This window comes from Neoarius graeffei, chromosome 17 (assembly GCF_027579695.1).
Source record: "Neoarius graeffei isolate fNeoGra1 chromosome 17, fNeoGra1.pri, whole genome shotgun sequence".
In the NCBI taxonomy this organism is placed as follows: Eukaryota; Metazoa; Chordata; class Actinopteri; order Siluriformes; family Ariidae; genus Neoarius; species Neoarius graeffei.
The window spans coordinates 8,537,073-8,609,161 of NC_083585.1; the positions used below are offsets into that span (position 1 = coordinate 8,537,073).

The window sequence follows — 72,089 nt, forward strand, 5'->3', positions numbered from 1 at the left end:
AGGACCTCATGTACTGTATATATGATCATCTTGTATTCTCCACTGATTATCATTATCATTGTAAAGGCATTTCGTGTGACAAACACAGACTTGTCATTAAGTAGTAAAACCCTTAGAAGTCCATATGGTAAACACTAAATAGATAGAGAGATAGCTTTATTAAAAACACAACATCCACTCAGCTGATGTTGGTTTCCATTGGAGATGTGTATGAACTTATGCTAATAATTCGATACCTACATTATTAAATTTGTAAAATATAGCTAATCTAAAATAAGTAATATACAATATAGAGAGACAAACATATTCTGTTTAATAATGAATAAAATTTGTATCTAAATACCAGAAAAGTTTTTCCAATAGTTAATTCTAAATTTCTTAGTAGTCTCAGAGTTTTTAACATAGTCAGGCAGATAATTATATAACATGGCAGCTGAAAAAGCAAAAGTCATGTGTCCTGAAATTGAGTTTATTTTCACAATACCAATATTGTTTTTTTACTCTTGTGTTTATAATTATGGGCATCAGAGTTTTTAATAAAAACTCAAGTATGTCTGTTTTCTTTTGAAAAATAGTCGGAAATGTTTTAGCCAATCAGAAGTCCGTGTTTCAAACAAAGAAAGTCCTTTTACAATGATTTTAATAGGAGCCACCACTTTGGTTTGTGGTAGTCCTAGGGCATGCCTCCTGAAAAGGGATCCAACTTAAAAACTAATGGAAAAAATTTAGGGCCCGTTTACACGAGGACGCTGTCGGGTAAAAACGACTAAATGTTTTATCGGAAGTGCCTTTCGTCTACACGGGGACGGCGTTTCCGAGGCTGAAAAACGGAAAAAATTGAAAACGCCTTCCAGAGTGGATAAGTTAAAAACAGCCCCCGTTACATATCCGTCTAAACTACCCAATACGCGAAACTCTGCTCGGATCTGCTCACGTCGGGTACGCGTTTACATCATACACATGTCATATACTGTACATGCCAGCCCAGGAAGTAAGAAAGTAAGTAAAAAAGTAAGAGCATGTCTGATTACATCGATCCAATGGACGTTCAAGCTGCTCTGGCAGCTTTAATAAACGTCCAGGAGTCCTTCGAACATCTATACCGAATCTGCACATATACCATTAATGAACAGAGGTAGGTTTAGTATGCTCTTACTTTTTTACTTACTTTCTTACTTACCATAGCCAGAGTAGTCAAAGTTTTCGCGGCGCAGATGTGCAGATCAGACAAGACGGAAGACGTTGCGCATGCGTGCAGACATAGCGGAGGTCTTTCACAGCACCACCTAGCCGCCTGGCATGCACATCCAATTGAATTCCACACATTTATGCATCACCGTATAGACGCAGATTTCCTCCTTGAAAACGGTCGTGTAGACGCGGAAAAAAGTGAGAACGACGAAAACGGACTTTTGCGTTTTTGTTTCAGACCGTCCCCGTGTAAAGTGGGCCTTAGACCTCAGTGTTTTCTGGAATTCATTCATGCTTATATTGGTTCTGTACAATAGAACAGTGTTTAAGGCAACTTCTTTCATCTAAGTATATATTTTTGGCTACATTTGAGATACAGACTTCCATGGCAGTGTACAGAGGATGTAGATCAGACTTTTTCTTTCTGTAGTCAATGATCAGCTCTTTGGTTTTGGAGGTGTTCAGGACCAAGTTGTTCTGTATGCACCACACCGGCAGCCTCTGGACCTCATGTCTGTTTGCCGCCTCATCTTCTCCAGAGATGAGACCCACCACAGTTGTATTATCTGCAAATTTAATAATGGCATTACTTGGATGTGTGGGGGTGCAGTCTTGTGTGTAAGGAATGTAGAGCAGGGGGCTCAGCACACAACCCTGCAGAGAGCCGGTACTGAGACTGAGGGCTGTGGAGAGATGGGGGCCTAATTTGACTCTGTAAGAGTGATCCATCAGGAAGTCTCTGATCCAGTAGCAGATGGTGTGTGACAGTCTACTGGATCAGAGACTTCCTGATGGATCACTCTGTCCTTCCTGAAGGCCCACCAGTCTGTCCAGTAATTTGTTGACCAGTCTGCTTGTGATGATTGTGTTGAAGGCAGAGCTAAAGTCTATGAAGAGCAGTATGTACAGTGGTGCTTGAAAGTTTGTGAACCCTTTAGAATTTTCTATATTTCTGCATAAATATTACCTAAAACATCATCAGATTTTCACACAAGTCCTAAAAGTACATAAAGAGAACCCAGTGAAACAAATGAGACAAAAATATTATACTTGGTCATTTATTTATTGAGGAAAATGATCCAATATTACATATCTGTGAGTGACAAAAGTATGTGAACCTTTGCTTTCAGTATCTGGTGTGACCCCCTTGTGCAGCAATAATTGCAACTAAACGTTTCCGGTAACCGTTGATCAGTCCTGCACACCGGCTTGGAAGAATTTTAGCCCATTCCTCCGTACAGAGCAGCTTCAACTCTGGGATGTTGGTGGGTTTCCTCACATGAACTGCTCGCTTCAGGTCCTTCCACAACATTTCAATTGGATTAAGGTCAGGACTTTGACTTGGCCATTCCAAAACATTAACTTTATTCTTCTTTAACCATTCTTTGGTAGAACAACTTGTATGCTTAGGGTCGTTGTCTTGCTGCATGACCCACTTTCTCTTGAGATTCAGTTCATGGACAGATGTCCTGACATTTTCCTTTAGAATTCACTGGTATAATTCAGAATTCATTGTTCCATCAATGATGGTAAGCTGTCCTGGCCCAGATGCATCAAAACAGGCCCAAACCATGATATTACCACCACCATGTTTCACAGATGGGATAAGGTTCTTATGCTGGAATGCAGTGTTTTCCTTTCTCCAAACATAACACTTCTCATTTAAACCAAAAAGTTCTATTTTGGTTTCATCCATCCACAAAACATTTTTCCAATAGCTTTCTGGCTTGTCCACGTGATCTTTAGCAAACTACAGATGAGCAGCAATGTTCTCTTTGGAGAGCAGTGGCTTTCTCCTTGCAACCCTACCATGCACACCATTGTTGTTCAGTGTTCTCCTGATGGTGGACTCATGAACAGTAACATTAGCCAATGTGAGAGAGGCCTTCAGTTGCTTAGAAGTTACTCTGGGGTCCTTTGTGACCTCGCCGACTATTACACGCCTTACTCTTGGAGTGATCTTTGTTGGTCGACCACTCCTGGGGAGGGTAACAACAGTCTTGAATTTCCTCTACTTGTTCACAATCTGTCTGAGTGTGGATTGGTGGAGTCCAAACTCTTTAGAGATGATTTTGTAACCTTTTCCAGCCTGATGAGCATCAACAACGCTTTTTCTGAGGTCCTCAGAAATCTCCTTTGTTCATGCCATGATACACTTCCACAAACATGTTCTTTGAAGATCAGACTTTAAAAGATCCCTGTTTTTTAAATAAAACAGGGTGCCCACTCACACCTGATTGTCATCCCATTGATTGAAAACACCTGACTCTAATTTCACCTTCAAATTAACTGCTAATCCTAGAGGTTCACATACTTTTGCCACTGACAGATATGTAATATTGAATCACTTTCCTCAATAAATAAATGACCAAGTATAATATTTTTGTCTCATTTGTTTAACTGGGTTCTCTTTATCTACTTTTAGGACTTGTGTGAAAATCTGATGATGTTTTATGCCATATTTATGCAGAAATATAGAAAATCCTAAAGGGTTCACAAACTTTCAAGCACCACTGTAAATGTAAAACAGATCAACTCCATCTCTTATAGATTACCAGTTACTTAATTACCATCATAATACAAAATTACACCAATGTTTCTGAAACTGCAAGTAGAGCTGAACCTTCTCTCCCATTGGAATTTAAGGGAACATCTGCATACAGTATCAAGGAGCTCCTCAACTCCAAGCAGTGGGGTAACACCGTGTAATACCTGGTGGACTGTGAGGGCAAACATCCTAAAGAGCAATCTTAAATCCCAGCTAAAGACATTTTGGACCTCTCACTGATCTTGCCATTCAGCTTTGCGAGCTGCCTGTCTAGGTCTTTTGTAACATCCTGCTCAGACAATCCCGTGCCAGACTGCACCCTCCCTCAAATTTTAAACATCTTCGGTCCAGTATACAGTTATAAAGCACTTTATTAGGAACATGTATACACCTACTCATTCTACTATTCAGGTAATGTTCACATCAAATATCAGAATGGGGAAAAAAAATGTGATCTTAGTGACTTTGATTGTGGTATGATATTTGGTGCCAGATAGACTGAGTATTTCTATAACTACTGATCTCCTGGGATTTTCACATGTAACAGTCTATGAAGTTTATTCACAATGGTGCAATAAAGAAAAAAACATCCAGTGAGTGGCAGATCTGTGGATGGAGACACCTTGTTGATGAGAGAGGTCAATGGAGAATGGCCAGACTGGTTTGAGCTGACAGAGAAGCTACAGTAATTCAAATAAACACTCTGCACAATTGTGGTGAGCAGAAAAACATCTCAGAATGCACAACACTTTGAATCTTGAGGTTGATGAGCTACAAATACAGAAGACTACATCACGTTCCAATTTCAGCCAAGAACAGAGAACTGAGGCTGCAGAACTGGACAGTTGAAGAATGGAAAAATGTAGCCTGGTCTGAAGAACCTGGATTTCTGCCGAGGCACACGATGGTAGGATCAGAATTTGGCCCAACAGCATGAATCCATGAACCCAACCTGCTTTGTGTCAACAGTCTAGGCTGATGGGGGTGGTGTAATGTTGTGGGGAATGTTTTCTTGGCACAATTTGGGCCTGTTAATACCAAGCAAACATTTCTTGAATGCTACAGCCTACTTGAGTATTGTTGCTGACCATGCATCTCTTCATGGCCATAATTTACTCATCATCTTATGGCTACTTCCAGCATGATGATGTACTATATAACACAAAACAAAAATTGTCTCAAACTGGTTGCATGGACATGACAATGAGTTCAGTGTTCTTCAATGGTCTTCCCAGGGGTGATAGCGTTCCGGCGCCGCGCCGGATTTCCGGCGTACCGTGGCTGGGGAAAAAAAAAAATCTAGTTCGCCCATTGTCCTGTGTCATTCTGAGATGCGCAGATAGACAGTAAAGGGAATTCGCATGATATGGAACTGGCACTTTTTTCCCACTAGTTCCATATCATGCGAATTCCCTTTACTGTCTATCTGCGCATCTCAGAATGACACAGGACAATGGGCGAACTAGATTTTTTTTTTTTCCCCAGCCACGGTACGCCGGAAATCTGGCGCGGCGCCAGAACGCTATCACCCCTGTCTTCCCAGTCACTGGATCTGAATCTCATAGAACATTTTTGGGATGTTGTGGAACGGGAGATTCTCAGAATGAATGCGCACTTGAAAAATCTGCAGAAATTGTGTGACGCAATCATGTCAACATGGACCAGAATCTCAGAGGATTTTGTTTTCTACATCTTGTGGAATCCATACCACAAAGAATTGAGGATGTTTTGAGAGCAAAAGAAGGCCCTACCCAGTATTAGTATAATATTCCTAATAAAGTACTCTGAGTGTATCATGAAATGGATGCTTAGTCACTTGAAGAAACCATGCAGTTTGCACATTACTTTAGCTCAGTCATTGATATGTGAATTGTTTACCTGTGTATGACCTTAAATTGTCTTGTCTGGATTGTGCCATTATCTCACAGGTATTCTGGTATCTTCACCTGTGTGACTGATTTTATAGCTGTTCTTTTACCCATGTTATAGCATAGTAGATTATGAGCAATAGATTGTGCAACTGATGCGATTGTATTGTTGCAGAAACTTTAAACTGAGAGAATTATTCATTATTAGATAAACAGCATAACTGAACAATTGATGGTGTTAGAGGCCATTTTATACATGAGGGTAACACACACTTTTGATGTCAAATTTTAAGCAGATACATAATATACCTATTACATGTAGTGTATTCCAGAAACAAGTGTCCCAAAGGTCAGTGGATATGTAACAGTCAAAGTTCATTCCCCATCATAAACTGACTCCACACACATGTATTGCATTCACTGACGCTGGTTAATCCAGAGCTACTGTGGCTGGAAATCAGTTTTAGGAATGAATCTAAATTAACAGTTCATCCAAAATAATCATACAAATTACCCTGGTTGTTCTTCGCCTTCATCTCTGTGTCATTTGAAAAAGGCTTGGATGTCTTCCAAATTAAGAGAAGTCCTGCAAGAATGGGAGAGCCTGGAAAAAGATTTCCAACAACTTCAGGTAAGATTTCATAATAATGATGTGCACTATGGCTCAACTTCATTATCTGAATCTTCTGATCAGCTTAATGTCTTAAGTTGATAGCCAAAGTGGATTGTCATTTACACCCTGGGCTTTTCCATGTATACCACTTTCACTGTTTGGGGGAAATGAGGAAATGGGAAACAGGTTTATGACAACTCAAAGTGCTTTTCATTTTGCTTAATTTTCACTTTTCAGCTATCTTTAATGCTTCACACAGGCATGTGCACACATACACACACACACAGTGCCACAGTACCCCTACAGTTCTGAGCCTGCAGCGGTGGAAGATTGGGCCAGGAGCGCGAACTTCCTGAAGAGGATGTCTCTGTTGCTGTGCTGGACATCTGCATGATGTTTTACAGAGAAATCATAATGAGAATGTCTTGTAGAGAATGGATCCATCTGTTGGAATCTTTGGCTTGGGACATCCATTGGAGCAGCGCTTGGTCTGTGACCAGCATTTAGTGGCATCCAGCCAGGTAGTAGTGCAGTTATTACACTGTCCACTTAAATGGCCAAAGCTTCTCACTCCATGGCAGTGTAGCAACACTCTGCTGGGGTCAGCTTACGGCTGGTGAACATAATGGGGTATTCCTCTCCATCAAAGACCTGAGAAAGAACAGCTCCCAAGCCTGTCTCTGAGGCATCTGTGTGTACCAGGAAAGGGAGGCTGAAGTTCTGCTTTCTTATTAGTGGGCAGCTGGTCAGTACTGTTGTTCAGTTCAGTCTGTTCTGGAAGCCCCAATCAGTCTCCTCATTCCACTGACCCTTCTCTGGCTCACCTTTCCTGGTTAGATCTGAAAGAGGGGAGGCAAAAGAGGAGAAGTTGGGTGCGAATTGTCTGTAGTACCCAGCCAACCCCAAGAAGGTGCATACCTGATGTTTGGTGATGGAACAGAGATAACTTCTGACAGCTACTGCCTTAGATTCCTGTGGTTTCATAAGGCCTCAGCTAATGTGATAGCCAAGGTACTGTGCCTCCATGAGCCCCAGATGAAACTTGCAGGGGTTGGTGGTCAGCCCAGCTCTGCAGAGGTTGGACAACACATACCTGAGTTGGTGTAAGTGGTCTTGCCAGGTGGAGAGTGAATGACCACATCATACAGTGTCTTGCAAAAGTATTCATCCCCTTGGTGTTTGTCCTGTTTTGTTGCATTACAAGCTGGAATTAAAATGGATTTTTTTTTTTTGGGGGGGGGGGGGTTAGCACCATTTGATTTACACAACATGCCTACAACTTTTAAAGGCAAAAATTGTTTTTTATTGTGACACAAACAATAATTAAGATGAAAAAAACTGAAGTCTGGAGTGTGCATAGGTATTCGCCCCCTTTCGTATGAAACCCCTAAATAAGAGCTGGTCCAACCAATTCACTTAAGTCACATAATTAGTTAAGAGCCACCTTGTGCAAAGTGCAACATGATGTCTGAATAAATCAACCTGTTCTGGAAGGACCCTGACTCTGCAACACTACTAAGCAAGCAACATGAAAATCAAGGAGCCTCCAAACAGGTCAGAGACAAAGTTGTGGAGAATTATAGATCAGGGTTGGGTCATAAATATCCCAAACTTTGAATATCCCATGGAGCACCATTAAATCCATTATAGCAAAATGGAAAGAATACGGCACCACTACAAACCTGACAAGAGAAGGCCCCACCAGCCAAAACTCACAGACTGGGCAAGGAGGGCATTAATCAGAGATGCAACAAAGGCACCAAAGATGACACTGAAGGAGCTGCAAAGATCCACAGCTGAGATGGGAGTATCTGTCCATAGGACCACTTTAAGCAGTACACTCCACAGAGCGGGGCTTTATGGAAGAATGGCCAGAAAAAAGTCATTGCTTAAGAAAACACATTTGGAGTTTGCCCAACAGCATGTGGCAGACTCCCCATGGAAGAAGATTCTCTTGTCACATGAGACTAAAATTGATCTTTTTGGCCATCATGGGAAATGCCATGTGTGGCGCAAACCCAACACCCTGGGAACACTATTTCTACAGTGAAGCATGGGGGTGGCGGCATCATGCTGTGGGGATTTTTTTTTTAATTGGCAGGAACAGGAAAGGTGGTCAGGACAGAAGGAAAGATGGATGGCACTAAATACAGGGCAACTCTGGAGGAAAACCTGTTTGAGTCAGCCAGAGTTTTGAGACTGGGATGAAAGTTTATGTTCCAGCAGGACAGTGACCCTAAGCATACTAGTAAAGCTACACTGGAGTGGTTTAAAGGGAAACACTTAAATGTCTTGGAATGGCCTAGTCAAAGCCCAGACCTCAATCCAATTGAGAATCTGTGGCATAACTTGATGATTGCTGTACACCAACACAATCCATCTAACTTGAAGGAGTTGGAGCAGTTTTGCATTGAGGAATGGGCAAAAATCCTAGTGGCTGGATGTGCTAAGCTAATAGAGACATGCCTCAGGAGGCTTGCAGCTGTAATTGCAGCAACCTATAAAGTATTGACTTTTGGGGGGTGAATAACTATGCATACTCCAGATTTCCATTTTTTCATCTTAATTATTGTTTGTGTCACAATAAAACAATAATTTTCATCTTTAAATTTGCAGGCATGTTGTGTAAATCAAATGGTGCTAACCCCCCTAAAATCCATTTTAATTCCAGCTTGTAATGCAACAAAACAGGACAAACACCAAGGGGAATGAATACTTTTGCAAAACACTGTATATTCAGGCAGCTGCATACTGGCAGTGGAACTGCAAGATGACTTCCATGAGCCTTTTGAAAGTTGCTGGGACCCTGTGGAGGCCAAAGTGGAGAACCCTCTACTGCCATTGGCCACTGGTGGTGCTAAAGGTGGTCTTTGGTATAGCATTGGGTGTGAGAGACACCTGCCAGCAGCCCTTCATCAGGTCCAATGTGGAAATGAAACAGGGTCTCCCCAGCCTTTCAATGAGGTCATCCACTTGTGGCAGGGAGTATGAGGCATTCAGTTTCCTCAAGTTGTTGCAGAGCCAAAGACTTCCTTTGGGCTTGGGTACTACAATGAAGGGGCTGGACCAGAGCTGATGGATTCTTCTATAACTCATTCCTGGAGTATCCATGTCACTTCCTCCTCAATAGTCTGGCAGGGGGCCCTGGGACCTGGTAGGACCATAGTTGGGTGACAGTGTGAAGAGGGGTCATTATGTTGTGTTGAATGAGGTGAGTACACTCAGGTGTTGCCAAGAACATGTCCCTAAATTGTCCTCCAGCTCCCGGCAATCTTGTCACTAGGTGGGATTTAGGTCCTCCTTGATGTGGACCCACTCCACTGACCTGGATAGAGGGAGAGAGGCTGCTGTGTCAGCAGGATGGTGTTCAACCCAATGTTTCAAGTTTATCTGGTAACGTTGTGTAGGTGCATGCTTACCGGGCTGCTGCAGGTAGTAGATGAATGGCCCTACACTTTCCTCCATGATGTAGGGACCTTGTCAAAGTACCAGGAATTTGCAGTTAACACTGGGGAGGAACAGGAACACACAGTCACCAGGATTGAATTCCCTAGGCTAGGCGGTTGTAGATGTGGTGTTGCTCAGCCAGGGCCACTTGTAAGTGCAAAATGGTCATGACCTTATTAATCCAGGCCTGTATATCTTGGACATACTCAAATACTGACCTGTATGGTGATGGCTGCTCTTCCCAGGCCTCTCTGGCAACATCAAACTAGCCCCGAGGCATCCTGCTGGACAGGAGCTCAAAGTGGTTGAACCCAGAGGATCCTTTGGGAGATTCTCAAATGGTGATGAGGACATAGGGCAAGAGTAGGTCCCAGTCTTGCCCCTCTTCATCTACCACCCAGTGAAGCATCCTTTTCTGGATCTGGTTGAATTGTTCCACCAGACATGTCACTAGACATGTCACCCTTAACAATTTAATTGTACACATCAGGAAAACCATTGTGATTGTTATTTTTAATTTTATTTTGAATGTATATTTCCTCATCCCACCAAAATGATTTTCTGATTACACCACTGCCAGCACAACACACAGCTCATTTTTATATGTGACTGTGACTTATATCAGGCACAGCCCACAACTCACAGCCCACATTCAGACTGCGGTCAAGCTAGCTGCAGTAGGAACTGTATACATATATGGTGGTTTTCTTCAGATGAGAAAAAAGGCTGCTGTTCATTGCTTTTAGTTAAACACTGAGATGTGTTTGTGCACACTGTACAATGATGGTGCATATGTTATAGATCTTCTGGAGAGTCAGAAAATATTGAGCAGTAGTGTCATATGGGCCATTCATCCATTATCTGTAGTCACTTATCCTGTGGGGCGGCACGGTGGTGTAGTGGTTAGCGCTGTCGCCTCACAGCAAGAAGGTCCGGGTTCGAGTCCCGTGGCCGGCGAGGGCCTTTCTGTGCAGAGTTTGCATGTTCTCCCCATGTCTGCGTGGGTTTCCTCTGGGTGCTCCGGTTTCCCCCACAGTCCAATGACATGCAGGTTAGGTTAACTGGTGATTCTAAATTGACCGTAGGTGTGAGTGTGAATGGTTGTCTGTGTCTATGTGTCAGCCCTGTGATGACCTGGCGACTTGTCCAGGGTGTACTCCGCCTTTCGCCCGTAGTCAGCTGGGATAGGATCCAGCTTGCCTGCGACCCTGTAGAACAGGATAAAGTGGCTAGAGATAATGAGATGAGATGAGACTTATCCTGTGCAGGGTCACAGGCAAGCTGGAGCCTATCCCAGCTGACTATGGGCAAGAGGCAGTGTACACCCTGGACAAGTCCGGAGCAAACCCATGCAGACATGGATAGAACATTTAAACTCCACACAGAAAAGCCCTCGTTGGCCGCTAGGCTCGAGCCCTGGACTTTCTTGCTGTGAGGCAACAGTGCCAACCACTACACCACCAGGCCACCCCCCATATGGGCCATTTCACTACAATTTTTTCTAAGTTGACATGGGCTGAATGACATAAAGCTGCAGCCCGGATTTGGCCAGCAGAAGTAAAGAAAAAAAAACAGTAACACTGTCTAAATCCACTTAATTTGCATTAATTTCCTACAATTGCTTTTTCCTTTTTGTGTTTTTCTTCACCAGATAGATATAAACATTTTCATTAGTTATGTTATTGTAGTGAATTCCTGATGTGGGCAGAGCACAGAAGCACGGCAGGCGGGAACTGAAGTTCGTTCAAATTTTATTTTTTAAGAGATATATGTAGCTTTTCAGCCTTACTCACTCCCACACACACACACATTCTGGTCAGGAGTCAGCTCTTCTCTGCTGCATCTCTGTAACACACACACATTAATTGAGACAAGGTGTAATGACTCAGCCACTTACCTTCCTTGACTCAGCCCTCCATTCACAAACTGCTGCTTGGCCACGCCCCTGTTGCCACATACCCCCACCGTCCGACTCAGGCCGGGGAGCTGTCTGGCCTGAACCAGAATCCCCCCCCCCCCCCGACGGGACAGGAAGTCTGCCACCACCATCTGCGCCCCTGGCCCATGGACCATCTTGAACTTAAATGGCTGGAGGGCGAGATGCCAACGGGTGATCAGCGCATTGGCATCCTTCATGCGGTGAAGCCACTGGAGTGGGGCGTGGTCCAAACAGAGAGTGAAAGGGCGCCCCAGCAGGTAGTATCGGAGGGCGAGGACCGCCCACTTGATGGCAAGACACTCTCGATGGTGCTGTACTTGCTTTCACGCATCGAGAGTTTACGGCTGATGTCCAGGAAGGGGTGCTCCTCACCCTCCACCTTCTGGGACAGAACGGCCCCCAGCCTTCTGTCCGATGCGTCAGTCTGCAAAATAAAGTGGAGAGAGAAGTCAGGGGAGTTCAAAAGTGGCCCCCCACACAGTGCAGCTTTTACCTCAGAGAAAGCCTGTTGGCACTGCTCCACTGGACCGGATCTGGAGCCCCCTTTTTAGTGAGGTCGGTTAATGGGCTGCTGACATCTGAAAAATTAGGTATAAACCTATGGTAATAACCAGCCAGCCCCAGGAACAGTCTCACCTCCTTTTTGGTCTTGGGCCTCAGGCAGGCCGCAATCAATGCAGTCTTGTTAATTTGGGGATGCACCTGCCCATGACCCAAGTGGAACCCCAGATACCGTACTTTCACCCACCCAATTGCACATTTTTTCGGGTTAGCTGTGAGGCCCACACACCTCAGTGACTTTAGAACAGCCCTCACATGTTCCAAGTGCCGCAGCCAATCATGGCTGTAGATTATTATATCATCTAGATATGCAGCTGCGTAGGCAGCGCGAGGTTGGAGGACCCTGTCCATAAGCCGCTGGAATGTAGTGGGTGCCCCAAATAACCCAAAAGGGAGCATGACAAATTGGTGTAATCCAAACGGTGTGGAAAAGGCCATTTTCTCTCGGGATAGAAGAGTCAAGGGGATCTGCCAATATCCCTTTGTTAGATCTAGTGTCGAATAAAAGCGAGCAGCGCCTAACCGATCAAGCAACTCATCAATGCGAGGCATTGGGTATGCGTCAAATTTAGACACCGCATTGGCCTTTCTATAGTCCACACAGAACCAGACCGACCTGTCGGTCTTGGGAACCAGGACCACTGGGCTGCTCCAGTCACTGTGGGACTCCTCGATCTCCTCGATTATGCCCATTTCGAGCATGGCCTTGAGTTCGTCCCTCTCTCTCTCTCTCTCTCTCTCATTATCTCTAGCTGCTTTATCCAGGGTCGCAGGCAAGCTGGAGCCTATCCCAGCTGACTACAGGCGAAAGGCGGGGTACACCCTGGACAAGTCGACAGGTCATCACAGGGCTGATACATAGACACAGACAACCATTCACACTCACACCTACGGTCAATTTAGAGTCACCAGTTAACCTAACCTGCATGTCCTTGGACTGTGGGGGAAACCGGAGCACCAGAGGAAACCCACGCGGACACGGGGAGAACATGCAAACTCCACACAGAAAGGCCCTCGCTGGTCACGGGGCTCGAACCCGGACCTTCTTGCTATGAGGCGACAGCGCTAACCACTACACCACTGTGCCACCCTGAATTTGTCCCAAACCACCTTTTTCTTGTGTTCGGGCAAGTGGTAAGGGCGGCTACGCACTACCAACCCTGGGGGCATTTCGATGTGGTCTTCTGTGAGGTGGGTACAACCAGGAAGGGGCGAGAACACATCTGAAAATTCCTTTTGCAACTTGGCCACCTCCGTGAGTTGGGCCGGTGAGAGGTGGTCTCCACAAGGGACCGGAGTGGTTCAAGATGTTATCTTTTTCACATCCGGCCCCAGCTCCGACTTCTCCGGGACTACCGATGCCAACACTATGGGGACCACCCTCATTCCAGTGTTTTAAAAGGTTGAGGTGGTAGATTTGCAATGCCCCACCCCTATCTGTTCGCCTCACCTCATAGTCGATGTCCCCGACTCACTGTGTGACCTCGAAGGGCCCTTGCCACTTGGCGATTAATTTAGAGTTTGATGTGGGCAATAATATGAGCACTTTTTCTCCCGGCGTGAACTCTCTAAGGCGCGTGCCCCTGTCATACAGCCAGATTTGACGTTTTTGTGCCTGCTGCAAACTCTCCTGGGTTAGGTGCATGAGGGTGTGGAGTTTTGCATGCAGGTCAAGAATGTACTGAATTTTGTTTTTGCGAGGTGACGGTCCCTCCTCCCAATTTTCTCATAGCATGTCCAGAATGCCATGCAGCTTACGCCCGTATAATAATTCAAATGGAGAAAACCCAGTGGAGGCTTGCGGAACCTCTCGTACTACAAATAGCAGGGGCTCGAGCCACTTATCCCAATTATGTACATCTTCACTTAAGAATTTCCAGATTAGGGTTTTGAGTGTTTGGTTAAAGCGCTCCACTAAGCCATCCGTTTGTGGGTGATAGACACTGGTGCAGATAGGCTTAATCCCCAGTAACCCATACAGCTCGCACAGTGTGCATGACATAAACGAAGTGCCTTGGTCTGTCAGGATTTCTTTTGGAATCCCGACCCGAGAGATAAAGCGGAAGAGCGCTTCCGCAATACTGCTTGTTGAGATATTGCAGAGAGGCACTGCTTCCGGATATCGCATTGCATAGTCCACCAGAACTAAAATAAAGTGATATCCTCGTGCCAACCGATCTAATGGCCCGACGAGATCCATCCCAATTTGCTCCAACGGGGTCTCGATTAAAGGGAGAGGGGGCAAAATCCCTGGCCAATAGAACCAGGCCATTATTCGGGCTAGTGTTTTATCTTGCCTTAAGTGTCCAGCCATGGGATTAAAGTGAGCTGCATGGAATACGAGTTCCCTGTGGCTCTTTGGGATTAATAATTGGGTTTTTCATTCCCCAGTTTGAGAGTCCTGCGTCACTTGGTACAATCTATCTTTAATAATGGCAAAATAAGGGAAGGCCAGTGCCACGCTTGGCTGGAGAGTTTGACCGTCGATTACTCTCACTTGGTCAAACGCATGCTGCAGAGTCTCGTCTCGTGACTGCTCTAACAGGAAATCCTCAAGGGAATCCCTGAGAGAAGGAGGAGGAGTGGGCTGCTCCTCACTCTGATGCGGTGCTGACGTAGACAGCTCTGTGACAGCTTCTCCAGTCAGCACCACACTGGGATCTTCCTGTGACCTACTAGTGTAGAACCCACTATGGGTTAAATATTCCATCAACTTTTTAAACCCTGGCCAATCAGTACCCAAAATCAACGAGTGGGTGAGACGAGGATTAACTGCCGCCTTTACTCCTATGCATTTGGCCCTGGAATAGAATATGTACGGACACTTTGTGAAACAAATTGTGAACATCCCCAATGCCTCACCTTGCACCAGGCGTTGGTGAATTGAGGTCTGATTACAACCAGAATCCACCAAAGTGTGATATGTATCCCCTGAAACACTTACCGGTATGCGATACGTTCCAGCCCGATCGGGGCGGTCTATGGCGCATCAGGGATCTGGATCATAGCCTCCACCTCCCTTGCGGAACCCTGATTCTGGAGATGCTCCGGCTCCCCACCATGCCAGCATACCAGCCCAGGCTTTCCCTCTGCACTGGTGTTACAGGCGTCACTCACCTGAGGGGGGAAGGACACAGACATGTAAGAGGGAGACGGGAGGACACCACGGGTGCGATGGGCCGGCTGGGGAGGAGTTGGCCCCTGCCTCCACGGTGAGGGAATGGGGCGAGAGAGAGAGGGAGAGGAGACAGAGAGGGGAGAGAAGAGAAACAAGGAGAGGCGCCTTCTCCTCGACCACCTGTCATCAGAACCACTGCCAGATGGAGTGACATTGGACAGTGACACTGGACCCATTCCGCTGTTCCTTCTGGAAGCCAAGAGATGAACTGTTCCAGTGCCACCAGGTCGATGATCCTGTCAGTGTCTCCGTCTTCTGCCTTCAGCCACTGCCGGCAGGAGTCCCGGAGTTGTTGGCCAAATGCGAATGGTCGGCCGACCTCCTCCAGTGTCAGCTTCTGAAACCGCTGGCGATATTGTTCCAGGGAGTGGCTGACCAGCTGCAAAATGGCCCTCTTGAGGTCGGCATAGTTGAGCCAGCTGTCGGCAGGGAGCTGCTGCGCTGCAAGCTGTGCCTCACCTGTCAGGAGCAGGAGGAGGCAAGCCATGCGCTGCTCGATTGGCCACCCCCACGCTTGGGCCGCTTGCTTGAAGAGAGCAATGAAGGCTTCGGGCTCGTCATGCGGGCTCATTTTCGTGAGGGTGACATGAGGGGAGTCCATGGTGGTAATGTTGGACGCCCCTGCCAACGCCAGCAGATGCCGGAACACCTGGCGATCTTCCCGTTGCACCAGCATCAAGGCTTCAAAGGATTGTTCTTGGTCCTTCCGGAGGGCAGTCAGCGCTTGATGCTGGTTCTGCTGGGCAGCAGCGAGGGCATGGACGAGCTCCATAATTGGGAAGGACTCCATGAAGTGGTTCCCTTCTGTACTCACGTCACGGGTTTTGGCACCACTGTAGTGAATCCCTGACGTGGGTGGAGCACAGAAGCACAGCAGGTAGGAACTGAAGTTCGTTCAAATTTTATTTTTTAAGATTTTATATATATTTTTTTCAGCCTCATATACTTCTACACGCACACACACATGCATTCTGGTCGGGAATCAGCTCCTCTCTGCTTTTCCCCCTCCCTGTATCAAACACACACACACCCACGTTAATTGACACCAGGTGTAATGACTTAGCCACTTGCCTTCCCTGACCTCGCCCTCCATTCACAAACTGCTGCTTGGCCACGCCGCCATTGCCACAGTTATTTACTTATTATTTTCACATCATAAGGGTGCCCCTGCTACAGCATGATACATAAACCTCTTTGGCAAACGATAGAGGTGTGGTTTTGTGCATAATCTATTTTAAGAACCGTGAGGCACCCTGGTGGTCTGAGTAGGGTTGCCACCTGTGTCTGACAAAAATCCTGGACATTTCGACCATCCAATCGACCTTTTTGCTTGTAAGCAACAGCGCCCTTCGCACATCTAACCCAAGACAAAAATCACCCTTCTACGCTGAAATTGTATTGCTCTAATTAGTAAAAATGATGCTTTTGCTAGTTATTTGTTTAGTTAATTGCTTTACATAATATAGCAGGTCTTCATTATTTTGGTTTATTTCCAACAGTTTTTGGTTGTGGACACCTGGGGGCAGTAGTGGGCACAGGTAAAAGGGGAATACATAATTAAGTTCTGTTTGTTTGCTTATGTGGAATAAAAATAAATAATCTAATTTTTCATTGTATCTAAGAATACCTGAATGTAACAATGTAAGGTGTAGTGTCAAACAGCTTACCTGATTGCTTAGAGTGTGGTGTGTGCTTTGCTTGTGCCTCTGCTGCTCTTGGCTAAACAAATACATAGGAGGACATGTAACTGATATAACTGGGCACATACAGTACATACAGGAGTATGTACTACACTACACTATTTCATTTAATTCACCAAAACCTTACCTAATCTTCCATTTATATTTCGTGTTTTTCTTTGCTGCTGCTATGAGTCCTGGCTGATTTTCAATGAATGTCTTGAACTCAGTACAGGACAACTGAAAGTTTAGCCTGACTTGAAGCTCAGCCTTCACCATTGCAACAGAGAGTCTGTTTCTTTTATCAGTCCAAGCATCCTCCATTGCCCCTTATCCACCAAAGCAGTTCCAGGGCTGGTTCGGGGCCAGTGCTTAGTTTGGAATCAGGTTTTCTGTTTCCACTGACAAAGAGCTGGCTCTGGGGCCAGAAAAACCGGTTCCAAGCTAGCACCAACTCTCTGCTGGGCCAGAGGAAAGAACCTCTTACATCAGTGGGGGTGGAATTGTTAAGACCAACAACAATAACAAGACCGCAAAAGATCGCCATTTTTAAGCGACGAGAAGCAGCAGCTGTACAAACGCGAAGTCATCCATTATTATTATTATTGTTGTTGTTGTTGTTGCTGCTGCTTCTTCCATGTTGTTTTTGCTTTGATATTCGCGCCAAGGTTTATGCAAACGTAGTGACGTAACTGACGTATACAGCGACATAATGACGCATTCAGTAACGAAATGACGTGGCTCCGCTTAGCACGGCGAGCCATGGAAAAGCAAACTGGTTCTCAGCTGGCTCGCAAGTTGAAATACACATTTTGCCCATCATGTACAAAAAAACGGGACATTCAGTGTCCCGGATTTTTATTATTTTTTTCCGGGACAGACCATGGAAATCCGGGACAATCAGGAAAAACCGGGACAGGTGGCAACACTAGGTCTGAGGGTGCTACACAACAACTTATACCAACAGTAATAAACAACCCTGAACATTAAAACAGTATATTAAACACACTTATCCCCCCTGAGTCCATGCCCACTCCATGCTCTGGATTTTGGCTCAACTCATCCTTGTTATAGAATAAAAGAATCACGTGTAAACATGAATCATTAGATCTGTAATGAGTTTAATTCAAGTTAATTTCACACTTCCAAGTGATAAGAAATTAAAAGGACCAAGAATCATCCCTTTATTTTGTAGATTAATGCATTTGATTCATGACTCAAATGAAAATATGAATACACAAATATGCATTTGGCCTCTAATTAACCCCTAAACTTTCAGAACCCACTGGTTGGCACAAACATGCTTTGCTTACACTCATTATGACATACTTTACCTGTTAATTTTCACTGTAGATACTGAATAATTAATAGTAATTTGCAGAAAATGTCTGAATAATAAGCTGGAACTTTTACTGGTTCTAGGGCACTCTGAGGACATCACACACTGTAGGAGTAGCATCAGAGTAATATGGGGCCTGATGTATAATGCTCTATATACATTTTTATCATGTAAAAAATGCATTTAAAAATGGAAAGGGATTCTAGATAAACATTAGAGTTAAGTTTAATTAGGAGTATTTTGGTTTTTCAGATGAACCATGTTTTGTATGTAGATAAAATGGAAATATAGCATGTTTGTGCTTGTAAAACAATTCGCCCAGTTCACTTAAAGGAGAGAATTTTTCATGAATCACCCAGTACTATTTTAAGTTTCTTCACACAGGGCACACTTTGTCTGGTTCATACAGCCCTGGTCACACTACTGGTCCCACTCAAAAAAATATCATGGCTAAGCTCCTATTAGATCATGTTAGATATTTATCACCAAAAGCACAACATGTCCTAATCGTGTTCATATAGGACTAGCTTGGGTAGCATCATGTTTTTTTTTCTGATCTGACCACAGTCACCCAAATCCTCCCATTTGACCATATGCCATGTTGTATGCAGATATTGGACCAGATAGGAACTGTTCATAGTTTTTGCCTGTTTGGCATAGTCTCTAAATTTCTTGTTGGTTGGACTACTAACAGTTGATAGTTTAAATGTGTAGTAAGATTCAAGCTGCATGTTGAATGTCAGTCTCACCAGATGCAATGCAAACCCATGGTTCCATATGTGACATTTTCCATAAACAACTAAGTTATTTCTAGTAGGCTGCTGTGTCTCAACAGGTAAGAACTGGAGTCATTCAAAATACTCTCTGAGAAGGCGGAGTCTAACATATGTAGGTGTAATACACAGGTTTGTGAAACACTGAGAATTTAAAGATGTGCCATTTGGCCAAAGTTCATTCGACTATTTTCCGTAAACATTTATGTCACATACAGAATTTCAATTCCCTCTGTAACCAGTGTTCTGATTCTGCTGAAATTTTCAAGTTTTGCCACAAAAAAATTGTGTTTACCTTGCTTGGATCATTGACAAGCCTCAGTAAAGTGAATTTTAGAAACACTGAGTTTGCACCACCTTCTTAGTTGAAGCAGAAGAGCCTTCTTGTTGCTTCATTCACATGCCTGGATAATGTGCACTAGGCCCTGTGAAGCTCTCCCTCCCTACGATTTGTTAACTTTAGGGTATTAGGAAATCAAAAAGTGTGGTACTGGGTACATACAAGGATGTTTCAATTTTACCCCTTGCGCAACATAAATGAGACCAATAGCATGACCAGGGCCATACAGTAATTGCCTTAACTTTTTAATGAAAATAAGGATTCAAAACTAACATATCTGTTTTATTAATTAAAATGTTTAATTCTCTTGCTCTCAGGAGACACATCAACTTTATATGCAGAAACTGGATGAAGTCTCCAAGCTCCAGAACAGCTTTACTACCTCTATAACTCACCAGAGAAAGTGCTTAAAGGATGTGTCTAAGTCTCTAAAGACGTGAGGAGTGAATTTGCTTATTTTCTATGTTTCTATTTCTGTTATAATTTCTATTATCCATGAAGTCACCTGTCATTGCGAAAGCATCTCACTGGGTCTTCATGTTTTCTGTCTTCTACTCTCGTACCCTGTATCTTGTAATTGCATGAATTTACACACTGCAAAAAATTGAAAACTGAATTTGAGGAGAAAATTACTGAATAGTAGTGAAATTATCTTGCTGCATGGACAGATATTTTTACTTGATAAGACATCTTAAAATAAGTTGGTTGCAATCTAGAACTATCAAAACCCATGAGGTGGAAGCCTTCTCTAAGCACATCAATGTAATGAATATCAACATCAGTTTCACTCAGGAGGACATCAGTGGGAATAATCTAGCCTTCTTGGATTGTGATGTACACATTAGACAAGACAAAAGCCTTAGCATCCAGGTCTACCGGAAACCCCCACACACAGACCAGTACCTACTCTTCGACTCACACCACCCACTGGAACACAAATTGGGGGTCATTAGGACCTTGCAACACAGGGCTCAGAACATTCCTACAATGGTAGAGGGAAAAGAGAAGGAGCAGAATCACATCAAGAAAGCACTTCAGGACTGCGGGTATCCTAACTGGGCTTTCTTCAAGAGCAGAAAAAGGAACATAACAGACAAGGAGGATAACAGGAACAAACACAAGAACATTGTCATTCCCTACATTTCTGGTCTATCTGAGAAACTCAGGAGGATCTTCTACAAACACAACATTCCAGGACATTTCAGACCCAGTACCACCGTGAAGCAGAAACTGGTCCACCCTAAGGACAGAATAGCCAGACACAAACAGGACAACGTAGTGTATACAATTCAGTGCAGTGAGGAATGCATGGACTTTTATATTGGGCAACCAAAACAACCACTTCACAGGCACATGGCTCAACACAGGAGAGCCAGTTCCTCAGGCCAGGACTCTGCTGTCTATCTTCATCTTAACAACAAAGGGCACTCATTTCAGGATTGCAACGTATGCATTTTAGCCAGAGAGGATCGGTGGTATGAGCGAGGAGTTAAGGAAGCCATTTTTGTCAACCTGGAACAGCCATCACTGAACAGAGGTGGTGGTCTAAGGCTACATCCACACGACAACGGCAACGAGATTTTATGAAAAAAAATATATCGCGTCCACATGGGCAATGGATCAGTAAAATATCAGGTACATATGGCAATGCAACGCTTGCTGAAAACGATGCAATACACATGCCACACCTCTATGTGCACTGTAAGACGGTCCCATCGGAGACACCAGAACAATAGAAGAAGTAGGACACATGCGCATAAACCCCTTCTTCTACCCGGTGTGAAGCACTCACAGGAACAAACACACAACAACAACAAGAAGATGGCTGCGACTACGCGAGGAAATCGTGCCTTCTGTGTGTACAAATTAGTTTTATTAGTGTGCATAGTTTTATATAACTTAATTTTCTTATTGTGTGTGAACATTTTGAAAAGCAGTCTTATCCAATAAAAAAAGAAATTCAAGAAATGGTTCAGTTACTTGTTTATTTAAAAGAAAAGCTGTATACAAAAGTGAATGCAATGCAGTGGTTCATACAAAACAGCGAGAGTGCTGCTTGTTCTAGTCATGTGGTTGTGACGTCATCGTAAACAAATCTGTTCTACTCATCCAGATGACTTCGCAACGGTGCCGTTGCCAGATCTTTCCACTCTGGAACCCGTTCTCATTTTGGGGCACCCAAAACGCCGGTGCCGTGTGGACGCCAGGCCGAAACGATAAACAATTTTATCAGATTCACCTGAATCTGTTGCCGTGTGGACAGCCTCTAAGACATCATTTATCAGCCACCTACAATGCAGTCCTTGGCACACTTCCCAGACAATTGAATGCACACCAAAACCCAGCTGTTTTCAGTGATTCACAGGAGGACAGAGAGAACCAACAATTCACTGATCACCCCAACGACTCTCCAGGCTGTTCACACCCAGCCCCCAGTGACCCACACCAACAGGATGACTCAACGACACCTTAGGATTGCTTTTCATCCATGAGAGGATAAATACCTGATACTCCCTATTAGTCAGACAGAACTGAATAAGCCTTTTGGATGAGAGGTGAAACATCTTCAAGAATCTTAAAGCAAGTCCAGTTGCTCTCTTTTACCACCCACAGTTTACTATGACCTGGATGACTGAGAATCTTCACAGACAAATCTAGAACTAGGTTTAATAATCTCAGAATTGGTTTCTTCTAATAGGAAATGCTAGATCATTTCAACTGTTTTCAAGATATTTTCACTTGCTATCATTTTTTGCAGTGGACAAGTAAACTTTTTACTTATTGCCTTAGGAATTTCCTTAAAGGTCCCATGGCATGGTGGTTTGTTGATGCTTTAAACGGGCTCGTGGAGGTTTCCGGATGTTATATCCGCAGCCTTTCTCGAAATGAACCCTCGGCACGTAGATATAGCCTCCTGGGAGAAAGCCCCATTTCAGCGCTTTTCCCAATGCGTCGTTTTGCTAATGAGAAGCAGGAGGCGGGGAAGGGTAGAGGGTGGGGGCGGGTCTTATCATTAATATTCATGACATGTAAACGTGTTACCTCTGATTGGCTAACAGCACTGTGACGCTACCTCCAGTGGGTCAGAACAAGCGGATGTGGGTGTCTTACTATGGCGAGAGAGAAGGAACAAACCGCAAAGGGAAAAATACCGCGCGCTGACGTCATTAAGGTGTGACGCGAGGAAATAAAATAAATTCAACAAATGTTTGGGTTTTTACTGAACAAACAAACAAATAAAATGAACGAGTGACTTAAAAAAAGAATGTGGGTGTCTTTGTAAAAACTGTTTTGACTGGCTATTATAACAGAGCATGCTGCATGCTTTTTGGTTTTGTAGCGCAGAGTACCTGGCTAACTGCAGGAAGCGGTTAGCTGCACAGCTAATGTAGCCATTGCAAGGCTAACGTGGCACCGATTTTAAAACACGGCAAAACATAAGCTCATAAGTTACAGTCAATTTCCAGACTAAACTCAGTTTAACAGAGCATGCTGCATGCTTTTTGGTTTTGTAGCGCAGAGTACCTGGCTAACTGCAGGAAGCGGTTAGCTGCACAGCTAATGTAGCCATTGCAAGGCTAACGTGGCACCGATTTTAAAACACGGCAAAACGACTTAACAGTTATACACTTACTTGTTCGGTGTTTGTGGCTGATGCGGCAGGGATGCTTGGTACGGATCCAGGCTTCAGTGACAGTTGATGTGCAAAACCTGCCCTGTACTGTCCCAAGTTGTGGAAACATTCATCAGGAAAATGCTTCTGACAAACATACACCGTCTTAGGTAGACTCGACGGCGTATTATTGGAGTAAATAAAATTAAGCCACTGCGTCTTCAGGGGCTCTCCCGTCGGCAGTAAAAACAGACTCCTTTCTGTGTTGTCACATCCATGTACAGCGCAACTTCCATGTTTGGTGGCAACTTTTGAGCTGGGCGGGCAATCCATACAGTGGCTGGGAATCCAGAGGGGGGGGGCGTGGGGATCATCTCCCTTGCTGACGTAGGCAAGGGAAGAGTTTATCAATGCACCGTTTTGACGCGCCATTCTCAAATGTTGGGCATAGTTTGGTTTACACATTATGAAATTTCTAGCCACTGGGGTGACTTAAGAAGGTCAGAGGAACTCATTTTAACGTTAAAAAAACCTCAGAAAGTGAAAATTTCATGCCATGGGACCTTTAATTTTGTCATGCTCCCGGGCTCACCTAACATTCAGGACTCCACTTCCCACAATCCCCCTCACACACCTGTCATTACCACGTGCACTCCATCTGCCAATCCGGAGCCACTTTCTAGGAATGGCACCCCCAAGTTCTAATCATCATCATCATCATCATCACCTGTACCTCTTTGTTTATATCTGTATTTATACCCCTCTGTTTGTTTTTCCCTTTGTACAGTATTGCCTCCACATTTTCATGAGCCTACTGAGCGGTTCTATTTCTGATTGCATTCCTGTGTATGACCTTTTTTGCCTTCTGGTTTCTTCCTGTTTCACCTAGCCCTTGTGTTTGTTTGCTCGTCTCTCTTGCGTCCCGGTTTCTTGATCCTCGCCTGTTTTTCAACTCTGATTTGCCTAGCCCTTGTGTTTATCTTGCCTGTGCTTTTCTGATTCCTGGTTCTTGGACTATTGCCCGTTTCCTGAACGCGATTTGTTTAGCCCTTGTTACTGTGTTAGATTTCTCGGTATTGATCTGGCCTGGCTTTTGTACATTGTCTTCTCTCACTGTGTTCATTAAAGCATTGAGTTTATTTTTAATTCGCAAGCATCTGGTTTGTCACAGCCGTGTTACAGAATACTGTGCCAACATGCAGACGGGGGATTACACAGAGCTACAGGTGGCGCTTAGCAGCCAAGGACAAATGCTTGGACAACATCACCAGCGTTTCGACTCCATGACTCAGTCCATCCAGAATTTTACACAGCAGCAGGGGGAGCAGCAAAAACAATTAATGCAGATCCTTGAAAGCATGAAGGAAATTACAACCCAATGACTCAGCTTCCCCGGCGCGCCTATGGTCACTAACCAGGCTGCTCCCCCCATGGCAGGTTCGTCCGTTTGTTGTCAGCAAGCCAGATAAATTTGATGGCTCACCTAATAAGTGTAAGGGGTTTTTGTTACAATGTTCAATATTTTTTGCAAATTGGCCCATCCCTACGTCCATAAAGGAGCTCCAACAATTTCTTGGGTTTAATTTCTACCATTGTTTCATTCACAACTTCAGTAGTCTAGCAGCTCCCCTTACCACCTTATTGAAAGGACCAGCCAAGAGACTCTCGTGGAACCCCCGGGCACAGGAGGCGTTCGAATCCCTCAAGGTAGCCTTCACCTCTGCCCCCATTCTGAAGCATCCTGATCCCACTCAGCCTTTCGTGGTGGAGGTGGACGCCTCCGAGGTAGGCACTGGGGCAGTGCTGTCCCAGTGCGTAGGTGACCCCTGTAAACTACATCCAATCACTTTTACTCCCACAAACTGACCCCTGCTGAATGTAATTACGGTATTGGGGATAGAGAATTGCTGGCCATGAAATTAGCATTCAAAGAATGGTGCCATTGGCTAGAGAGAGCTATGCATCCCTTCTTCATGTTAACAGATCATAAAAACCTAGAATATTTGTGGTCAGCTAAACGGCTCAACCCCCATCAGGCTTGGTGGTCTCTCTTCTTTTCCCGGTTTGATTTTTCCATCTCTTATTGCCCCGGATCCTGTAATACTAAAGCAGATGCCCTGTCTTGCATGTATCCCAGTCCCGAATCCTCCCCAGAGGCAGTCAATGTACTACCCCTGTCAGTTGTAGTCACCCCCATTAGATGGGAAATAGATGAAGAGATCGACCAAGAACTATCTGCCACTCCTGACCCTGAATCTTGCCCCGTAGGAAGTAAGTATGTACCCACTCAATGCAGGGATAAGCTGATTACATGGGCCCACTCCTCCCTGTTGTCCAGCCATCCAGGAGAGAGATGTACACACCAGTTATTGTCTGGCAGATATTGGTGGGAGAATATGCTATCAGATATCCATAGGTTTGTCTCCTCTTGCACCACCTGTTCTAAATGCAAAACACCCAAAACTCTCCCTGCCGGTAAACTCATTCCCTTGCCTGTCTCTTCCCATCCATGGTCACAAGTAGTGGTAGACTTTGTTACTGACCTGCCCCCCTCACAGAATTACACGGTCATCCTGACCATTGTTGATAGGTTCTCACATGGAGTTAGATTTATTCCCTTCGTTAGTCTACCCACCGCCTTTCAGACAGCTGAAACCCTTTTTAATTTTGTGTTCCATATGTTTGGTATCCCAGAGGATATAGTGTCCGATTGAGGGCCCCAATTCATCTCGCAAGTATGGTCTGCTTTCTTTGAGAGGCTGGGAGTTAACGTCAGCCTCACCTCTGGTTACCAGCCCCAGTCTAATGGTCAATGTGAGAGGGTTAACCAAGAACTGGGAAAGTTTTTGAGACTGTACTGTCATGAGAACCAAGCCAACTGGTCCAACTATTTGCCCTGGGCTGAAATGGCCCAAAACTCATTAATTAGCTCTGCTATGGGTCTCACACCCTTTCAATACATGGTGGGTTACCAACCCCCCTTAATGCCATGGTCTGCCACGCCTTCTGACAACCTGGCCATGGACAGTTGGATGCAATGGAGCGAGCAGGTCTGGGAACAGACCCACCAGCGGATCGAGCATGCCCTCCACAGACACAAGAGGCTGGCGGATCGCCATAGAGGGGACATCCTTACCTACCTCCCTGTGGACTGAGTGTGGCTGTTGACCTGGGACTTCAGGTTTCCTGAGGGAGGTAGAAAATTATTACCCAAATACATAGGTATGTTTAAAAATTCTCCAGCGAATTAATGAAGTTATGTCCAAATTGGATCCGCCTGTACATTACTGCATTTCTAATTCTTTTCATGTATCTCTCTTGAAACCTGTTGTCTCAAGTCCGTTGGATGAAGCCACACCCGATGTCATGCCCCCACCTCTTGTGGATGTAGAAGGTACCCCAGTGTATGCTGTCCACCAGTTGCTGGACTCTAGAAGGAGAGGAGGGACCCTGCAGTACCTTGTGGACTGAGAGGGCTATGGGCCTGGGGAGTGTAGCTGGGTTCCCGCACAAGATATCCTGGATCCATGGCTGGTGGAGTAGTTCCATCAGCATCATCCAGAGAAGCCCGCGCCTTGGCCTCAGGGCCGTCCCAGGTGCCATGGGTCCAGCCCTCTCGGCAGTCTGTGCAGCAATGGTCCCAGAGGTCATCCGCAGTGACGACCCTCTGTCCAGCACCGTGGCAGTTCTGATGGCGTGTTCAGGAGTGTTCCCAGCAGCATGGTGGGTGGTCGTTGTGGTCACCCTCATCCCTTGGCCTCCTTGGGGGGGTACTGTTATGCTCCCTGGCTCACCTAACACTCAGGACTCCACTTCCCACAATCCCCCTCACACACCTGTCACTACCATGTGCACTCCATCCGCCAACCCGGAGCCACTTCCTAGGAGTGACTCCCCCGAGTTCTAATCATCACCTGTACCTCTTTGTTTATATCTGTATTTATACCCCTGTTTGTTTTTCCCTTTGCACAGTATTGCCTCCACATTCTCATGAGCCTACTGAGCATTTCTATTTCTGATTGCATTCCTGTGTATGGCCCTTTTTGCCTTCCGGTTTCTTTCCGTTTCGCCAAGCCCTTGTTTGTTTGCTCATCTCTCTCGCTTCCTGGTTTCTCGATTCCCGCCTGTTTTTTGACTCTGATTTGCCTAGCCCTTGTGTTTATCTTGCCTGTGCTTTTCTGATTCCCGGTTCTTAGACTATTGCCTATCAGCATCATCCAGAGAAGCCCACGCCTTGGCCTCAGGGCTGTCCCAGGCACCATGGGTCCACCACGATTTGTCTAGCCCTCATTACTGTGTTAGATTTCTTGGTATTGACCTGGCCTGGCTTTTGTACATTGTCTTCTCTCACTGTGTTCATTAAAGTGCTGATGACACGAACATGACTCTATGCAATTTCTTAAATAAACTATACAACATGGCAAACATGTTAGATTTCTGTTATAATTATGTGAAAAGAAGCTGTTGTTACGTGAATATCCAACTTTTAATTGCACAGCGCAAGAAAACTGGGTCCGTGGCTCGCGGCCATGTTGTGACGTCAGCGGAAGAACACGCTGCGGTTCACTGGCTGTTCTACTCAATGGAAATGGTGCATGAAAACGCCGGTGAACTTTCTAGTACTAGCTCTTCAACAACCAAATACTGGTACTTTAAGCAGTGATCAAGATGGCATGATTTTAAATAAATGAGATTGATAATAATGTGAATGTTCACAACTAGTACATACAAACTCTGCAGCTTCTGATTCAGCAGCTGCGTCATACTCCGCAAAAACATCAGCAAGAACCTACAATATAAATGGAAATGCAATACACTAAGCTCAAATGACTTTTGGAAAGTATAATTTCTAAATTTTTTCTACATGTTCTTGAAGTCGGTCATCGGGGTACTTGCTACCGTTCCCTAACAACGCATGGCAAAGGGTAAAGTGTAGTGTTGCTACGAGTACTTGCTAAAGCCTCTGGTGGAAGATCCTCGATGTGCTGATAAGGCATACAGTTCTATATAACACACAAGTGTCACGATAATCACAAAACAGATGCAAATTGTTAAAATACCTAATTTTTAAGCAATCATGTATTGATCTCTTCCGAATAGAATCTATGATAGCCTACCCTCTTTACCCTTTGCCTCTCGTTGCTAGGCGGCAGTTACATGAAAGCCGCAAGCTTTCACAAGCAAATACATGACTGATATCACGCCGACTTTATGATTACATTTATGATTATCATGAATGTGTACTCTATGATGTGTACTCTATGAGCGCTCTGGAGCGAGTCACTTCCAAGATGGCCACGCAGACCACATGGTTACTATTTTTAGCATCATGTCGGAGCACTCTATAGCTCTACGTACCTTTATCTTATGTCGTTTCTCAACACATGTTCTGACAGGAGGACTGTCTTTGGAGGAGTCGCCTTGTCCCAGGCGACTGCTGGATCCGGCACAGCTACTAGTAGACCCCCTCCGGAATACTGTAGGCACTGCTGATGGTAGCAGCACACGTTTGTGCTGAACTGCACACCCAAGAGATTCTTTTAAGCTGGGAAGGGTGTCAAAACAATCCAAATCGAAGTGTTCAGAGCACAGGACAGATGTTGGTGAGGGCTCCCACTTGTCACGAGTGCGCCTGACTTGCTTCACCCACTTCGCATGCAGTTCGGGATCTCTGGGAAACTTGAATAAACTTACCCCATCCTTGTGGGTTTTGGAGCAAAAGCTGGCAACACAATGCGAAGGCATAATAAATAAATAAATAAATAAATAAATAAATATATATATATATATATATAATGTATAATAAAAATACTAATAATGATAAACTGAACACCTGCCGCATTAACAACAAACTGGTAAGTTAGGAGGAAGGTTCTTTCGCTGACGTCATATAGCCCCTCCTCCTCTTCGTCTCCTGGGTGCTGTAGCCCCGTCAAATTTGCCCAAATAGCCGCGTTTTTTTATCATAACTTGTAAAATAGGCGCCTTCGTGAATTAATATATGGATCATCGGGAATTACTTTTTATGTTATAAAACATCGCCAAAGATGTCAAAAACGTGTCATCAGCACTTTAAAGCATTGAATTTATTTTTAATTCGCGAGCGTCTGGTTTGTCACAGCCACATTACAAATTTACATTGCAAGGCACATTTTAAAAACATTACAGATGCAGTAAAGGATTAACAGAAGAGGAAACAAAACATGTGGAAGAAATTAAGGGATGTCTTCGGGAGAGACCTGCCATTTTCCTTCAGATGGAGGCCTTCCTTCCGAAGAAAAATGGGTAATGTAATATCACAAACTAACAATGTGACCATGCTCTGTGGTTTTGGTATGATCCATTCTCAATATTTAGTGTTTTTTTTTTTTTTTTTTGTCTTCCCCAAAGGTTATATCTCAGTCTTGTGCTTGGGAATGTGAATGTCAATCTTCTAAGCAAGCAGTCAAAGTAAGAAATGATATGAAAGTATATGAAAGCATGCTGAATACTCAACTAACTATTATTTGCTCACTTTTATTTCATTCATGTTTAAAGGAGAAACTTGAACACTATATGAAAAGTAAAAGTAGTATAGGAAGTGATAACATGTTTGTAGTGGCTCTATAAAGCTTGATGTCCCTTAGGGACTCTTGAGAAACTCTACCACCTCAGTAACCATTCATGTTTCACAGAACTGATGTTTTATTGCCTAATTTTTCCAATGTTTCCAATTCCAAAACGAGGGTCTTGCATCACTGTCTACTGCCTGAGGCACACTCGCCTTTATCGAAAAAGGTCTCTGCTTCAGCTACAGTGTGCACACCATTAAAAATAAATGTATATAGTACATTGACTGACATGCAAAGAAAATTTATTTTTTATTATTAAATCCCAGTGTGCGTTTGTGGGAAATGGTGTCTGAATTTTTCACACCTTGATTGGTGTGAAAGCACCATTTATACATGAGGTATCAGAAATTCAGGAATTGTTCCCATAGCAGGATTTCTCAGTCCTTGGGCTTTTACACAATCTGCTGAAGAGAAATGCTGCTTGAGGAAGAATTTGTGATTTACATATATCTTGCTTCTAGGTGGGAGTATTTACATTCAAAAGTGGATCATATACAATCATTTGTGTATATTTTAAATTTCAAGGTAGTCATCTAGACTGTGTAATAAGAGCGGCATAAACACTGAATTGTATTTTGTTATTCATTCAGTCACCCTTTTTTTGTTGTAATTTTACTGTAGAAGTGCCTACAAAGACGAATATGAAACATTTAAGTTATATGTGACTGTAATCCTGCTCCTGCTGGGGTTCGTCTGTCAGTTTTTAGCCACCTACAGGTAAGACTGTATACATATTCTTGGAGAAACTTCATTCACAGTTCAAACTTTATCAAAAAAATTAAAGTTGTTTGTTGTTGTTAGCCAGATTTGATTATAATTTTCTGATTTCTGAAACTATTCTGAAACATCTTGTGATTTTGAGGTGAGTGAGCCAATAAAAGAAGGAGATTAAATGTGTTGAAGACTTCAAGTACCTAGGCTCCTACATAATGGACTCCTATAAGACTTTAAGATCCGTAAAGCTCTGGCCTGGAAAGCCTATATTGCTCTTGACAAGATATGGCGCTCTAGACTGGATAACAGTCTGAAAATTGACCTGTTAAGATCTGTCGTAGAGCCCATCCTCCTTCATGGAGCCGAGACCTGGATGCTGACAGTCAAACAACAGTGACTAGATGGAACCTATACTAACTTACTATGTTGCGTCCGAAATATCCACTGGTCCACTCATGCTACCCTAGAGGAAATTTATCAGGACTTACCACCTGTCTCCCTAAGACTTAAACAAAGAAGGGTTCTCTTTGCTGGACACTGCTTCCATGCTAGGGAGGAGCCAATATCTCGCCTCTTGTTGTGGAGCTCAAGTCACCAACCAGTAAGGTCAAGAAAACTCATCTTTCCTACGTCTATATTGAAGGATACTGGGATCCATGCAAATGACCTGCTAAATGCAATGGCTCATAGAGAGGTGTGGCGAAGGGTTGTGTGGGGCATCTCTACCGAGGCCGAAGGATAGATAGAGCCAATAAAATTGAAGTTTAGTAGTGTTTTAGGACTGCTGGTTTTGTAATGGTGGGAAAATGTGGCGTATAGGAAACAAATAGGAATAGGAAACAAATGAAGAACATGAAGGGGTTAATGACAGTGTATATTTCACAAATAAGGAAATACAAAGTGCTGGTCAGAGACTTCATGGCAGGGGAATAGTGACCCGACTACCCAGGATCCTTAGGTGGACTAGAACTAAAGCTGTGGGACAGAGGAACATTTACAATAACCACTTTATCATGGCCAGAGTCTCTACCCTGTCTATTTCTTCTTCCTTTGCTTATTATTGTCATTTAGGACAATAATAATGATTCTGATGCTATTGAAGATTACGATTTAACCACTATTTATTGTTAAGCACAAATGACCAGATCTGCTGCATGTTCAGTGGATTAAAGATGAATACACAGACTGCTGATAAAAATTGCATATTCTTATTTGCTATCAGTCTTGTATAAAATTTCTGCAAAATAAACACCTGTTTTTCTATGTTGTTGATTTGTGTTATATAGATTCGTGGATGCACTGCTGAACTTCCTCTTGGTCTGGTACTACTGCACTTTAACAATTCGTGAGAGCATCCTCATCAGCAATGGATCCAGGTCAGTGAGGGATCCATTCATGTTTTTTTTTTTTGGAAGACACTTAGTAGATCATTTTCAGAAATGCATTAGCCAGGGCCAGTCAATCTTATTAGGTCATAGGAGCAATATATAATGTCTTTAAATTCCATAAACTCTTGTGTGTTCTTGCTTTCCATCTCAGGATTAAGGGCTGGTGGGTGTTCCATCACTACATCTCAGCCTTTCTATCTGGGGTCATGTTGACCTGGTGAGTAATATACACAATTTTATCATGGAACATCATACTTCAGTCTAGCACATAATCTTAGTTCAGTGTAATAGACAGTGTTGCTATGCTAAATTAAATTCAATGACATGAAGAAACCTGGGCGGCACGGTGGTGTAGTGGTTAGCGCTGTCGCCTCACAGCAAGAAGGTCCTGGGTTCGAGCCCCGGGGCCGGCGAGGGCCTTTCTGTGTGGAGTTTGCATGTTCTCCCCGTGTCCGCGTGGGTTTCCTCCGGGTGCTCCGGTTTCCCCCACAGTCCAAAGACATGCAGGTTAGGTTAACTGGTGACTCTAAATTGACCGTAGGTGTGAATGTGAGTGTGAATGGTTGTCTGTGTCTATGTGTCAGCCCTGTGATGACCTGGCGACTTGTCCAGGGTGTACCCCGCCTTTCGCCCGTAGTCAGCTGGGATAGGCTCCAGCTTGCCTGCGACCCTGTAGAAGGATAAGGCGGCTAGAGATAATGAGATGAGATGAGATGAAGAAACCTTGAGAGGAACCAGATTCAAAAGGGAATGCATCCTCTTCTGGGATAATGATGTTACAAATTATTACTCCTCTATAATTCTATACTGTTCAAACAAACACTTTGTGATGTGTTTGTGTGCACTGTACAATGATGGTGGATATGCTACAGATTTTCTAGAGATTCAAAAGGTCAAACGGTATGAAGTCGTAAGAAGTATATTACAGTCTTTATGATTTATGATTATCCATTGAAGCTTGGGTCAGAGCTGTGAATAAACTAAATTGTGAGAGCTTTGAGATACTTGGACACTCCAATACAGCCCAGAATTAATCAGAATTTTCTAGTGTTTAAATTCCCAACACCACTTTTAATGCAGCCTTGATAACCTGTGTGAAGTTAAAACAGAATAAAGATGTGGACTAGCTACAGGTTCCTAAGGTGTTACAGGCCAAATGACCATAGGTGCTGACTAGACCCAAAAGCAGACTCACATGCACAGGGTGGAGTAGAAAAGGTCTTTAATCCTTGAAGCATGAGGCACAGGAAGAGGAGAGCAGCAGTCAGGGAGAAATCTGGAACGGAAAATTAGGGAAACGAGAGTTAGTGCAAAACAGGAAGAGTGGAAGTCTCAGATAGCATGGAAGCAGGGAAAAAAGTCACGGAGTCCTGAATGCAACCCCACAGTGGGGGAAAAAAGAGCTCACAGTGCAAACCAAAAGTAATGAGTCCAGATTGCTCCTGCGGTGGGAGAAATGCCCTCGCAGTCCCAAAAACAAACAGGAAAAGTAATCCAAAAAGGGGGAGCAGAGTAATCCCAAAGTATACAGCAAAGTAACAGAGTCTGAAGCAAAACTGGGGGGAAAAAACAGGTGAAATAACATCATGTGAGGCCAAGACAATCCCATGCAAAATGAATCTCCAAGCGGTATAATATAGAGCCGTAGATGAGCTGATGAGGGAAAGGTGTGTTGGCTGCAGCATGGGGAAGGCTCAGGGAAAACCAAGGAGTGGTGTAAAAGATCAGATCAGGACCGAGATGTCCCCCCCCCCCCACGGACACCTCCAGGTGTCCCAGACGGGGCCTCTGGGTTCTTGCGGTGGAAGTCCCTGATGAGAGAAGGGTCCAAGATGAAGCATGCAGGAACCCAACACCTCTCCTCTGGGCCATACCCCTTCCAAGCAACCAGGTACTGCAATCCCTGACCTCACCAACATGCTTTTAGCAACTTCTTGACAGTATAGGCCCCACCTCCATCTATGAAGCTGGGGGGAGAGGTCTTGGAGGGAGGGGAGAAAGAGCTGGAGACCAGGGGTCTTAGTTGAGAGACATAGAAGGAAGGGTGAACATGATGCATGGACCTAGGTAACATCAGCCTGACAGTAGTGGGGTTAATAACTTTGGAAATGGGAAAAGGACCAACAAACCTGGGTGCCAGCTTATGGGAAAGGGTTTGAAGGGAAGGTTGGCGGTGGATAACATAACCTTCTGTCTGGGATGGTAGACTGGTGTTGGTGTGCGGTGTCGGTCCGCCTTCCTCTTATATAATTGGCTGGAGTGTAGCAGATGATACCTGGCATGTGCCCACACCCTGTGACAGTGTCGGATGAAAGCCTGGGCAGAAGGGACAGATTTTTCCTCCTCTTGCTCTAGAAAGAGAGGTAGCTGGTACCTGAGACAACACTGGAATGGGGTCAATCCAGTAGAGAATGATGGAAGGCTATTGTGTGTGTACTCAAGCCAAGGCAGGGCCTGGTTCCAAGAAGATGCGTCGCCTTAGGTCAAGCATCATAGGACAACCTCTAAGCTCTGATGAGAGCACTCAGTCTGACCATTAGTCTGAAGATGGTAACCTGAGGAGAGGCTAGGGGTGGCTCCAATGAGTTTACAGAACTCCTTCCAAAAGTGAGCAGAAAACTGAGGACCTCTGTCAGACACGATGTCCAGTGGAAGGCCGTGAATCCTGAAAACATGGTTAATAAGGAGTTCAGCAGTCTCTTTAGCAGATGGCAGCTTGAGGAGAGGGACAAAATGAGCCGCTTTAGAGAAACTATTAACAATAGTCAGGATACAGTTGTTACCCTTGGAACTGGGGAGGCCCGTGATAAAATCCATGGTAATGTGGGACCAGGGATGATGAGGTACAGGTAGCGGTCTTAATAGTCTGGCCATGGGCTTGTTACCAGTCTTTCTTCTGGAATACATGTTGCAGGCTGCCACAAAAGTCTTGATGTTCTGCTGTATCATTGGCCACCAGAAGTGTTGCCTGATAACGAAGAGGGTTCAGGCCACCCTAGGGTGACAAGCGAGAATAGAACTGCGCTCCCACTGAAGCACCTGGGAATGTACACAAAGGGGCACAAACAGAGCATTAAGTGGTCTGTGACCTGGATCGCTGGACAGAGTCTCCTGGACAACCTTCTCGATGTTGAACCAGGTAGTGGCCACAAGGCAGTGGGTGGGAAGGATAGGCTCTGTGGCATCTTGCTGAGAGTCAGGTAAAAACTGTCTGGAGAGAGCATCTGGCTTGGCATTCTTGGAGCCTGGTCTGAAGGAAAGAACAAAGTTAAAGTGTGAAAAGAATAAGGACCACCTGGCTTGGCATGAATTAAGTCGCTTAGCAGATTTGATGTACTCAAGATTCTTAAGGTCAGTGCATATGATAAAAGGGGTCTCAGTCCCTTCTAACCAATGTCTCCACTCCTCCAGGGCTAACTTGATGACCAACAGTTCCCAATCACCTATGCTATAGTTGCGCTCAGCTGGAGTCAAGCGATGCGAGAAGAATGTGCAGGGGTGCATATTGTCATCCTTAGATGATCTCTGGGACAGGACTGCCCCTACTCCCATGTCAGAGGCATCCACCTCAAGCACGAACTGAACTGTAAGGTCTGGGATGATAAGGATGGGTGCAATGGAAAATTTGTTCTTGAGGGATGTGAATGCATTCTCAGCATGGTTGTTCCAGAGAAAGGGGCACTTGGAGGATGTGAGTTCTGTAAGAGGGGCAGCAATGGAGCTATAATTCCTGATAAACCTTCAATAAAAATTAGCAAACCCCAAGAAGTGTAGCAGCTCCGTGTGAGAGGAGGGAATGGGTCAGTTCAAGACTGCCTTCACCTTGTTCAGGTCCACTTGGACTTTACCTGGGGAGATGATGAAATCCAGAAATGAGATTGTGTGTGTGCTTATGGAACTCGCATTTCTCAGCCTTAGCGAAAAGTTGATTTTCTAGTAACCGCTGCAGAACCTGTCTGATGTGGGACCGGTGAGTTTTGAGCATGGGAGAAAAGATCAAGATGCCATCGAGGTATATGAAGACAAACTGGTTGATGAAATCTCATAAGACATCGTTGACCAGTGCTTGGAAGACAGCTGGTGCATTAGTGAGGCCAAATGGTAAGACCAAGTATTCGTAGTGCCCAGTGGGCACATTGAAGGCTGTCTTCCACTCGTCCCCCTCCCTAATATGTACCAGGTGATGGGCATTGTGGAGATCCAGCTTGGAGAAAAATTGGGCCCCTTGCAGCAGCTCAAAGGCCATGGACATGAGAGGTAGCAAGTAGCGGTTCTTAATGGTGATCTCATTCAAGCCTCGATAGTTGATGCATGGCCTGAGAGACTTGTCCCTCTTGATCGCGAAAAAGAAACCTGCTCCCACTGGAGATGATGAGGGACAAATGATGCCAGCCACAAGAGACTCTGATATATACTGTATCCATGGCCTCTCTCTTGGGAGAGAGAGGGAATAAATGCGACCCCTAGGGGGAGTAGTACCAGGAAGCAGATTAATAGTGCAATTGTAAGGTCAATGAGGAGGGAGACAGGTGGCCTGGGCCTTACTGAACACCTAACTAAGGTCCCGGTATTCCACAGGGACATTTGAAAAGTCAATGGACTCATCAGGACTGGATGCTTGGAAGGTGAGGGGAGTCTTGGCAGAGGACAGGCAGGTGGCCAAGCAGTGGGCACTCTAAGAGGAGACTGTACCCTTTACTCCAGTTCAGGTGGGGATTATGCAGGCACAACCAAGGAAGCCCAAGAACAATAGACTCATGAAAGTTATTCATGGCAAAGAAAGAAATAGATTTCACATGGTTCCCCAAGACCTTAAGAGTGAGTGGCTCTGTGATGTGGGAGACAAGACTGAGTTCAGTGCCATTGAGTGTCCTGGTGGTTAGAGGGTAGTCTAACTTCCATAGTTTGACCTCCAGCTCTTCTGTAAAGGAGATTCTGATGAAGCTTTGGTCTGCCCCAGAGTCAATGAGCACCTTAACCGGGTAACACCTGTTCTGAAAGATGATCTTAGCAGGAAGCACTGGCCTCTAAGCAGGGGAAAACTGTCAGTACATCCACCTGTATCCCTGCTGCTACTGGTGGGCAGGCCCTTTTAACAGGCAATGAGAGACGAAATGTCCGGGTTTGCCACAGTAAAAGCAGGACCTGGTCTCATGGTGGTGCCTTCTCTCCTTAGGGGTGACCTAGGTTCTGTCTAACTGCATGGGCTTTAGTTCAGGGAAAGCAGCGGTCTCAGACAAGGAAACAATGACCTTAGGTTTAAACCTGAGGCTCCTTCTCAGGTTCCGTTGGCGTAACCGTGTATCCATCTGACCAGCTAGGTCCACGAGGCCATCCAGAGTCTCAGGGAGGTCATAAGGGATGATCTAATCCAATACAGAGCTGTTGAGTCCATGAAAAAATGTGTCATACAGGGCACTGGCATTCCAGTCCGCAGTGGCAGCCAGGGTACAAAACTCAATGGCATAGTTGTGAACATAGTTGCTTGAGCCCCATTAGCTGCCTCCTTGCCCTTGGGCAACTGGTCCAAAACCTTTTGCATCTCTTCAGAGAATTCCTTGTAACTCAAACAGCAGGGGGCCCCACCATCCCAGACTGCTGTTCCCCACTCCCGAGCCCTTCAGTCAGAAATGTGATAACATAGGCAACTTGAGAGCTCTCAGAAGGGAAAGTGGAGGCCTGGAGTTCCACTGACAAGGAGCACTGGGAAAGGAATGAGCAGCAGATCCCAGGCTCCCCATTGTAAGGCTGTGGGGCAGGCAGGTGTGGCTCTTGGTGGGGTTGCAGAGCTGGAACTACTGTTGGGACAATGGGTGAGCTGACTGGTGCAGGTGCCAGTTGACTGGAGATTGCATTTTGAAGGCTGTCCATCTGAGAGGAGAGTTTCTGCAGTGTGTGGTGTCTGTCATGCTCTGGTGGACAGCCACACTCTCCTTCTTATGGTAACCCTGAATAAAGCCTTGTTTGGTCAATGCTGCTCTAACTGTTTCAAAGTCTGCTGGGTCCAGTCCTCTGGTGGGACTGTTCGGTCATGGGCCAAATGACCATAGGTGCTGAATAGACCCAAAAGCAGATTCACATGCATGGGGTGGAGTAGAAAATGTCTTTAATCTTTGAACTGTGAGGGACAGGAAGAGGAGAGCAGCAGCCAGGAAGAAATCTGGAACAGAAAATTAGGGAAATAGGAGCTAGCGCAAAACAGGAAGAGTGGAAGTCCAGGACGAGCGTGGAAGCATGGAAAAAAGTGAGAGCCCTCAGTTGTGGGCCACTGGTCCTTAGACTAATAACTAACTATATTTTGTCAAATTGTCTAGACCTTCGAACTAATACATTTGAGTTGTTCTCTAATTATTTCCATGTTACTCTCAGGGTTTTTTGTGAAGCTTAAGCATATTGTTATTTGTTCTTCCTCAGGCCTGATGGTGAGCTGTACCAGATGTTCAGGAACCAATTTCTTGCCTACTGCTTGTATCAAAGTATGATATTTGTTCTGATTTGGGTCTTTAATACTGTTAACAATGATCAAAAGTGTTATTTACAACTTTATTTCTGTAGGCTTTGTGCAATTCCTTCAGTACTACTATCAAAGTGGATGCCTTTATAGACTGAAGGCTTTAGGGGAAAGACACAACCTGGATTTGACAGTGGGTAAGAAGAGATTTTGGTCATATTTAAAAGTCAGTAACATATAAATTCTCTTTTGAATTCCATTTTCCATTTAAAAACATCATTACATGTCCCTGAGAAAGCCTGTGTATCATGTAAACAAAGAGAAAAAAGCTGTCAGTTCTTTGAGATGTAAGATTACTCGACTGTGACTGATAAATTATTCTACTCTGTAGAAGGATTTCAGTCATGGATGTGGCGAGGGCTGACCTTTCTGCTGCCCTTTCTATTCTTTGGTCATGTAAGTATGCTTCTTTGTCCCTGATGCCAACAATGAACAAAATGTGTTGAGGAAAGTCTGATGGCTGATTTAAAGAACAAAGCTTTGAAACTGAGTTAAAAAATTATCAAATATTTTAATACTTATATTGATATTTCCTACATTATGAGATGAATAAATGTATAATATGTTTACTTTTGTCTGCTTTTTAGTTCTGGCAGCTTTTCAGTAGTATCTCCCTCTTCAGAATGGCTCGACTTCCTGAGTGTAAAGAGTGGCAGGTGAGATATTGTAAAACTACATCTTTCTCAAACATTGTTGTCATTTATGTTTTCCAAAATGACCTTACCTACTGTATGTATGCCAAGTTTATTAGGTATACTAATCTACTTATATTTTTGTATAATACTGCATCATGCACATTCTGACCCACATAAAAGCATTATTAATGCAGGGCATTCATTATGAAATGACACGATTATAAAATATGCAAAAACCAAATAAAAGAAACAGTGTAAATGAGCTTGGTTTTATGGCATGGTTGTCTTTTGAAGTGAGAACATGTCCCAAGCACTAATGAATTAAATTGCTCTCAGTTATTAATGTGGGTGTGGATGTGGTGCCCTGAGATGGACTGGCATATATTCCTGGATAGACTCTGGACAATGAATAAATGAAAAAATTCTGCTATTTTAACCAAAGTCATATTCAATAGTGTTTCATGAAGAAACATTGATAAATATGATTATATGAACTGTAATACAGTAAACTGAACAGATTACCCAGCTGTTAATAAGCATGGTTTAACTCTGGACATTGCATCTCCACTGCTTCTCATATTGCCCACAAATGAACAATTCACAAAACTGGAGTGTAATGTAGTGTTCCTGTACCTTGTGACAGCATGCAATGACATAGCATTTGTCATAAGAGAGAAACTTGTTATATTTAGCCATTATTTACAATGACATACAGTAGTGTGCAAAAGTCTTAGGCACATGTAAAGAAATGCTGTAGACCAAAAAAGGCTTAAAAATAATGAAGTGTTTCAACATTAAAAAAATACTATACAAAGCAGTAAGCCATAATAAATGAATCAAAGTCAATATTTGGTGTGAGACGACCCTTTGCTTTAAAAAAAATTGTAGTCTCAGATACAATGTGTGCAGTTTTATAAGGAAATGAGCTGTAGGTTTTACTGAGCATCTTGCAGAAGCAGCCATAGTTTTTCTGGACACTTTGTCACACTTGCTTCTTCATTTTGCAGCAAAACCCAGTAGCCTTCATTATGAATTCTTTTTTTAATCTGAAAAGTGGTCTCTTTTGGAATATGTTGTTCAGATACATTTTTTTTTTCTTGTAACATTTAATTTTGTGCTGGAAAATGAACGTTTGGAACTCTAAAATGTTTTTATACTGACTTGGTAATGTAGAAGTCATAATAGAAATCTATAACAAAGTTTTTAAGAAAAAATGGGGTACCTAAGGCTTTTACACAGTACTGTGTATATAGACAAGACATTAAACACTATTAATTATTTGCAATGACAGCCTGGCAGGTGCCAGAAGACACTTGTAAGGAAAGGAGGAAAGAATAACACAAAATGCAGAAGACAGAAAAAAAGATGGTTAATTAATCAAACAGAAACAAAACATTTACAAGTATCATGAAAGTATCCATAAGTAGGCCCTTAAAATCAGTAATTGAGAAAGTATCCAGTCATTCCAATCATTAGTAGCAGCAGAATTGAATAACAACAGACCAAAGGATGTGTTGGATTTAGGGACCTTCATTCAGATGTAAAGGGATGGCCACATGTTGTACTCAGACACAGATGCTGGCTGTGATAACTGACTTAAATTGGGAGGTGAGTATCCAAGAAGAGTTTTATAAATAAGTGTAAACCAATAGCTGTTGCAATGAATATGTAAGGAAAGCCATTTGACCAGAGAATATAGAAGGCAGTGGTGTGTTTTGAAGGGAACATTCGAAGCAAATAACATTGCAGAATGATAGATTGTATCAAGCTTTTGAAGTGTTCTTTTGCATGCCAACCTATAAATTATATCACCATAAACAAGCAAGGGAAGTGCACTGATCAGGCATAAAATTAAAACCACTGACAGGTAAAGTGAATTACATTGATTATTTTGTTAGTGGCACCTGTCAAGGGGTGGGATAAATTAGGCAGCAAGAGAACAGTCATTTCTTGAAGTTGATGTGTTGGAAGCAGGAAAAATGGGCAAGTATAAGGATCTGAGTGACTTTGACAAGGTCCAAATTGTGATGGCTAGATAACTGGGTCTGAGCATCTCCAAAAAAGCATATCCTGTGGGGTGTTCCTGGTATGCAGTGGTTAGTACTTACTAAAAGTAGTCCAAGGAAGGACAACCGGTGACACCTTTCTGTTTTAACCAGCATTAACTTTTTCAGCAGTTTCCCATATCCTCCTGAGAACCAACCCATAGACTTGTGTCAACTGCAGAAGACACATTTGTTTTATGTGCACACCCTCTTACTCTTTCAAGCTATTCACTTGAATCCTGGTGTCTTGTAAAGAGTATGTCCTGGGCTTTCCAATGATATATCATGTGACTAGGAGGATTCCTGGGAAATTCCTAGTAAGGAAAATCACAACAAAAGAGAAATTGAGAGACACACTTTTTTTTCTTGGTTCCCAGGAGGTTACAAACGAATGTGGCAGTTATTAACAACATGAAGAATATCATTAATAAATATGGAGAATAGGGTGGGATATTGAACCCTCAGGAACAACTAAAGACACGTGGAGGGGCTGAAAGAGATTGAGGTCTAAATTTACATGCTGCACTCGCTTAGAAAGGTAGTTAGAGAAACAAGACAACAAGACCCTAATATTATCTAGTCTATTTAATAAGATGGAATGATCCAGAGTCCAACAAATTCACTAGTTCAATAAATATTGCTGTGCAATGTTGTTTGGTGTCCAGTGTACATGTTATATCATTTAGAAATTTTAAAATGGCAGTAAAACATCCATAACCTGAAAGAAATCCCAGTAGAACATTGGACAAAATGTTATGTTCCTAAAGAATAGTGAGCTGCTTGTTGACAATTTTCTTCAAAAGCTTAGATAAGCAAGGTAAAATGGATATAGACCTGTAGTAGTTTACGTGAGTCTGATCAAGGCCATTAGAAAGATAGTGTACAATGGCTGCCTTCCAGTCAGTCAGTAATTCAGCAGTATGAATGGAAAGATAAAAAAATATCTGTTAATGGTGCCATAATGATTGGACATGCTATTTGAAAAAAGAATGGCCCAAACCCATTTGACCCAGCTGGTTTTTGGGGTCTAATGAGAGCTATTCCTTTGAAACCTCTTTTTTTTTTTTGCAAAGGGTTAGTGGGAACACGTGAGAGGCTGCATATAAACTACAGGTGTTGATCAAGAGGCTACACAAGGGGGATGAGTTGGATTAGTGTGCAAGCTGCTCTTCCTTAGGCAATGTGAATTAGAGGAAACAGAGACATGCCAAGAATTGTCAAAATGATGATTGAAAAGATGAGTCATACAATTCCTATTGCTCACCAGAATATTATCAGCTTTGAATAACAAAGGCAAGCCTGAAGATTGATTTTCTAATTGCCTCACTGTTTTCTAAATAGTTGTGGATTAGAGCTACTATGTACAAATTTATCCTTGAAGTAGTTAGATTTTGACTGTCACACTGCTTGTGTTGCGTTTTTCTGAATTTGACAAAATGCAAGACTGTCAGTGGGGGATCCAGTTTGGTGTGGTTTGTGCCAAGCAGTGTGGGTGGTTTTTTTTGTTTTTTTTTTGTCTGATCTGAGCGACCTTGACACAAACTGCTGAAAAAATTAATACTGACACCTTTCTGTTTAAGCCAACATTAACTTTTTTTCAGCAGTTTGTGCTACAGTAGCTCTTCTGTGGGATTGGACCATATGGGCTAGCCTTCATGCCCCATGTGAATCAATGAGCCTTGGCTACCCATGACCCTGTTCCTGGTTCACCGGTTGTCCTTCCTTGGACCACTTTTGGTAGGCACTACCAAACTAACATACCGGGAACACCCCACAAAATGTGACATTTTGGAGATGCTCAGACCAAGTCATCTAGCCATCACAATTTGGCGGTTATCAAAGTCACCCAGATCCTTACACTTGCCCGTTTTTTCTGCTTCCAACATATCAACTTCAAGAACTGACTGTTCTCTTGCTGCCTAATATATCCCACCTCTTGACAGGTGCCAGTGTAATGACATAATCAATGCTATTGACTTCACCTCTCAGTGGTTTTAAAGTTACATATTTTCTTTAGACCGATTAATTAATAAAGAAAATTATCAACTATTTTTATTATAGAATTTTGCTGATTTCTTTGAAAGCACATATCAGAAATACAGGGAACACATTATTTCCAATCTTCCTATATCCCAAGAAACTACACTACTGTAATAAACAATATATCAAATATGGAAGCATTTTGGAGCCCTGCGATGATTTGGTGGCTTGTCCAGGGTGTACCCCGCCTCTCGCCCATAGTCAGCTGGGATAGGCTCCAGCTTGCCTGCGATCCTGCAAAGAATAAGTGGCTATGGATGGATGGATGGATGGATGGATGGATGGATGGAAGCATTTTGGATTTGCTGGGTATGTGTAATTTCCAATAGAATGAAAGGCCTCACTGTTGATGTAAACACATCAGCCTTCTTTCTTACAGACAGGTTTATAATGGAATAAAAATTCTCTGTTTAACATTGTCATGGATTCTTGGTTGCAGATTTCTTGTATCTGAGTTCTGCACAATGTAATATTTCACTACCTCTTATACTCTCCATTCAACTACTCAGCTTTAATAAGACCTTCAAGAACTTAGTATGTTCAGGAAAAAAACAACTGAGTTGATACTCCACAAGTGATACTAGTATTTTGTACTGATAGTACAGAATATCAGTAATCCACTACTATTTCTCAGTCATTAATATTTTTGTTTCAAATTATATTTCTCAATGATTCCATTATTCTTTACTAATATTAGTCTAAAAAACTAAAGTCTGTAAAGGAGAGTAAGATATCCACAGAGATGGATTAGAGATGTAGTTCATTAGTTGGCTATAGCTGGCAATTCAGTGTAGAGTAAAGTCAGAAAAACTTATCGCTTTTGATTACTGTTCTTTTAAAACTGTTTAAATATTATTATTAAGCATGATGAAACATATAAACACACTAAACACCTGATTCAGTATTTTTGAATGAATCATGAATGTATCCCTTCTCTTTTCTGCCAGGTTTCCATGTGTGGGATTTGCTTCTTGATTTTATTTACAGGCAACTTCTTCACTACACTCGCAGTGGTGCATCACAAGCTGAAAAACAAGAGCCATGGAAAAAGCAAGAGTCCATAAACCTGAAAGATATTGATATCCATAATTCAAAGTTCAATTTCTGTGGAATTTTTGTCAAAAGATGCTTCATAGTCCATTTTTGACATGAGAACATTTGTGAGAATCTATTATCTGGATACTTCAAAATAAAAGCTCATGAACTGGTCAACGCTATGGTTTTCTACTATGTGTGACACACAGAGGGGCAGTATGGTGGTGTAGTGGTTAGCACTATTGCCTTACAGCAAGAAGGTTCTGGGTTTGAGCCCAGTGTCCGAAGGGGACCTTTCTGTGTGGAGTTTGCATGTTCTCCCCGTGTCTGTGTGGGTTTCCTCTGGGTGCTCTGGTTTCCCCCACAGTTCAAAGACATGCAGTGAGGTTAACTGGCCCTCCCATCACCCTAACTTAAATCCTATAGGGCAACTGTGGGAGGCAATGGAGAGAAATTAACGAATTGTTGATGCTCTAGTGTGGATGAACTGAGTTTTGTTGGTTGAAACTAAATTGTCCATAGGTGTGAATGGTTGTAACTATAGTGTAAAACTATGCTCCAATTAATATGATGTGGATTAATAGGGTCCACATGGCAGTGACCCCACACACATAAGTGGGACAAGCTGGAAGAAGTGAGTGAGTGTGTTACACACAGAAAAAAGCATTTACCATGATATTTCTCTCGCATCATCTCTTTGCACAAAGAAGGCCACTCTATTTAACAGATCAGTAAAAAACTAAATCATCCTTCCTCGACAGTTGGATATATTGTAAGAAGGTTCAAAGGACTTGTGAATGAAAACAAACAATGAACAGGCATAATTGTGAGTATAGGCAAGAAACAGCAGCAAGGATTGCTTCAGACTTCAATAAGAATTACCAGATACAAGTAGAGCGCAAACTATTCAAAACAGGATCAATGAGCTTGGGTACAGAGGGAGGGTAATGCAATGGAAACCAATAATCAGCCTCAAAAATAGGAAAGCAAGGGTGGAATGTCAAAAAGGGCATGCACAGAAAGATTGACCCTTCAGGAGAACTGTCTTATTTTCAGATGCATAACTTGACTGGATCTGATGGTGTTCGTTTGGAGAAAGCCAGGAGACTTCCAATCTCAGGGTATGAATCATAGAGGTAGTAGGGGCTATTTTTCCTACAGTGGTTGGTGAGCTTGTGTCCATTGGTGGCATCATGAACTGAGAAGACCAAACTTGCTGAAACTTTGAGAGGGTTTTTTTTTCAAGAGATAGAAATGAGTTTTCCAACAGGATAATGATGCAAAGCAGACCAGCCATCTTTTGAAAGAATACTTTGCCAAAAACAAAAAGTAAAGTCTGAGAATGGCCCTCCCATCACCCTAACTTAAATTCTATAGGGCAACTGTGGGAGGCAATGGAGAGAAATTAACGAATTGTTGATGCTCTAGTGTGGATGAACTGAGTTTTGTTGGTTGAAACTTGGAGGAAACTGTGACAGAAACTGTTTGATTTCATGCCCAGTTACTGTCACAAGAAGAATTTTGCAGACAAGCGAGTTTTACATTTCCATGGACTGAGAAGCTGCCATCCAAGAAAGAAGCCCCTGCTCTAAAATTGATACCTTCAAGCATGACTAAAGTTTGGAGCTGACCACATGGACAAAGAAGCCTTCTGGTGGAACGTTTTATGGTCAGATGAAACGAAGATTGAGTTGTTTCACCACACTGACCAGAGGTATAAAGGAGCACTGTACCAACTGTTAAGCATGGTGGTGGTAGCATCATGCTCTGGGACAGTTTTGCTGCCAGTGGAACTGGTGCATTGCACAAAGTGGATGGAATAATGAAACAGGAGGACTAACTCAATTCTTCAGCATAACCTCAAACCATCATAAACTTGGACACAATTGGGTATGCCACCAGGTCAATGACCCCAAATACACATCATTGCTGGTTGTGGAATAGATAAAGCAGGCTGACCGCAAGTCCTGACCTTTATCCTGTCAAACATATGTGGACTGTGCTTAAAAGTCAGGTCTGTGCCAGGAAAAAAACCCACAAACTGGTACAATGCGATTAAATTATACAAAGAAGAGTGAGCAAATATCCAACCAGAATTCTGGCAGAAGCTTGTTGACATCTACAAAAAGCGTCTGGTCAAGGTGAACCTAACTGTGGCAGCGGGGGCGTGGTCAAGCGTCAATCTGTGACTGGAGGGCGGAGTCAGGGAAGGTAAGTGGCAGAATCACTGCATCTGATGTTAATTAACGTGTGTTTGTGTGTCTTCCCCAGTGACCGCACCCTATTTAAGGAGAGCGCGAGAGCAGAAGAGAGCTCTCTCCCGAACCAGACACCAGATGTGTGTGCATGTACGAGTGTCTGTATGTTACTGGAAGACCACTGAAAAGTGTATAAAATAAAAAGGATTTCAAAACTTAGTTCTGTCCTGCCGTCTGGACAGCTGCCAAATGGTCCTCCGCCAGCTCGATTGCCTGATCCAGCGATGCCGAGCGGTGGCACTGGACCCACTCTGCGGTTCCTGCTGGTAAGCTAGCGATGAACTGCTCCAGAACCACCTGATCGATGATTCCCTCGGCGTCGCGGTTGTCGGCCCTCAACCACCGCCAGCAGGCATCCCGGAGTTGCTGGCCAAACGCGAACGGCCGGCCGACTTCCTCCAAGTGCAAAGTGCGGAAGCGCTGTCATTGTTGCTCAGGGGTGCGCCCCACACGCTGGAGGACGGCCTGGCGAAGGCCGTGTAGGCCAGCTGGCGGTCGGCGGGGAGCTGTAGCGTGGCCAGCTGCGCCTCGCCCGTTAGCAGGGGGAGGAGGCGCGCCGTGCGCTGTTCCACCAGCCATCCCGAGGTCTCTGCTACCTGCTCAAAGAGCATGAGAAAGGCCTCGGGGTTGTCCTGTGGGCCCATCTTCGTTAGGGTGAGGTGGGAAGGGCCCACGGCGGTGGAGTTGGTGGACCCCGCCGATGCGAGGAGGTGCCGGAAGGCCTGTCGATCTTCCTGCTGAGCCAACACCAGGGCCTCGAACCGTTGCTCCTGCTCCTTCCAGAGGGCGACTAGCGCCTGGTGCTGGCTCTGCTGGGCCGTGGCGAGGGCGTGGACCAGGTCGGCGAAAGGGGAGGACTCCATGGGGCTGTTCTTCTTCTGTGCTCCACTTCCCAAGTTTCGGCACCACTGTGGCAGTTCGTAAGAGTGGGCGGAGCACAGAAGACGGCAGGATAGAACTAAGTTTTGAAATCCTTTTTATTTTATACACTTTTCAGTGGTCTTCCAGTAACATACAGACACTCGCACATGCACACACATCTGGCGTCTGGTTCGGGAGAGAGCTCTCCTCTGCTCTCGTTCTCTCCTTAAATAGGGCGCGGTCACTGGGGAAGACACACAAACACACGTTAATTAACATCAGGTGCAGTGATTCTGCCACTTACCTTCCCTGACTCCGCCCTCCAGTCACAGACCGACGCTTGACCACGCCCCCGCTGCCACACTAACATTTAACCAGATATTAGGTGCACTGTTTATATATGTTGATCCTGTGTTGATTTTTAGAAAACTTTTTAAAACCATGTGCACCAAATTATTTTCTTTTCTATTAAAAGTGCATGTTGTACAATCATTCTGCCACAGAAAAACAACAGTTCAAAGAAATCATTGAAAGCCCAATCATGACATTCAGGTCCATGATGATGTTCATGTCTGTTGACACAAACTTCTGACCGCATATGTATCTATTATTTATTTAAAAACAAACACAACAATCTATTTTGGCAAATATTTTTGCTTGAAAAGTGTATTAGTGGTATTTTTCTTGGAAATAGATGCCACTTGGTTCGACAGTTTGTTTTCTAAAGTAGTGAAATTCATACTTTTGTATGGCTTTTGTGTGGATTAAATGTCCAAATACCTTTTGGGGCCGCTTGAGTTGCACACACAGATTTCAGACACATTTCAAACATGTACAGTATAAGTTAAACAAAAGTTAAATGATCCTGTTCATCTTGGTAGTCATTTAGGAGATTACTTTGAAAATGTATTGTTGGGTTTCACTACCTATGAAAAAGAAAGTAAAGATGTATAATTCTTGTATCACTTAATTATATTAATCATAAAGTATTTTATTCATTTGTTTTCTAAATATTTGTTTTCTTTTGCAATGCAGGTCATGGGTGAGCTGGGGCCAATCCCCGGTGATATTGGGCAAGAGGCAGGGTACACCCTGGACATATCACCGACCTACAGCAGGGCTAATACAGATAGACAGACAGGCATTAACCCTCACCCTTATGGGCAATTTAAAGTAGCCAGTTGATTTAATCTGCATGTCTTTTGACTGTGAGACGTGATAGGTTTTCATTTGTCTATACTGAAGAAAGTTGAATTGACAACATATGATCGAGAAATTTAGACCTCTGCTGCCTAGGAGAGTCTGCCTCATGGATCTGGGAGTGACATTCACTGATGCAGACACAGCTGTTCAGAGATATTTCATAGTCTATTTAAAGACAAACATGAGTAGATATCCACATTCAAGAGTGTGATGTACCTAAATGATTGGAAGATGTGATTTCAGGAAGCCGATTTGTCTGAGTATGATAGGGTTGCTTCAATGGGTGATGGAAAACTATTGATCAGGACAACCTTATGAAAAACAGATAGTAGATGCGTGAGCGAAGATAAGTTTCAAGGATTTAACTGAAACTAGCCAAAAGAAGTTACAAGCATGCCAAACAAATATCTCTATCAGGAGGAAACCCACGTAGGAATAAGGAGAACATGCAAACTCCACACAGGAAGATCCTGTTTAACCAGTAGGCTTAAACCCAGAACCTTCTCACTGTGAGGCAACAGTGTTATCCACTGCACCACTGTGCCACCCAAATACTTTCATCATAAAGTCACATTCTTATAAATAAGCCTATATTTTCCAAGTTTGAGTAAGATGTGTGATATGTTAAAAGTTTATCCACCCTAGAAAACAAAATGGCTAAAACAACAACTAGGAATTTTTTAGTTACATTTGGTGTTCATACATAGTTCTATAATTTCTTATTTGTATTTGTTTTTTTTTTCCCCCTCATATGGGTGTTTCTTGAACTCTGGGTACTTTTGACCTTGTCAACTTTTAAAAAATAAATACTCTCAAAAGACACTTTTAACATTCTTTCTAATTTCATTAATTTGCCTTGTAACAAATTATGATAGTGGACACATTTGCATGACTGAGGAATATTGTTATTTTTCCTGTTTTTCTCAAGCATCATAAAAAATGTAATTTCCTCCACATTATGTCCATTATTTGGAGATAATAGAATAACAATTCATTATGTTTGTGTTTCAACTGCCATGCCTATGACTACCTAATCATATCACATAACAAATCATACGACTTAAGAGGGGAAAACCTGCAAAGAATATACATTTAAACTGTTTTGTGTCTCTAAAAGTAACTACGGACCTAAAAGAAAATAATTTCTGATGATGGAAAACACAACTCATGGCATTTTGCAATGTTGAGTAAAAATAAATTTAGTTCATTAAAACATGTGTTGTGATGTAAATGACAGTTTGTGGTGGAAATGACAGTGAAAGTTTTGTCCCTGGTTGTTTTTAATGAAATTGTCAGTTAAAATGTTATAAACCATGTCTATCATTGTTATGTTAAACACCATGCCCACCATGTCTTATGTAATTAAGTGAGGCATATATGTAGGCCAGTGTAGTGTATATATATTTAATAGTTATTCCACAAAATTGAGGCATACATGAGCTGGGCTATAAACCATGTATGACAAGATTGAGTGGAATAATTGTTTTATTCTATCCACATTCACTGGATTTTGAGAAACAGAGAATTTTATTTTTATTTATTTTGCAAATTCATCTCATCTCATTATCTCTATCCACTTTATCCTGTTCTACAGGGTCGCAGGCAAGCTGGAGCCTATCCCAGCTGACTACGGGCGAAAGGCGGGGTACACCCTGGACAAGTCGCCAGGTCATCACAGGGCTGACACATAGACACAGACAACCATTCACATTCACACCTACGGTCAATTTAGAGTCACCAGTTAACCTAACCTGCATGTCTTTGGACTGTGGGGGAAACCGGAGCACCCGGAGGAAACCCACGCGGACATGGGGAGAACATGCAAACTCCACACAGAAAGGCCCTTGCCGGCCATGGGGCTCGAACCTGGACCTTCTTGCTGTGAGGCGACAGCGCTAACCACTACACCACCGTGCTGCCCCATTTTGCAAATTAGATAAATAAAAATTTTATACTGTCAGTAATAGTGCTGAAAATCTGAGTTCGGAGCAGCATCCAAACATGGCCGCTCTTTTCATGGCTACACTTCCCAAGCACCACCGTGCCCTGCCTCTCCAGAATATTAGGAAGTGCACTTGTTTCCCATCTTCCCAGTCATCATCCCTCTATATAAGCTCACCAAACACTCACTCGAGTTGTGAAGTATTGTTCTGTGTCCTCGTGCCTAATCGAACCAAGCCTTTGATTACAGTTCCTGACTTCTTGTGACTTTGACCCTATTTTCTGTTAACTCTCTGGGATCTGAGGGTATTTTCTGGCACTAATAATTTTGGCATACTTTCATTTTGTTGTCAACTTCAACAAATCTAAGCAGTATTTTTAAAATCATGTGACTTTTGTGTTCAGTACAAGTTCAGCTACAATAATATCCATGCACAGTAGTATATACAGTTGTAGTCAGAAGTTTGCATACAGTGACATGAATGTCATCTGGGATATGAATGTCATGGCAATATTTGGGCTTTCAGTAATTTCTCTGAACTGTTCTTTTTCTGTGGCAGAATGTACAACATACATCTTTAATAAAAAAAAAAAACACACTAGAATTTGGTGCACAAGTTTTAATTTTCTTTGGGTTTCCTGAAATCAACACAGGGTCAAAATTATACAAACAGGGTCAAAAATATACATACAACACACCTAATATTTGGGTAAAATATCTCTTCACAAGATTCACCTTTACCAAACATTTTTGTTTACCATGAATAAGCTTCTGGCAGAATTCTGGTTGGATATTTCACAACTCTTCATGGTAGAAATGGTAGAGTTCAATTATTTTTTTTTCTTTGCTTGGACTCGACTTATAAGCATGGTCCATATATTTTCAATAGGGTTGAAGTCAGGTCTTGCTTTAAGGTTAATATTAGCCTGCTTTATCCTCCAGAACCAGCTCTGATGCATGTTTGGGTTCATTGTCCTGTTGTAACTCCCAAGTCCCAAGTCATGTTCAAGTTTCTGATGGTTTATGTTGAAGAATTCTGAGGTAGTCCTCCTTCTTCCTGTTGTAACTCCCAAGTCCCAAGTCGTGTTCAAGTTTCTGATGGTTTATGCTGAAGAATTCTGAGGTAGTCCTCCTTCATTATGCCATCCACTTTGTGCAATGAACCAGTTCCACTGGCAGCAAAACAGCCCCAGAGCATGATGATCCTACCACCATCACCAGTTGGTACAGGGTCCCTCTGTACATGGTGGTCACTGTGGCCAAACAACTCAATCTTTGTCTCATGTGACCATACAGCTTTCCTTCAGCTGTGCTATTTTATAGCTTTTTCTTTGTCTGTGTGGTCAGCTTCAAACTTTAGTTAAGGTTGAAGGTGTCAATTTTGGACCAGGGGGTTATTTCTTGGATAGCAGCCTCTTTGTCCATGGTGATCTGAACTGCAGACAGTGATCCATCAGCTTCCAGTTCATGGCAGGGCTGTGCCATGGTGGTTCCCAGGTTGTTCCTGACCATCCAAACCAATTTCCTTTCAGCTGAGGGTGACAGTTTGGGTTTTCTTGAAGCAAAGTGGCTTGGCAAAGTGACTACACCTCACAATAACTTGGATACAATTGTTTGAACTGATCTTGGAATTTGCAGTTGTTTAGAAATGGCTCCAAGAGACATTCTGGAGTTGTGTATATATGTGATCCTCTTTCTCAGATCTGCACTGAGCTCCTTGGACTTTCCCATTTTACTGTGTGTTGGTCAATCCAATGAGTGCTGTAAACAAACCCTTTTTATGAAGGGACAGAGAAACTACCAGCTGTAGTCAATCATGATCACTAATAGGAAGTTAAGTGACATTGGCCTTGGCAAGATAAGAGACATTTTAGAAGTTCCAGCACCTCTGAATTAATAATCTAAGTGAGCATATGTAAATTTTTGACCCTGTATGTATAATTTTGACCCTGTGTTGATTTCAGAAAACCCAAAGAAAACTAAAACTTGTTCACCAAATTCTAGCGTTTTTTAATTAAAGATGTATGCTGTATATTCTGCCACAGAAAAAGAACAGTTCAGAGAAATCATTGAAAGCCCAAATATTGCCATGACATTCATATCCAAGATGACATTCATGTCACTGTATGTAAACTTCTGACCACAACTGTATGTCATGATTGTACTTTAAAAAAAAAAAACAGACAAATGAAGATGGTGTAAAAATTAGTTTTAGAACTGTGTTGGAATGTGTGAAAAAACATTTCCTTAGCCATTGTGATGAACTGTTTGGATCATTTGAGGTGATTCTGTTCAGTCTTAGGAATGTACGGTATCAGGCACAAAAACTTAAATCTGTTCCATTGATTTGGACAATTAACTGGCCATGAAAAAATGTATGTCCTATTGTTTTGGTATAAAGGGTTGGCAGTGTGAGGGGTATTCAATGAGAAGAGTAAAAAATTCCATTCCATTCAATGAGAAGAGTGAATACCCCTCCCACAGCCAACTCTTAATCCCATCAGGTCAAGTGATCAAAATGGGTCACAATGGGTAAGGTAATGTTTTTTCACGCATTCCAACAACTGCTTTTTATACCATCTTCATTTATCTGATATGTGACTTTATTCTGGTATTTGACTCTATTCAATGTGTCTTGAAATTAACTCTTGTGCTATTTTACTCAGTTCAGAGCCACAACCAACTCTGTTACACAATTACTCTGTAATTTTGCTCCCACTCCAACTTCAAATTTTACTCTCTAAACTCAAAGTAGAGCAAAATTAACTATTTTTGAGGAAAATACTTTTAACTCTGGAAAAATTGTTCAGTCATTTTTCCTGTGTATGCACTACAGTGCATGCATATCAACTGATCTGCTCATAAGAAATAAAAGAAATATCTACACTTACTCGAGTTGATCTTTGGCTGGATTGAGTTGAAGTAAAACAAGGCACCGCTCATCATCAATGTCACAGTTCTCACGATCCAATCAGCTCCTGAAATTGTATCGCTGTCCTGAATCATGAATCATGAATTGAATTGCTGTCCTGAATAATCCGAAGCAGCATCTCACAAATCCGTGTGCCATCTCACAACAAGTTTTACTTCCAAATAGGTAGCCTAAACTATGGCTGACATATTTTATCCTGTTTATGGTGGGAGTTCCCACCACAAAAAAGAAATCAATCGAAATTGAAAGAGTGAAAGTGATTATCATGCAGTTACCATGTGAATAGTCTTTTATGAATGTGTAAATGGGCACTCAGTGCTCCGACTCTGGTGTGACTGAGTAAGGTGACAACTTTTATGTTTCATCTAATTTAGGTAATTTAAAAATATAAATTATCTAAATTAGATTAAACATAAAAGACAACAGTGAGACAACAGCTATTAGTTGTGACATTCTGGTGTTTAACTCATTTAACATCTGTTAGTGTTCTCCCAACAATCGCCCCTGAACATTGAGAGCAGTTTGCTTTGCCTCCTCTACAATTTAAAAATATATTATTATTTGGCAGTGGACACATAGGAAAGTGTAAAGTATAAAGTTTCTGTCAATATGTTTATCATGCTCGCATGATAAAAACTCATGCAGATATTAATCTAAATACAAGACCTACTCATGTTAAACCTACCGAGCTTCTACCCAGCGAAGCTCTTGACCCCAGAGAGTTAACTTTCGGACTCTGAAATCTTGCCTGTCCCCTGATAAAATGTTCATACATTGACCAATGCTTGCCTGACCCTGACTATGTCTTCAGTCTACCGATTTGGATTTGGCTTACAGTTTGTGATACACCTGCTCTCCCCTGCGCCTGTATCCATAAGTGCTTGCACCCTGACAGGATACTTTGCCATCGTGGATGAAGCAGAGGAGGCAAAGCAAACTGCTGTCAATGTTCAGGGACGATTGTTGGGAGAACACCAACAGATGTTAAATTAGTTAAACACCAGAATGTCACAACTAACAGCTGTTGTCTCGCAGGCCCTCCTGACACACCCCTTGTCCTCCGCGAGTGCAGCCATGATGTTGCCTCAACCAGAAAAGTACTCTGGGGATGTTTCTGAATGCAAGGGTTTTCTCCAGTGCTCATTATACTTCACAACCCTCATGGGAGCTACAGAGGAGCAGAAAATAGTGTAATTCATCAATCTCCTCACTGGCAAGGGCTAGCGCTGTTTGGGAGCATGGTTGTGAGCACAACTCTTCTTATGATTGTTTTATTGAACTGTTCAAACGAGTATTTGACCTGATGGTGTTGAGGTAGGGAAGAGACTATTCACGATCCAGCAGGGAGATAGGAGAGTAGCCAAGTACGCCCTGGAGTTCCGCATGTTAGCAGCAGGAAGTGGGTGGAATGAGCCAGCATTGAAGGTGACCTTCCAACAAGGATTACACCCAGAGATTCTCACAGAGCTGGCATATTGTGACGATCAACTCATTCTCGATTCCCTCATTGTCTTAGCTATCCGAATGGATCACACTGTAAAAAAAAATAGTTGAGAATACTTGAAATTTCAAGGCAACCGTCTGCATTAAGAATTTTATGTTTTGCCAACGATGTGCCCATGATAATCCAAACTATGATAAAACTGTTATCTTTATTAAGAATTCTTAATTAAGTCAATTTTCAATTCCTCATTCTGCCAACATAGATTTCTCTTTTTGCTGAACAGTGGCATTCACAGTAGTACAAAAAGACAATTGAGGTTATCTCAATTTTTTTTTAGATATTTTTTCACCTTTATTTGGATAGGACAGTGTAGAGACAGGAAATGAGCAGGAGAGAGGGACGGGGAGGGATCGGGAAATGACCTCAGGTCGGAATCGAACCCAGGTCCCCAGATTTATGGTATGGCGCCTTATCCACCTGAGTCACGATACCCCTGAGGTCTAGACAATTACAAAACTTCAATAATGTACAATAAACTTCACACTTTTTTAAAAACTTAATTTCAATATTGAAGTTTTGTAATTGTGTAGAACAATGAAAAAAGGCATGTATAGTTTAATGATAAATTGTGATAACCTCAGGGGCATTGTGGCTCAGGTGGATAAGGCGCCCTACCATAAATCCGGGGACCCGGTTCCGACCCGAGGTCATTTCCCGATCTCTCTCCCGCTCATTTCCTGTCTCTACACTGCTCTATCCAAATAGAGGTGGAAAAAAGCCTCTAAAAAATTGTGATAACCTCAATTGCCTTTTTGTACTACTGTGAATGCCACTGTTCAGCAAAAAGAGAAATCTATGTTGGCAGAATGAGGAATTGAAAATTGACTTAATTAAGAATTCTTAATAAAGATAACAGTTTTATCATAGTTTGGATTATCATGGGCAAAACATAAAATTCTTAATGCAGACGGTTGCCTTGAAATTTCAAGTATTCTCAACTATTCTTTTTTTACAGTGCATCTGCTCCAGAACAGACCCTCCTTACGGCAATCTCCAGCCTTTCCACAACCTCCACAGTCCCCAATGCTGATGGAGATCTCCCATACTCACATGCCACACTCTGGGAGGGATAGGATGCATTGTGAGGGGTTGTGCTTTTACTGTGGTGAACAAGGTCATCTTTTGGCTAAGTGCCTGGTCTGACCACCTAACCCAGAAAAAGACTCTCCCCAGTAAAGAATCCAGTCACCAGCCCAGTGAGTTATGAACCCACTTGCACACCACATTCACTTAAAATTCACGTCCCAGACTTGAACCCTCATAGACTCAGGGGCAGAAGGGAATTTCATCAACCTTGAGGTCATCCAGAGGTTCAACCTGCCCACAGAGGAGCTCCGACAACCAATAAGCCTCACAGTCATTAATGGCAGTCCCATTGGGGAGGGGCTTGTCATTACCTGCACCTTGCCACTAGAAATTCAGGTTGGAGCCCTTCATGTAGACAGTGGTCTCAAAGTTTAGTGGAGTAAAAGGGTACGAGGCAGAGAATAGAAGGGTACAATTAAAAAGGCTGAAGCCCTTCACCATGAACCATAGGTGAGAAAAATGGAAAACTGGGTTTATCTGAGACAGTTTCAAGGCTTTTGGGGAGGAATTTCCAATTTCCTGTAAACAGCGAAACAGGGTTTGTTCCTATTCGAGTTATTGAACAGACCGGGGCTCAGTCCAGTTTTCCTGAGGCTTGTATTTTTTTAATGGTGATTGTAGCATGACCAGACGTCCCAGTTTGACTGGGACAGTCCCGATTTTGAGTTGCGTGTCCCCAGTCCCGACAGAGGTCCGTCGGGACGCTGAAATGTCCCGGTTTACACCAAACACTAACAAACTGTCCCGGTTACAGTGATCATATATAGCCAATGAGATGTCAATAAAGCTTCTAGCAATTCAGCATCAATGTGCGTGTGTGCGCAGTCAACCTTACAATGTATCTATTTGTACAATGTTACAATATAGAGGCCGCGTTATAATGTTTTTTTCGCTAGCTGCTGTCAACTACTACGTGACAATGCCGAACGGATGAGCGCTGGGCGGAGATGTTTGCGCACTTCAAGAGTAGGGAGATTCCTTACAGCAATGTCAGCCAGCTTTGACAGTTTGCCATGTGCCTACCTGGCACCAATGCTCCAGTTGAGTGAATATTTTCACTCATGAGCAACACCTAGACTGACGAGAGGAATTGCATGACCGTGCCTACTCTCAAAGCCTTGCTCGTTACCCGGGCCAATTTTGACGATACTTGCTCGCAGTTTCACAGCAGGCTCTCGGGCAATAAAGCGCTACTAGAGCAAATTCACTCATCATGTAAATATATGCAATAAAATGGCATCTTCTTTAGGGTGGGTTGGGTGGCTGTGTTTCTGAAGCATTTTTTGTTGTCTTTCATCTGTTTCATGTGTCTTTAATCTGTATCACAGATTGTCTTGACTTGTTTGATGCTGTTGTCAACTCAGGGTTCACGTTTTCAAAATAGTTAATAGCCGACACTGGTTAAGATTAAACAGAGGCATTCTGGGTAAAGGTTCGGAGGTGACAACGATTAGGCTCATGCGCTCGTTCCTGTTACAATGCATAGCCTATTGTTTAAAAAAAAAAGTTCATTGCATAAAATGCTGATGTTAATATGCAAGCAATGCATTTTCTTGGCGTTTTCACAAAGGTGAAATAAATCAGTTGAAATTTAGGCTATTGGCCTATTCCCTATCATCACATCTGTTGTCTGATTTTCTTACTTTAACTGAATTGTGATAGAAGTACATGTAGATAACAAGAAAATACTTGATTATTCTCTGAAATGTTGATAAAAGTGAGCTTCTACAAAATGATAAAAGCACCTGTCTGAGCCATCACGGTCACGCGCAAAGTGTCCCGGTTTTAGACTCGGGAAATCTGGTCACCCTAGGTGATTGGCATACGAGAAATATTATCACCCACACACATTCACAGGTTATGACATCTTTATTACTGATTTTTGCACTGCTCTTTTTAAATTTGTTGTTCACTTCAGTTTCTGACTTTTATTATTATCAACAGCTATATGTTTCAGGAAACTGAGGCACGTGTCTACTGACTTAATGTCACTAGTAAAATTAATCATCAGCTTAATAAAAATTTCTCCAGGGCCGTGCAAAGACCTTTGGAGGGGCAGGGGCTCAACATTCAAAAAAGAGCACTTGGAACAAATTTTTCACACAAGTTAACTTTATTCAAAACTAAATTTCAATTGCAACTGAACATTCTGTGTGTCTTGATAGAATATGTTGTGGACGTCGTCATTCAGCCTTAAGTTTTCGAAGCTGCTAGAATATGTTATTAACGCCGTCGTTCAAACTAAAGTTTCCGAATCTGCCACGTTAATGAAATGGATGGAGCAAACGGTTTAAATATAGCCTAGGCGGCTTCATTAAATGATAAACAACCCTACGCATTTACTGTTGTGTTCTAAGCTGCACAATATTGCATGTTCAGATAAGAAATGAAAGGAGACTTTCAGTGTGACCTCACCATGCCGTTCCTCGCACTGTCTCCCACTGTCAACCGCCTGCATGCGCTTTCTGCACGGAGGTTCACTGAATGCATGACATCACGGATTGATGCCCGCATTTACATAGAAAAACGTTATTTTATAAATCTATAATTTCATATATTATTGTCAAATTGTAGAGAATATTGATGTTGGAGCTAACTTATCTTTTACAAATGTTAAAAAAACAACAAAACAGTCCCTATGAAAAGGACACTTTGGACAGCAAACAGAAAAGGGGCAGGGGCTAGAGCACCTGTAGCACCGGTTCATTGCACGTGGGTGAATTTCTCATTCACATCTTTCTCATTTAAGATCATAAAGACACATTCTAAGCTACATTATTATATTACAACATTCAAAATCCCAGATGACATCCAAGTCAGTTGTTTTCTATTAGTCTCTTACGTTTTTTGAGGGTGAAAATCCCTGGGGGCTTTCGCCCAGAAACGGAGCTCCCTTAATTTCGGTCGCTTGCTGGCTAACAGCGCTTTTAGTTTAGCAGGTTTTTTTGTTTTGTTTTTTTGACCAACCCCTGTATAGAGTGCTCCAAGATGATGCTAAAAATAGTAACACTGCGGTCTGCGCGGCCATCTTGGAAGTCACTCGCTCCAGAGCGCGCATAGAGTACACATCATAGAGTACACATTCACCGATTCGTTTCCGCATTAGAGGGCTTAGAAGCTTGGATTTTTTAAGAATTTAGACATCTGAAATGATGGAGCACTACTGTGAAAGTTTGGATAAGCAGGCACGGGAGCGTTATGCTGAGAAGGTACGTTTCATTGGGAATGTAGATCCATACACTGTTAGTGAGAAGGAATGGAAAGCTGACCCCAGCTTGTTGCCGCATGTGACATACATCGATCTTGTGAACAATCTAGTGTTTCACCCAAGTCCATTTTGTGAACTAAAGCATGTGTACATAAACATTACTAGGCCTAGATCTTAAATGCCATTTGATGCAACAATGCACTGCAGTAGACATAAGCTACCTAATGTGACAAATATATCCATTAATCATTGCTGAAAGTACATAGAAAAGATAATAGTTTGTATCACATTTATTTTAGCAACTATGAAATTCAAGACAATTTAACCTACCTGTCACAAAGTGATCAGAACAAATCCAGATACAGTCAAGTTGTCCTAAATTTGATCGGTTAATGGCAGCCAGCCACTGTCGTCTCCTCCACTCGCTTTTCTCCTGTGCTGCAATTCCCTGGTTAATCATGACTTTAGGGAGTCTGTGGAAGCTTTTGCCACCCTTTTCCCCCGGCTACTACAGCCAACAATGACACACGTATTCAGCATTGTCACCCCTTTTTGCTTCGCTGAACAACAACAATGCACTGACACAGCGACCTTTGACTTCCAATATGGCCACCGCTGGGTTCGCGCTGACCTCGAAGCACTCTATTACTGACGCTGCCTGATGTGCTCGGGGACAGTAAGGGCTTGGAGTGTGTCTCCCCCATGGCTGTTTCGGCACTTGAATCATTTTCAGTGCTTGAAGAAGCTTGCAAAAAAAAAAAATCGCCAGTTTAGACTGCACCACTGTTTGCTTCACGCAGAGATGATTACAGCTCCACATCAGGCCGATTAAGATGTACTGTGATTGGTCAAAAGCTTGGTGGTCATTGTGTAGTCGATTTTTATTGGTCACAAGCACGCGCTCATTGTCTACACTCCGGCTTCCTAAAGTCTCTTCACTGGGGTTGGATTTCAGCAAACGGAGGGATTCCTATAAAAGATGACTCATGATGATGATGACACACCTTCGTCACCGTGATGACTGCTAGTAATTTTCTCTTCATCACTGATGGATTATGTTCATCTGTGACCAGCACCAGCAGGAACCCTGGCCATTATTTAGTTGAACGAAACTTAGTTTCACGTCGCGCGCTGCTCAGTTTTGTACAGATATATAAACAAAAATATTTTTTTTACTCTGTGAAAAATAAGATGGCGGCAAATCCTCCTACAGACGGCGATTTGCCGCCACTGACCGGCTACTTTTGAGACCTCTGGTAGAAAACATCGCCCTGTTTGTCACCTGCACAGCACATCATGCCATAGTTTTAAGTTTTCCTTGCCTTCAACTCCACAATCTCCTCATCTCCTGGCAGCACAGAAAAATTTTACAATGATCACCTTCATGCTTTTAGAACTGTCCACGGGCGCAGATAGAGGGTGGGACAGGTGGGATTCGTCCCACCCAGATTTAAATTCACCTCGTTCGGTCCCCCCCACACACACACACACACACTTATAGGGAGGAAAAAACATCTATGCTGTCTTTCTTTGCATAAGGCAAACCTCACGGAAAAATCAAAAGACTAATTACCATTCGGTTTATTGAGGTGCACAGCAGTACATACATAGTTGCAACAACTCACATAAAACAAAACAAAGACTGATATTCGGTTGGTTGAGCTGCGCAGACTGCACAGGTTGCGAGCTCGAGCTTGGATGCTATGGTTACCCACAACAAGTTTGACAGGCATATCGGGGACAGCTCCTAGTTCAGGACCCCAACACGGCATGATAAAGGGTGCCAAACTGAAAAGGCAGAAAACGATTGCATCGTTTTTTCAAAAAACAACGACTGTAAGTAAACTGTGCCTTACTTTATCATATCACCTTGCAATTTTTGATAGTCTGTTCAAAGTAATGTCGTAGTGAAAGTAAAATCATATGGAGTAGAGATGCCTTTCTGGTAGCCTCCTTCTTTCGGTGGTAGTCTGTAGATACAGTGCTCAGAAGGCAGTTTTAATGTTTAATCTGGCGTTCCCTGCCATAATTTCAGCGAGCATATTGTTTCATAAGGAAACTTTGCAAAGAGTTGTTGACTGACTGCCGCTCACGCAACACACAGGCATAGTTAGAAAGTCAACACATGTTGACAACACATGTTGGGGGTGGGGTTGGTTTGCTGGCAGCTTTGTCCCCCCCAGTTCAAAAAACGTATCTGCGCCCCTGGAACTGACTACAATTCCCACAAGTCACCTTCACATCCACGTCCATAGAGAGTCTCTCACTCAGAGCTATCGAACATATTCCTGCCTACTATCACAAACTTAGAGAAATATTCAGTAAAGGAAGGCCCAATGGCCTGGCCCCTCATTGACCCTATGATTGCACTATCGATCTCTTCCCAGGCACAACACCTCCTCATAACCGTATATATCCATTGTCCATCGCCGAACAAGCTGCCATGAAAGAATATGTTCAGGAAGTGTTACAACAGGGATACTTCCAACCATCTACATCCCTGGCCTTGGCAAGCTTCTTTTTTGTGGAAATGAGGGGGTAGGCCGTGAGCTGGGGTCGATTATTGTTCAGTTTCGTGGCACCCAACTGGGGACTACAATCTTAAGCATTGTAAATTAAGATTAGCTTTTTCTAAGGTGAAAAATCAATGTTCCCACTTTCAAAGGTGTGGATAGCTATGTAAAAAACACAAGCGAACTCGGTGCATATCTCTCTTCATCCTTACACTCCTAGCTGTGGAAGAATGTCTGACTCTGTTCATCTTGACCAATCAGGGACTGTGATTTGGTCCACGTGATCAGATGGAACTAAAGATGGCTGCGCCCATGCCGACACGGCGTGGGAGCCAAGTTACGTGTATTATCCATGTTTGTAACAAAAATCTAGGGGATCCAAGCCAGTTCACTCAAAAATCATGGACCAGAGTTTGCGAGTTTGGCAAAAAATGGCTTGAACTCGACGGACCCGAACAACAAGTTGCTGAACAACGTTGTGATTTGTTCCAGAAAGGTGGGTACCGCTTCTCTCTCGCTTTATTTAGATCTAGCTTAGGCAGGCCAAGGCTACTCGACTTCCCACTTGTACCTAATTATTTTTTTTGTCTTGTGGAAGATTTCAAAGATAGGTCATGGTTAGTTTTCATGAGCCTGTCAGGGAAGATTGGTATTGAAGAACAACTGGCCAACATGTCCAAAACCATGGGGGGGGGGGGGGGGGTCTAGCTCGCTGAATGCCAGACTCACACTGTAACTAGTCTAGTGTAAGTGTAAACAAGACGTTTCAGAGTCGGGCCGGACAGCCCAAGTGCCGGCTGCTGTCACGCCTACCTGGTCTCTGCTGCCCATATCACAGCTTCCAGCCCCCTGTTCCGTTGGCTTTACCATTGTCACACACTCTGCCCCGACCCTTCCCACCTGTCCACTACAATCAGTAGGCATCCTAAAAACCATTTTAAAAATGTCTTGTCTACAAAACAGCTGGCACCCAGCCTGTGGGTCCCCTTTTTTGATATGGGAATGTTTCAGGGAATCCCAGATGTACAGGCTACCCCCCAGATTGATAAAATCACCAAATTGTTCTAACAACCATTAAGATGTTCTGAAAGTCATTAAAACAAATGTTACAGTATGAGATATGTGTGTGTTTTCAGATGTCAACGACATCGATCCAGCATTTGGGTACCACCGCATTTGTTATAGTCGTTTTACTGATAAAACCAAAGTGGAACGTGCAATAGCTCGTAAGGAATGATTGGCTAAAACCCATATGTTTGGGGAACAGAAACTTCCCGTTCAATGGAATAGTTTCTTGAGCTGTGGACAAAATAAGGAAGAACTGATTGAGTTTTTCTTCCGTGCTTGGTCAAATGCTCCAACAATTCTGGGAGATATTGCTCTATATGTGGCACATGGCGAGTTGTGTCACAGGATCCATGCGGCATCGGTCATCCCAGTTCCTGAGTTGACCTGCGACCATGAAGAAGCCGATACCAGGATCGCTGTCCACTGCTGTCATGCTGGCAGTAGCTATCTTAACGTTGCTGTCAAAAGTCCTGATACAGATGTGGCCATCATCCTCCTGTCCCTGATGGAAAATATTACACCAGATGTTTATTTTCTTACTGGTATGAAAAGGAAGTCTCGAATTCTGGCTCTGCAGGATGTGCGCGAGACAATTGGTACCAAAGTCTGTCGAGCCTTGATCGGGTTACACGTCTTCACAGGATGTGACTCAACCAGTGCCTTTCATGGAGAGGGGAAACGCCGTCCATTGGATCTCATCATCAAAAATACTGAATACCAGGAAGCATTCACATTGCTTGGGAGCGACTTCGATGCATCGTCAGCCCTTCAGTCTTCATTGGAGAAGTTCGTTTGTGATCTGTATGGTCAAAGTACCCATGATGTCAATGAGGCCCGCTACCATTTGTTTTGCCTCCATGCATCCAGTGATGAACTGTTACCACCAAACCATGATGCACTTCAACAACACACATACAGGTGTAATTATCAAGCGGCGGTTCATCGCAGGGGACTTCAACAAACTATCTCGGCTCCCAGCCCAGTGGGCCATGGCTGGAGGCTGTTGGACGGACAACTGGTGGTACACTGGATGACAACTGGTGCAGCACCCGATGAAGTGCTGAATTACGTCCACTGTTCATGCAAGAAGAGTAGGTGTGAAGCCAGCAGGTGCACGTGCAGAACATCTGATCTTAGCTGCACTGAGCTGTGCTCCTGCAGTAATTGTGCGAATCAGACAGCCACAGCATCTGAACAATCCGCTAATGCCGACGAGGAAGACAATGAGGACGACGATTCTGGAGAAGAGTGAGGCATCGTAGGGCTGAACCTGGGAGTTTTAGTGTGGGGTTTTTTTTGCATAATTGCTAGATGTACTATTAGTGATTGTGCTGGCTCACACTCTAAATGACATTCTCTAAGCTGGAAGCCCTCTAGCCAAAGTGACCTGCTTGCAATAACTGTAACTTGAAGAAAAATGTAGTCAGAACCTTGAAATTTCATATGCACAGAATATGGACCAATGACTGCGAAGTGATAAAATTTCATAGCTGTTGAAATCAGATTGGCTGAATAGGAGTTTGTTAAATATGGCAAAAATACAGATTTCTCAACTTTTTTACTTATTTTGTCATGTTCAGCAGTCAATTTTGCATAGCTATCCACACCTTTGAAAGTGGGAACATTGATTTTCAGATTCAGCATGTCATTTACCATAGAAATCAACAAAGTTCCCATAGTTCCCAGATGGGTGCCACGAAAATCATTTTCTAGCCACATTTTGAGGCTGCAGCTCACGGCCTAGGGGGCCCTTCACCCCTGCATCAATTACAGAAGTCTAAATCAGATCACATTAAAGTATCCTTATCCACTTCCCCTGGTACCCTCTGCTCTTAAACAACTAAGAACAGTTCAAGTGTTCACTAAACTGGATCTTAGAAGTGCGTATAGTCTGGTAAGAATTTGTGAGGGAGATGAATGAAAGACAGCGTTTAGCACTACTTCAGGGCACTTTAAATACTGTGTAATGCCATACATTCTTTCTTTTGCTCCATGTGTCTTCCAGTGTCTCGTTAACTTCATCCTCAGACACATTCTGGGATGTTATGTCATAGTCTACATAGATGATATCCTGATTTACTCCCCAGATGAAACCACTCATGATGAGCATATTACAGTGGTGCTTGAAAGTTTGTGAACCCATTAGAATTTTCTATATTTCTGCATAAATATGACCTAAAACAACATCAGATTTTCACACAAGTCCTAAAAGTAGACAAAGAGAACGCAATGAAACAAATGAGACGAAAATATTATACTTGGTCATTTATTTATTGAGGAAAATGATCCAATATTACACATCTGTGAGTGGCAAAAGTATGTGAACCTTTGCTTTCAGTATCTGGTGTGACCCCCTTGTGCAGCAATAACTGCAGCTAAATGTTTCTGGTAACTGTTGATCAGTCCTGCACACCGGCTTGGAGGAATTTTAGCCCATTCCTCCATACAGAATAGGTTCAACTCTGGGATGTTGGTGGGTTTCCTCACATGAACTGTTCACTTCAGGTCCTTCCACAACATTTTGATTGGATTCCCAATCAAAGGATCCTTGGATCCTTGGACTTTGACTTGGCCATTCCAAAACATTAACTTTATTCTTCTTTAACCATTCTTTGGTAGAATGACTTGTGTACTTAGGGCCGTTATCTTGCTGCATGACCCACCTTCTCTTGAGATTCAGTTCATGGACAGATGTCCTGACATTTTCCTTTAGAATTCACTGGTATAATTCAGAATTCATTGTTCCATCAATGATGGCAAGCTGTCCTGGCCCAGATGCAGCAAAATAGGCCCAATCCATGATACTACCACCACCATGTTTCACAGATGGGATAAGGTTCGTATGCTGGAATGCAGGGTTTTCCTTTCTCCAAACATAACACTTCTCATTTAAACCAAAAAGTTCTATTTTGGTCTCATCTGTCCACAAAACATTTTTCCAATAGCCTTCTGGCTTGTCCACATGATCTTTAACAAACTGCAGACAAGCAGCAATGTTCTTTTTGAAGAGCAGTGACTTTCTCCTTGCAACCTTGCCATGCACACCATGTTGTTCAGTGTTCTCCTGATGGTGGACTCGTGAACATTAACATTAGCCAGTGTGAGAGGGGCCTTCAGTTGCTTACAAGTTACCCTGGGGTCCTTTGTGACCTTGCCGACTATTACATGCCTTGCTCTTGGAGTGATCTTTGTTGGACAACCACTCCTGGGGAGGGTAACAATGGTCTTGCATTTCCTCCATTTGTACACAATCTGTCTGACTGTGGATTGGTGAAGTCCAAACTCTTTAGAGATGGTTCTGTAACCTTTTCCAGCCTGATGAGCATCAACAACACTTTTTCTGAGGTCCTCAGAAATCTCCTTTGTTCATGCCATGATACACTTCCACAAACATGTATTTTGAAGATCAGACTTTAATAGAGCCCTGTTTTTAAATAAAACAGGGTGCCCACTCACACCTGATTGTCATCCCATTGATTGAAAACACCTGACTCTAATTTCACCTTCAAATTAATTGCTAATCCTAGAGGTTCACATACTTTTGCCACTCACAGAAATGTAATATTGGATCACTTTCCTCAATAAATAAATGACCAAGTATAATATTTTTGTCTCATTTGTTTAACTGGGTTCTCTTTATCTACTTTTTGGACTTGTGTGAAAATCTGATGATGTTTTAGATCATATTTATGCAGAAATATAGAAAATTCTAAAGGGTTCACAAACTTTCAAGCACCACTGTAAATGTAAAACAGATCAACTCCATCTCTTATAGATTACCAGTTACTTAATTACCACCATAATACAAAATTACACCAATGTTTCTGAAACTGTAAGTAGAGCTGAACCTCCTCTCCCATTGGAATTTGAGGAAGCATCTGCATACTGCATCAAGGAGCTCCTCAACTCCAAGCAGTGGGGTAACACTGTGGACTGTGGGGGCAAACATCCTTGCAGGGGTTGGCGGTCAGCCCAGCTCTGCAGAGGTTGGACAACACATACCTGAGTTGGTGTTCATCCCCTTGGTGTTTGTCCTGTTTTGTTGCATTACAAGCTGGAATTAAAATGGATTTTGGGGGGTTAGCACCATTTAATTTCCACAACATGCCTTTAAAGGCAAAAATTGTTTTTTATTGTGACACAAACAATAACTAAGGAGAAAAAAACTGAAGTCTGGAGTGTGCATATGTTAAGGGTGGCGAGATGTGGTAAGTTAGGACCTAATAGCAGAACACAAACCAGAAAATCCAATGAATAAAAAATTATTTAATTAAAGTCCAAAAAGAGTCAATGAACAAAAATAGCAAAAATAATCCAGACAGCAACGAGGTAGACAAAGACAAAGTGCTAATATGAAAAAACATAAAAAATGGTTCTGACAAAAACTGTAGACAAAAAGTGTAGTGCAAAAAACATAAAAAACTGACAAAACATGAGTGCAAAAAACTGGCAAAACAGAGAGCAAAAATCCAGGAAGCAAAAAATGGCACAGAGACGACGTGAGAAACAGACAAGACTTTCTAGCAAAGTCCCCTTCTGAGAACGGCCTATTTATACACAGCAGAGCAGACCAGGAAGTGAATGCTGGCAAGATGGAAGTCCCGTCCCGGATCTGGACTGCGCTGAACTGGGAGATAGTAAAAGTCCTGGGCGGATCATGACAGTACCCCCCCCCCCAACGAGCACCTTCAGGCGCTTTAGGAAGAGTGTCAGGGTGTTGCTGGTGGAACTCCGTGATAAGTGTTGGGTCCAGTATGAACATGGTGGGGACCCAACTTCTCTCCTCAGAACCGTAACCCTCCCAGTCCACCAGGTACTGGAAACCTCTGCCTTGCTGCCACACCTTTAGCAGTTTCTTGACCGTGTAGGCCTCGCCACCATCAATGAGCCTGAGAGGGGGTTTGGAGGGGGTTTGGAGGGTGAGAGCAAAGGACTGGAAATCAGAGGTTTAAGCTGTGATACATGAAAGGCGGGGTGAACACATCGCGTGGTGAGTGGAAATGCCAGTCTAATGGAACATGGGTTGATTACCTTCTTGATGAGGAAGGGTCCAAGGAACCTGGGTGCCAGCTTGCGAGAGACGGCCCTAAGTGGCGGGTGGCATGTGGAGAGCATAATTCATTGACCCACTTGGTAGGTGGGTGCCTTGGAGCGACGTTTGTCGGCCTGCTTCTTGGATGTGAGTGAGGAGCGAATGAGTCTTCTCCGGGCCAATGCCCACGTCCTCCTGCAGTGGTGTATAAAGGCCTGGGCTGATGGTACAGTGACCTCCTCCTCTTGGCTGAGGAACAGTGGTGGTTGGTACCCTAGTGAGCACTGGAATGGAAAGAAACCTGTGGCAGAGGAAGGGAGAGTGTTATGTGCATATTCGATCCAAGATAAGTACTTGCTCCAAGAACTGGCATCCCTGGATGCCATGCACCTGAGTGCAACCTCCAAAGCCTGGTTAGCCCATTTTGCCTGGCCATTGGTCTTACGGTGGAAGCCTGAGGAAAGATTACAGGTGGCCCCAATGAGTTTGCAGAAGGCTCTCCAGAACTGTGCAGTGAACTGAGGACCCCGGTCAGGAACTATGTCGGTAGGCAGACCACGTAGGCGGAAAATATGGTGGATGAGTAGTTCTGTGGTCTCTTTGGCTGAGGGGAGCTTGGGCAGAGGAATGAAATGGACGGTCTTAGAAAAACGGTCGATGACAGTGAGGATGCGTGTATTGCCACCTGAGCTGGGGAGTCCTGTGTAGGTGTAATTAATGATTTTGTGTATTTAGGATGGGATAAGTGATCAATCTTTAATAATTACATGAAATCAGTCTCATTGAATCGTCTGAAGTGAATCATTCAGATGAACCGAATCAGTGAACCGAATCAGTGTATCGAATCAGTGAATCAGTGAATCGAATCAGTGAATCATTTAGTGAATCAGTGAATCATTTAGTGAATCAGTAAATCATTTAATGAATCATACCATTAATCCTGGTACTTAATAATAAATTACCAAACAGCTAAAATGGTATCTTCCAAATTATTGTTGATCACTTACCATATTATATAAATCATCTGCACCTTTTTGAATTCTTTGGGAGATTGGGCAACTTCAAAGTATCGACACAGCAGATAGACACCACACGCAATTTCAATAATAATGGAGTTTATTATAACAAAGATAATAAAAAAATATTAATAAAAAGAAAAGAAAAAAATTGAACAGTTTAATAGCAGCAGAATTGAATCTTCTGTAAACAATGTGTGTGTGTGTGTGTGTGTGTGTGTGTGTGTGTGTGTGTGTGTGTGTGGTGTGTGTGTAAAAGACTAGCTTTGGAGGCTAATTAGATGCAGGAATGCTAGCTGCCCTATGTGTAACCACGTGGTTAGCTTTGTGGCTAACCAGACAAAGAGATGCTAGCTAGCATGTGCTTCTTCAAGTCTAGCAGGCCACGTGTGTTAAAAGCTAAAATTAACAATTAAAATACATTCAAACGGTCATCCGTGGTGTATATATATATATATATATATATATATATATATATATATATATATATATATATATATATGTGTGTGTGTGTGTGTGTGTATATGGCTTTAAATGTAGGCACAGGAGAATTTGCTATAAAGGTTGACTTGAAAACAATACTTATGATTTTGTCTAAGATTGAGACAAAGGGTCTCGGTTTTAAGGCCTAGTGGGTGAGGGTGCTTCCTTTGTATGTGCTTCCTTTGTAGAACAAAGGAGCCGAGCTATCTCTTGCTCTCTAAAGCACGTTGAGCCCAGATGTGTGAGTAATGAATTAGAATGTTAAGGAAGAGAGAGAGAGAACATGCAAAAACTTATGGATTAACCAATTTTAAATCAACAAACAAATGATAGAGAAACAAAATTCAGTGTGCACACATTCCTGAATATATCTTCACATTAAGTGAAATAAACTAATCCCTAAAACTTAAAACTTTCTGCCCAGTGCTTTTCTTACTGCAAAAAGTCAACAAACAAAGTTAACAAACATTTACTTGAAGAATGTTGGGGGGGAAAAAAAAAAAAAAATATATATATATATATATATATATATATATATATATATATATATATATATATATATATATATATATAAAATTTTTTTGTCCTTCCAGTGGTGTTTATAAATCGGAGAATTGGGTTTAGCTTTATTTAACCATTAAGAAGAACGTCATAAATTATCATGAAATCACAATTTATTATGATACATTGGCTTGTATAAGTATTTATTGTCCTTGAACCTTTCTGCATTTTGTTGCACTGCAACCTGGAACTGAAATGGAATTGACATGAAACTACACAAAATATGATTCAATATTCATGAATTCATCAGGGAATTAAAGGAACAATTGATGCATTATCTGCTCTCACAACAGCAGGCTAACCATGATCTTTCACAGGTTACTAATTGTAAATAGGAGAAGGCTGAACTCACTTCAAAGTTTCTGTGTTTTAGCAAGATGTGGACTTGTCTAGGAAACATGCAATTAGATCAACAGCAAGCTAACCCGTTCTTTACTTCATTTTTGACATTTTTTGAATAATTGTCGTCCTATGCATTCTTTTCTCAGCCAACATTGAACAGAACATTGTTTTGTTTATATAAACATAAAGTGATAAAGTGCTTACAGACTGACACAGTTACAGATATCAACGATATAAACAAACAATCCATGCAAGAACAGCAGACAAGGACAGCCACAGATCTGCAATGGGCAGCAAAAATCATTATTTTTGGCACTTTCTCACACAATAATAAATTTAACATAATTAATCTCTTTATATTACTAGGTAAATTCCATATACATAAAGTCAAAATGTCCAAGGCAATCCATGTAATTTTATTTTCTATTGTTTACTCATCATTCTTTTGTGTTTATGCCACAGTGTCCCTTTAATCTACCGAGGCGAGATTCTTTAATCTACTGGGGCATGCTGTTACATTTATCCATTTCGTTTCAGGGATCCAGAATGACTATTTGCACCCCTGACTTTCTGCTTCCAAAGAGACTGGACCCCCTCATTCCCATTATTTTTAATTGAATTAAAAATGTATTTTGAGTCTCTGTCACATATCGAATCCAACAAAAAGTGCTTATCAGCTATTCAATTTTATTCAAATTACATTCAGTGAAATTGTCTGTCATTTCAATTTGCCCTGTTTTATATCTCCTTTTCTTTCTTTAAACTTGTTGAAAGCTCAGGGGATTGATGTCATCCTACAGTCTCTTCTCGAGCAAGGCGTGGTGAGACCGTGTACCAGCTCGTACAATACACCTGTCAATCCAGTACCTAAACCTGATGGTACCTGGTGTTTTATGCAGGATTTACATAAGATTAATGAACTGATTGTCCCTGTTGCACCCATTGTACCTCGAAATTCATGCCACATTCTCTTTCGATACTGTAGGTCACGCTCTCGCACGTCTTCTTAATTCTCAGGATGGTCGCCTTTGTCTTCCATCCCATTGCCTTCCCTTCCTCGTGCGCGAATTTCACGGCGTGACACATCGTGCACAAAGGGGGGTGAAGGGGGACATGAACAAACTTTCTAACAACACTGTAAAGAGTTTCAAGAAATATAACAAAAAATATTTAAAAAAAAAATTACCTACCTGAGCTTTAGTTTGTACTTTTACTGTGACTTATGCTGAATGACAATTTTACAGATTGGCATTTAATCTATATTTATTATCGAAGGACAGAATTAGTCAGCGGCACGGTGGTGTAGTGGTTAGCACTGTCGCCTCACAGCAAGAAGGTCCGGGTTCGAGCCCCGGGGCCGGCGAGGGCCTTTCTGTGTGGAGTTTGCGTGTTCTCCCTGTGTCCGCGTGGGTTTCCTCCGGGTGCTCCGGTTTCCCCCACAGTCCAAAGACATGCAGGTTAGGTTAACTGGTGAATCTAAATTGACCGTAGGTGTGAATGTGAGTGTGAATGGTTGTCTGTGTCTATGTGTCAGCCCTGTGATGACCTGGCGACTTGTCCAGGGTGTACCCCGCCTTTCGCCCGTAGTCAGCTGGGATAGGCTCCAGCTTGCCTGCGACCCTGTAGAAGGATAAAGCGGCTACAGATAATGAGATGAGATGAGATGAGATGAGAATTAGTCAGTTAATAAACTAATAGTCATAATAAGTAATATTTATGAGTAGTATTTACGCATACTGTATATGAATGATTTTCGGTTTACTTTGCACACGTCTTTGACTCACACGTGTATCGTAAAAGACTTTTTTAACTCGTACCCACTCATAAAGTCTCCGAAATGGCATTGTAACAATCTCGGTAACATAACAGAGCAAGAATGTTTCAGATCTAACAGTTACCGGAAACGTTGAGTTGCAGTTATTGCTGCACAAAGGGGTCACACCAGATACTGAAAGCAAAGGTTCACACACTTTTGCCACCCACAGACAGGCAACACTGGATCATTTTCCTCA

At 42.9% G+C, this 72,089-nt stretch overlaps 1 protein-coding gene across 1 annotated transcript; it reads left to right on the forward strand.

Moving 5' to 3' along the window:
• Positions 1-6,169: 6,169 nt before the first annotated feature.
• tmem120ab (transmembrane protein 120Ab) lies at positions 6,170-44,097 on the forward strand. Its single transcript, XM_060898011.1, has 12 exons — positions 6,170-6,238; positions 19,794-19,912; positions 29,258-29,374; positions 29,480-29,539; positions 30,322-30,417; positions 31,701-31,790; positions 31,954-32,019; positions 38,217-38,278; positions 38,358-38,450; positions 38,645-38,709; positions 38,901-38,969; positions 43,981-44,097. Exons 1-12 carry the CDS (start codon positions 6,170-6,172, stop codon positions 44,095-44,097), a joined length of 1,023 nt encoding a protein of 340 aa, XP_060753994.1.
• Positions 44,098-72,089: the final 27,992 nt, after the last annotated feature.

Coding starts and splice junctions, on each gene's coding strand:
- tmem120ab (XM_060898011.1), top strand. CDS start 6,170: ATGTCTTCCAAATTAAGAGAAGTCCTGCAAGAATGGGAGAGCCTGGAA. Junction 32,020..38,216: donor TCTGGGGTCATGTTGACCTG/GTGAGTAATATA, acceptor GTTCTTCCTCAG/GCCTGATGGTGAGCTGTACC. Junction 38,279..38,357: donor TGCCTACTGCTTGTATCAAA/GTATGATATTTG, acceptor TTATTTCTGTAG/GCTTTGTGCAATTCCTTCAG.